The sequence below is a fragment of the Ambystoma mexicanum genome, chromosome 14 (assembly GCF_040938575.1).
Source record: "Ambystoma mexicanum isolate Mex_15411 chromosome 14, UKY_AmexF1_1, whole genome shotgun sequence".
In the NCBI taxonomy this organism is placed as follows: Eukaryota; Metazoa; Chordata; class Amphibia; order Caudata; family Ambystomatidae; genus Ambystoma; species Ambystoma mexicanum.
In genome coordinates, this window is record NC_090940.1 from 580,579,060 (window position 1) to 580,651,148 (window position 72,089).

Here is a 72,089-nt window from a genome sequence, read left to right on the forward strand (position 1 = left end):
AAAGACGCACTGATGGTGTGATTTCTGATGTACGTCTATGACATGGTCCAGTCATGAAATGCCTGAAGAGACACACACAGGTGATTTTAAAGCATTAATCATGTGTTTCATGCACTTTCTGCAGGGGGATGAGCCTCCAGACCACCTTTGCCAGCAGACATGGCCCATTGGACGTCTGGAAGCTGGACACGTTTGGTGGTGCCGACATGCGCATGTGTGCGCAAGCAGAGGCACAGGGATTTTGCTCATTCACCCAAAAAATCGGATGTGTTTCAAGGGACTCCAGGCAAGGTGAGCAGCACAGGGGTGCCACACCGGAGCCAACCTTCCACCAGGCCGGTTGTACATGCATGCTTAGTAGCAGCACTGACGGTGAGCTTGGACAAATGTTGGTGTTGAAGCGCACAATACAGCTGAGATGTGTTGGTGGACTAATGGCTAGTTGCTGGGAAAGTTCTCTGGGGCACCTGCAGGGACAGTGGCACATACCCTCCGGTCGACCATGGTCCATTGAGGCAGTTGTATTAGCCATGTAGCGTTCCAAGACATGGAAAGAAGCAGCTCACAGGGACAGAAAGCGAGGGACAGACTTGTGTGCAGTGCACTTCATTTCCATGTAGAATTTGACACGTGCACTACCTACTTTATTTTGGTTATGGTGGAACACGACTTGTTTTGAAGTCGTACCTTGCTATATGCGTCTGGCTGCTTACCCAGGGAACATTGCATGTTGTGTGAATCGTGACACATTAGTCTTCCTTTTGCCACGCACCCATCGGCGCCTGACTTACTGCATTGACTGTGTATGAACCATCACAGGAGGAATGTTACGAATGGGTACGAAGCACCACACCAGATTGTTTGTTTGTAGAGTAGTTTGTTACTTTGGGATATATATGGTGGTGTGTTTGTGTGTTATGGGCACGCACAGATTAGTAACTGTGGCTCTCTTTGCAGCATCGAACTGCTTCTGGTACCGGACCGGAGAGTGCGCAGGCAGGAGCCAGAACTCACCCCAGAGATAAGTTTCTTTTTGACTTCCATTTGAGTAATGTGGTACTATGTGCATGATAAACATGTTTGGTCTAATTGTGTAGGTGTTAATGTGAGTAGTACAGTTTTGTGCATTCCCTACTTTCCCTTGTCAATCCTACTCCCCTCTCCTGCCCCTCATTCCGGTTATCCAGTATACTAATGCCTGTCCCAACTGCATATCCCCGACCCTCCTTCCCCACAAGGGTCTCAGAGGCCTCTGTGAGTTTGACCTTGCAGGCACCCAGACCACGGTGGGGGTGGTTGGTTCATGCCACTCCTGCGCCTGTACACGTGAGCTGTGACAGTACACATCAGTTTGTGGTGGATCATTCTATGTTATGTACCACACATGGTACACATCCTGTTGTGACATTGTTTTACTGTGTTACCTTGGTTGTTACATCATTGTGGTAGTACTTGGGCTTTGTGACGTACTGCTACTTCAAGTCATCTACTGGAGGCTCTTCTGGTTTGTTTTGCTGCCTGCAGGCTTTTTGCTTGGCTTCTGTGTTGGCCTGCTTTGAGTTCTCTTTGATTTGGTGTTTTTGCAAGTCAAGGTGGTCTCTGAGGGTGCTGGACACTTTTTACACACAAGGTGGAAGATGGTGACAAAGGGGAAGGGTGATCCTGTGGCCAGCTGAACTTCAAGGATGAAGGCTACATAACCTATGCACAGTTGTTCAATGGGTCATAGTGATTTGTGAGGAGGGGGGGTATTTTGTTGTTGACAGTTGCCTTGCTCTACAGTGTGATGAGCACCCTGACATTGTAATTGCGGTATCCTATGTACATGATGTATTCTGCTGATTAATGCCTGTTCATGTGTTGTGTTTACCTTTCAGGTGTGAGGGTATAGTTGTGGTTTGACATGCTGGGGTGTACACATGGTCAATGTTCACATGTGATGTGTAGAGGTCACTGATGGTCACTTGATTGCACATGCATGTATTGAGTACATGTCCCTACTGACACACACACTCGCACTATGATCCACAACATATACAACCACCCTTCCATGTCCGCATATACACTCAGTTTGCCTTCTGGGGCCCACTGTGTCCCTGCAGCACATGATCTATGACCATTTGTGGATCTTGTACATGCGTAATTTGCTTTTTGGTGTAGTTTTTCATTTTGATGTGATGCTCAGGGTGTGCGTCACACACAATGGCTGGTCACTGTGCTGTGTGCTGGGCAGTGTGTTGCAGGAAATGGACACAGCACACAGAATCTGCAGTGTTGATTTTGCAATGGACAATGTGCATGCAAACAGGCATTCATTGTTATGTTACAACTACAAATGTTGGAATGCATTTGGGTATGGCTTATTTTGGGTGGGAGGTTGTTGGTCAGTCATTTCATCTGATTCCATGTCAGGCATCATTATCTGATGCCACTTTACATTTTTCACATGTCAATGTGTACCTTATTGGTACTGTGTTGGTGTTTTGCTATTGCTTGCCATGTCATGTTGTGGTTTGGGAGGGTTTGGGTGACATACCAGTTATGAGCATGGCCTGTTTTGCAGGTCTGTGTGATTCACTCCTTGCATGTGTGCCTTTTGGTCACACAGGATTGCTTATGTTTAAGTAGCTAGTGATGCACACAATGTGGCACTTCCATGGCAACATTCTCAGGGTGGTAAGGTTGTGACAGTTGACTGTCTCTTTGCCATCATCGATTGTCACCTGGTATGTGCCAGGCCTGTGTGCACTCCGCAGGGGTGGGAGTTTAGGTGAAAAATGTGACCACAAGCCGGGTCCAGGCTGCCTCGCCACGTGCCCTATCCACTCCCATGGGCAGTGCCTGTGCCTGTGGTTGGGGATGTGGGGGCACCACCATGTCCACCGGTATGCCCTGCTATGTTGCAACATTGTGCAGGACACATGCTGCCACAATGATCCTGCACACTACTGCGGGTGCATAGAGTAGCTGCCCGCCAGAGCGGTCAAGGGAGCGGAAGCATGACTTGAGCACTCCGAATGTGCGCTCCACTATGGCCCTGGTTGCTATATGGGCCGCATTGTATCTTACCTGGGGTGGTGTGGTGGGGTTCCGGATTGGTGTCATCATGTGGTTGCTCAGAGGGTAGGCACTGTCCCCTGGAGAGGTGATAATGGTTGTGATTATTGGGGTTTGTGTATTTGAGTGTGTGTGACATGCATGCATGTGCATGGGCATTTGTACTCACCTAGGAGCCATGTGTCGCCATGCTGCCCAGCTTCCCGGGCCCGGCTCAGGGCAGACATTCTTTATATGAAACTTTCATGGGTGGAGCCAGGGTAGTTTGCATAGACAGAGGTGATGATTCCCTTTGCATCGCATACCACCTGCACGTTGATGGAATGCCAGTGCTTGCGGTTTCGGTAGATGTGCTCCGTGACCTTAGGTGGACGTAGGGCCACATGGGTGCAATCCATGGCACCAAGCACTTTGGGGAGTGTGCCACCCTGTAAAAGTCCTGGACAACGGACTGCCTTTCTGCGGGTGTTCTGGGCATGTATATGTGCCTGCAGACTGCGAGGCGCGCTGTCATGATTGCCAAGACCTGGTGTAGGCAGCGTGACTGCGTGACCTGTGAGAACCCCCCCATTATGGCAGTAGTCCGCTGAAATGACCCAGTGCCCAAAAAATGCAGGACATTGAGCACCTTCTCCAATGGGCTCAATGCTTAGGAGCAGAGGGCGGGGGATGTTATGTCATCTTCCCACTCCCTGATCAGGTCTAGGATGATACAAGGTGGAAACCTATACCTGCCGTAGACCTGGTCATCAGGCATCCCAAAAAGGCTTGTCCGGGGTGGAAAAAATGCGGTCCCTGGCTATTCTCCTCCTCCTGCGGTGTCCCATGATCAGTGCTGCGACAAATGGGGCATTCTTCGTAGCTGTAGATACGTGTTTGTTATTTGCGTGCACTTTTATACTCTGCACGGGGACACTTCCGCCTACCTTTGTGTGGCGGATGTGTTGACACCTATGCGCGTCTTTTGCTGTGCGCGGGTTTCCCGTATTCGAATCCATGAATACGGGTTGTTCGCGTGCGTGTGGGCGTTCCAAGTAGTTCCCTGCAGTACTTCCCCAGTTACGCCTTCTTTTTCACGCATTATTCCCCATTCTGCATGTTACGCCACGTGTCCCGCCCCCTTTTTGGTGTGTGCGCGGATGTTGTGCGCTTTCCCTGTGTGCGTCGTGCATGGCGTTTGGGATGTTGCAATGACGTGTGCGCCCGTGTGCGCCACGCATGGGTTTGGTGCACATTTCGCGTAAAACACACGCAGGGACTTCCATGAATCGCACGCGTGCATGTGCGCTTCATTTTTCATGCTAGGCCTGCTTGCGCCAGCTTGCGCCACTTTTTGGCACACGTTTGTTCCATGAATCGGCCCCTAAATGTCTGCGGGCCCCCCTAGAATGCAGACTTGCGTAAAGATTTGTTAAAAAAAATAAAAAATGATTAAGCATCAAAAACATTTTTTTTTCCCAAAAGTGCGGCCTACTTCCGATTCATTTTCCCAGAGACAAAAAAGGTACATTTTAGCCAAAGGGCAGAGCCCAAACGGCTTGTCTGCTTTGGATCAAGTCCGAAAACAACATGGGCACGAAGTGTTAACTCACACGCCATGACTGGTTTGGGGTTTTTCCATACCGTGGTTATTTTAAAATTTGACGGAGAAGGGGGTGTCCCCTTCTCCAACTATTATAATTATATCTCCCATGGATTGCATTGCAGGATCATGGTTTTCAGAAATGAAATGACTGCCGTTTCGTATCTGTCTTGATGCGAGAGATATTCGAGGCCATAGCTGAGGATATGGGATCAGGAAACACAGTATAAAGCTATTTTCAAGTCACAAAACATACAAATGCCATCAGGGTAGAGGCGGGGGGATGATTAGAAAGCACTGAGAGAAATTTGTGAGTTGAAGGGGGTCCAGGGACACAAAGCTTTCTGTAGCCTTGTCTATTGCCGCAAATAGCTGAAATCTGAAAGGAAATTGCGTCACAGAAGCAGCTTGTGCTGTGGGGTGAAAGGGAGAGGGCATGAGGCAGTCTGGAGAGTGGGGGGAGCTGGCACAGATGAGGGGGCACTTGGTGATGGCCTGAAGGGGCAGGGAAGAATTTTAGTTTCTGGCTGTTTTGCCGATATTTGCGGCTATATACGAGGTTACAAAGGACTACAGATAACCGTGGGCATGTGTAGTTCGGTACACACGGTTACATTTCTTTTTTAAAGATATTTTTCAAACTATAGTGCTGTCAGGGGTGAAAGATCACTGGGTGTTCATGCAGTAACCAGGACGGACTCTGATCAGCTTCAAAGTGAGGAAGGGGCCAGCCTCCTCAGGCAATGTTGCCTGATAAATGAGCACAACTTACAAGACCACTTAGAGGAATGGACTGGCCCTTTTCTTGCTTTGAAGCTAAGCAGAGTCAGCCCCTCTTTGAAGCTACACAGGGTCAGTCCCTGTTAGTGCACGGATGGCCGACCAAATGGGCATCTGAATTATTTTGGTTTTTAAACAGTGCTACTGTCAGTCCTTAAAGGTTCTGCACTCAGAGACCATTTTTTGCCTTTTGCTGAATTGCATTCTGGTATTTCTAGTCTCCCAGTAAATAATAAAAAAAACTGGTGTTTTTTACAGCAACGGTGGGTTTCCCATGCCTGTAGTAACTGGGGCAACCTCTGCTTAGTTTCAAAGTGAGAAAGGGATCAGTCTACTAAGGACATGTTGCTGAAAATATTGGTCCCCTCTTAGAAGAACACTTAGAGAAACATGGACCAAGGGGGCTGGATCCTTCCTCACTTTGAAACTAAGCATTGTCAGTCCCAGTTACTGTGTGGATGGCAGACAATCCACAGTCCTTAATGCTGTGTTTTCTTGGTGTTAAATATCTCATAACACACACCATCCGTATTTTTCTTAAACAGAAAAAATGACATTTTAAAAATCACATTTTTGTTGAATGCTGCTATCAGAGAACCCTGGCCTGCAGAAGTTTGAGAGGCAGCACTTAACCATTATGAAACAATGATGTTATTGTTTGGATTTACACAAGTGTCATACCGAGCCTTTTATCATTGAACATATTAAATTATAGGCTAAGTATGAAATGGATGCCCCATGAAGCACCAAGTGATTGTAGCCTAGTGGTTAAAAGCTTGTCCTAGACATCTGTCAGACCATGTTTGAGGCTGTATGTTATATTTTTTTGCATTTAATTTAAATTAAAAGAAAAGCAACTCAAGTGTGAGGTGGCGCGGTGGCGAGGTTTGTAGCAGAGCAGTCCTGTGATCTTATTCAGCATGAGGACATTTAGACATGGCTCCAATGTCAGCCACGTCCAAACATCCCTTGTGCCAAAATAAAGGCACCGGAATGGCTTTCTCTTTGAAAAGGGCACACTGAAAAAAGGTGCTGTGGCGAAATGTCCATGCCAAATCTGCCCATGCCAAAATGATGGCGTTGAAAAAGGGTGCACCGCTTGGAGAACTACGCCTATTTTTTTAACCTTGATACTGTCAGTCCTTGAAAGTTTTCCACTCGGAGACAATTTCTTTGCCTTTTGCTGCATTGCATTCTGGTATTTATAGTCTCACAGTAATGATGGGGGGAATAATGCCACAATTGTACACTTTCTGCCTAACATAGTTCTATATGGATTTATATATTTGAGTGACACTATGGTATGTGTACTTTTCAAGTTAGCTTTACAAAGCAGTGTATTGTTGAAAGCCAGGCATGGGGATGAGGAGGGGAAATTATGAGAGTCAAGTAAGTCATGAGTATTAGATCTCAATGGGCAAGAGAGTTTGCAATCCTGGACACTGGTGCAGTTATTTTCCTCTGATTGTGGCTGCTTCTCAGGGCACAAGTAAAGGACAGATGGAGGTGAAGAGCGTAACTTTTTTTCAGAGGGCTGACGCAAACCCTTGTTTTTTTTTTAGCTTGGCAAAATTTGTCAGGTATTTAGATACCAGGACTTTAGTCAGGTTGTCATGTTCCCAGTGCAGACGCTTACCCACAAGAACACAATAACTTTTATCATATTGGGATTCTGTTTTCCATGGAAAGTTTCACTACAGATTGCTGCGTTTAAAAGGTGAGCACCTTTTGCTCTTTGCCTGAATATTAATTGGAATATTTCCTCTGTCAGGTTATTTTTCTGGTGCTCATTACTTTTTTTAATTAAAGTCCAATGCTATTTTGTATTTTGCACTTTCTTCTCAGGAGAAGGTCGATTGTACTACTTTTGTAAATGTCACTTCAAAATGTATGGTCACTTACTGTGCGTTCATTGGTGCCAGCCTTTCATTTTTGCCATGGGGGCAAACGTGAATGGGCATATGATATTCTTGCAGCTGTTCATTTCTTTGCCATTTTCCGTGCTGCTTTAGTGTGGTTTGACGGGGTTCAACAGTCACCAAGAGAGCGACAATAAAAAAAAAAACAGGGCTTGTAGCAAGCTGCTTAACCAAACTGTTAAGCCTGACTGTTTTCAGAGGGCAGACGCATTGCCGGGTTTAAAAGGTGGACACCTTTAATACTTTGTCAGCATATTTATTGGAACATTTCCTCTCTCGGTTTATTTTTCTGGTGTTCTGGTGTTCTTTACTTTTTTTTAAAGTCCAATGCTATTTCATCTTGCACACTTTCTTCTAAGGCGAATGTCAAATAAACTATATTTGTATATTTCACTTTAAGATATATGTTCAATTACTATGCGTACATTCATGGGTGCCAGCTTTTGATTTCCTCTATTGGTGCTGAAAGTACCTGGGCATATGTTATCCTTGCAGCTAGTCATGTTTTTCCTGTTTCTGGGCTGCTTAAATGTTATAAGGTGGGGTTGTGCGATGTTTCATAACAGCCACCAAGAGACTGGACATAAAACAAGGGGCTTGCAGCACGCTGCTTAACCGAAGTGTGTGGTCTATGGCAAATCATTTAATCTCACTGTGCATTGCCTAAAAACATTATGAGTTCTTAAAGCCTGCAGTCTTTTATGAATAACAAAACCACTGTCAAAACAGGACAAAATCAGTTTGTGATTGCTGAGCGTCTTTGAGCGATGGGTTGAAAGTGTTTCAAAATATAGAGCGGCCGTGCCTACCGGCCATTGCCTAAGGCCATGGCTAGTGGTTTACTAGTGTTCGGCCATGCCCACTGTCCATGGGAGAAGACTAAGCTAGTGGTCCGGAAGTGTTCTAAAAATCGATGTAAGAAGAAAACCCTCGAAAGTCAAGGAAACAACTTCAGTTGCAGAGACTTTAAGATGACATAATACATTGTAACAAAGCCTTTGAAATTCAAGGAAAAAGCTTTACTTGCAGGGATGTTAAGGTGAGAAGTTAACGCAACAAAACCCCTGAAATTCAGCTAAACCCACCGTTACTTTGTGACATCTGTTGCGCAGCCTATGAGCACAATGATGACATCACAGAACACATCATTGATGACATCACTAATTACATGCTGTTTGAGAACACCAGTGAAATTACAAATCACATGACTGATTCCATCACTGGTGACAAAACGAATTACATTGCATATAACTGATTACATCAATAATGGAATTAGACATAACATCATTTATAAGTTTGCTCAAGTAAACATTGATTACCTTATTAACAATTTAGGCGTGGACTTGGCCATGTCAAAGGCTGTGATCAGTGCCCAGCACCAAAGGCCAAACCTGGCGGTCGGTTAGTGTTCACAAATACCAATGTGCATGGATAAAAGCCATGCCTAGTTGCCCATCAACGTTTTAAAATATACAGTGGGCAACGCTGAAAGCAGTAGTGCGTGGCCATGGCTGTAGGCCATAACTAGTGCCCATTAATATGTTAGAATATAGAGTCGGCACAGCCAAAGGCTGTGGCCACTGACTAGTATGGTGTTGAAGACCATGGCTAATGGCTGGTTAGTAAACATAATACACAGTGGGCATGGCCGAAGAACATAGCTTGTGGGTGGTTACTGTTGTATAATATGCAGTGGGCACAGCCAAAGGCCATCACTTGTTGCATTGTATTATTTTAGAATATACAGTTCACATGGCCAAAAGATGAACAAACTGCGCATGGTCAAAGGCTATGACTAGTGGCCCATTTATATTTTAAAATATATAGTGGGCACAGCCCAAGGTTGGGGCCTCTGGCCAGTATTGTGCTTAAATCCATAGCTAGTGCCTGATCAATGTAAATAATATACAATGGAGTTCAAAGCTGTATTCACTGGTAAAGGACAACATCTATAGTTTGTAGTCTGTGTTTTAAAATATTCAGTTCTCATGGATGAAGGTTGTGACCACTGTCCATAACTGAAGGCCATGACAAGTACCCATTCATGTGTTGTTAAAATATATTTGGTCATGCACACTGACCATGGCTGAAGGCCATGCTTAATGACAGTTACTGTTGTAATGTAATTAGAGATGCCATCAGGGTTGTGATCTTTGATGTCACCATTGTGGTCATAGGCTGTGACACAGGGGGCACAAAGTTATGGTGCTTTTCGCTATATTTAAGGGCTTTTGTTGAGTTAAGTTCTCACCTTAATATCCCTTCAACTAAATGTTTTTCCTTGAATATATATATACCGGGTAAACAGGCACAACAAAAGCATAAACTCTGAGGCACATTTTCTTTATTTTGATAATCAAATAGTAATGAGTATCAGGACAGAGCCACAAATGAACAAAGCCTGTTCCATGAAAAAGATCAGAATGGAAGGCAAGATGCTATTTTAAAAAACTGAACTAGGGTTATCGACCCAGCCCTTTAAGACGAGGTAGCAATACTTTGAGATGGGTGGTGATGTAGAAGATACTTAAATATAGAAAATCAAACTAACTCAGGAAGTTGGCAAATCACATCTGTTTTATTTACAATTGTCTAAAACAGGGAGTTACAGCGAACATCGACAATTCTCTCGATCTTCTTGCTCAGCAATTTTCATAAAAAAGCAGGTTCTACAGTAACAACTCATCATTACTAATGCCACCCTACGTAGTAAACTACAAAAACTTATTTGAGAAAGTGATAGGATTAGAGGGAACATCTAGGTATACATTCCATACTTGTTGGGAAAGTGATTGGGTCTCTAACATCAGGTGGGGCAACTAAGCCCTCCTCTCGTGCAGGTCACTATGAACGTCATCCAAAACACAACATCCCATTGGTTACATAAACTATAGGGCTCTTTACTACATGGCTCTCTGTAATTGATTGGCACCCTTGCATCCGTCCGTACCTTTCCACATGCGACAGCAGCACGCAGGCTGGCATCCAGGTGCTGGTGGGTTGGTCTTGACCATAACTTCCCACCAATTAGCCTACTATCCATCTTCACTCTGCTGTCTGACAGTCAATTAGCCTTTTGAAGATTGGCCATGAGTTTGTTGTTTGTGCCTGTGCATAAGAGGGAGTATAGCATACTCTGTCTCCTGGAGTTGGTGGAGCATGTCATGATTATCTATATTCACTCATCCCCGTTACTGAAGACAATGTTTTAGAGTTCTGATGCATTTAAAATGCTCTTATTTAATGAACCTCTGATGTCTACATTGTTCTCATGCTCCTCTTCTGAACAGGAGTTTGTTATTTTCACACACTTGTAACCACTGTCTGATCCTTCAATCCCAGAGCGGCCTTGGCTTCTTGGAGCTGGTTCAGCCTCACCTTTCTTTGATTCACCTCTGTAATTCAATTGCTTTTCAACTGCGACACACTGGACAACCTTTCTTTCTCTGGGTCCAGCTCTGCTAAAATGCATAGTGGAATCGTCCATAGTTTATTCACTCCTATACATATGTATTTGGCGCATGCCGCAATCTATTCACTACATAGCTAGCCTTAAGAATACTTTATGTGCATGCGTTTCTTGCATCAGTACACGTGTAAAAAAGGACTTAATATCTTCATCGTTGCTGTAGAATAAACATCTTCATCTCGATCTCGAAATGTTGCTTATCTTTGACACTTCTTAACACCTATATAATGTTTATGCGCTCGCTCCTCTTCATCTCTTCTGGGTGCATAAGCCCTGCATCGTGTGACATCACCAATCTTCACTTTTGCTCACTTTTTCCCTCTTCTTCTGGGATTTCATTCAAATGGCCATCATATGCAGGTAAGGTTTTCTCAAAGGGAACCTTGCTTCCAGGATTCTCCCTGGTATTGGTATCTTCACTGGCACTGCACGTATTTCACACTCTGGTTCCCAACATATAGGTAACATGGGAGTGGTACTTGAGGTGGGGGTATTTGGCTTCTTCTCTACAATCCCCCCTCTCAGTGATTCATCGACCACTCTCCCATCAGTCTTCACATCTATACAACCTTGTCTGCAGACATTATTCTTTTGGGACCAATATTTGTATCACTCCTTTTAGGCATCCAGCTGATTTCACATGCTCATCCTTGTTCCAAGTCATAAGCATGCACTGTCCACTTGAACTGCAGTAGACCCACTTCCCCACATATTTCTAGTGATTCTTTGGGTGCAGGAACTTCGTTCCCTCAGGTGCATGGATGCTGGCCTTCACATAGTCTCTGATTTCTTCATCTGATAGCTCTTTAGTTTTCCATCCCGATTCGACATCAATCATGATCTTCTTTCCAATTGCTTTCTTTGCAGTCTTCTTACATTGTAAAATAGCCAGTCTGATTACACATAATCCAAGCAAAATCATCAGTATCAGGGCTCCAAGGACATTGAACATATCTGCCATCCATTGTGGAACCCATGAAAAGAGAGATCCAAACCAACTATCATCAGCAATTTCTTCCACTTCGTCTACCATTTAGATGTGTAGCTTCATCAGATTCTCTATGGCCTCTGTCAAGGTGCCATTTTCGTCATCATGAGATTGTATGAACGTGCAAAATGATTCTCCAATTGTGGCACAACCACCTCCATCCATGGCTGTGATCATGTCCAAGACGTATCTGTTCTGAAGAGTCATCAGTTGTATGGCACTTCGTTGATAGCATTGAATCCTTTGATAGTCATGTTAATTGTTTGTAGAAGATCCTATCTGGTTATCTGTAACCACTTGGTATGCGCTGCAGTCTGGATCATTGGCATGAAGATTATTGTGAATATCGATAAATTCGGACTGAATAATCTGTGCTCATATGGAATTGAATCAAAAACTTCTATTGACTTAGCTGCAAAATAGTTCTCTCACTTCATTTGATTTATCAGCTTCACATATCTCTTCTTCCTCAGATGAGCATCTGCTTTTGGAAAGTCACCAATGTTTTAATCGCTTTTAGGAATCACGAATTCTGGAACATGAATGTTCCCTATAGAACACCGTCCTACCCAATCATTGGGCAGCTTCGTGTAAGCTCTGGATCCACAAGCCCAGTAGTTATCTATTATCACTGCTTTTCCAATGCTCATTCCTGGCACATTCAAGATTTGACCACAATTCTGGTTCTTTCCAACTTTTCTGTGCCATTGTTTCTGAAACCCAGCTTTGCACTTTCCAGAGGAACTATCTGTAAAGGCCCTCCTTTGTCCTGGACCCAAGTCAATCGTTTAGCAAGTCTCGGCCATAAAGGTTTGCGTCCATTCTGTACAATGTCATTGGTTGGTTTGAAGAAACCAATGATTACCCACGCTCTGCAGATGACCACACCTTCCTCCCATCCATCTGGTGAAAGTACTGATTCCCAAATCTGCATCTGGAAACTATTCTTCCTTCTTCGAACATCTTCTGCAGTTTTTCCTGGACTCTCAAGTCTTCTGTTTACTTCCCATCTGATTCCAGCTCCTTTCACTCCAGGCTGCTCGTATCTTCCCACGTGATTTTTAGGGTGGGCTCTTAATCTTGTCTTTGTGTCTTGAACATATTCGTCTTCTGCCGGATCCATTCTGCCCATTTTAGGTAGGCTGTTCGGCCCATGAACTGACCACCTCTTGTTCGACAGAGTGCAATTTGAGATTGACAATGTGCTGTCTGGAAATCTATTTCAATGGCTATGAAAATATTAGACTTCCCCATACTATAAGACAGGAGTGCACATAGATAGCAGTCCTCCTTTGAGGTCCTCCTTCCTACTTCTTTCATGTGCTGATACCACATGTAGTTTCCCAAATGTGCTGTAATATCCAGGTAATCATTCAGTTCATGATCATCCTCCCTAGTACTTTTCTTAGGTCTCCCTCTTGTCTCATGAGCTTTTTTTAATCATCTCATGAAGTATATCAGCATAATTCCTTCTCACTGGGCGAATCATAGGAACATTCATCAGTGAACTTGGTGTCGTTACATGGGCTACTGGTGTAGAGATAGTCACAAAAGATATCTTCTTTCTTCTTTCCCTAAGAATCTGTATCTGATGCTCAGCAAACATTTCTAAAAGATTCTTTCCTAAATAAGGATGTCTAGTAACACTTGCCACAGAACCAGGCGCCTCCACATGAGCTACTGGGGTATCAACAATCACATTGGTGGTCTTACACTTTCCATTTCTATACCTTCCTGCTGCATAGGAAGATAAACAGGGATCCTTGCTTTATTTGGATCTACATAATAAACAGTACGTACTATCAGTGAGAGAAGAATCACAATGATACATGTGTAAACTATATACCAGTAGGCCCACTTCATGCAGCAATAGCTTCTTACTCTGTGTGGTGGTCTCTCGTTGTTGGCCACATTGTTATTACTGTCTAGGTTGCCCATTCTCAATCTTTGTTAAGGAAGAAAAAAAAAAACTTTAATCAGGCAACATCATAAAATACTCTAGTAGTAGCTGGATCTGCTCCACAAGCAACTGGCTGATTGCAGAACGATTAACAGAGTTCCTGATGAACACAAAGGAGTCGTCGTTTCACCAAACAAAATGAGGATGTGTTTCCAGTAATTATTAGAAGACAAAGGACAGTAAGTTCTCAATATCTTCTCTCAAAAGCCTCATTCAGGATGTTCTCTGTGTTCTCTCATAAAATATATGTACTTGTTCTACAATGTCACATAGCAATTGATTGATTTCCATTAGGTTCCTAGGATCTCTCAGGAAAGTACGAACATCAGTTTGTCTTCTAACAAGATGAGGGCATTCCCCAGTCAAGAAATAAAAGTCCATTCAAACTAGTCTTTTAGCATTTTCCTCAGATAGGGTCATTTGTGTTTTACAAACAGTACTGGAAGCTGGAGAACTTGCTCTACTATGACTGCAAGCAATCTCCTCACAATGGGACAATTTTTAGTATCTTGCGGGAACAGATGAAGGCTAACAGTTCTCCCCACAAGCGCAGGGTATGCACAAAGAATGTAGAGAAAAACAGTAAGAATGATCCGGTGAACGTGGTCATCAGGCACTACCATGGATGCTTCCAAAAAGAAGCTCGGTGAAAAAGGAATCAGGGAATTGCTTCCTCTTCCAATCATCGAAGTGTAACTCTAAGTCTGGCATTGCCTTTTCTTTTCAAGACTTCCGTGTGTCTGAATACAAACTTATCAAGCTCCTACGGTTCAAAAACAATAGCTTTTTCTTTCACTCCTGTTTAGCAGCTACAAAGAGTGTCTCAGAAGAACCACAGTCCAATGTACTCTTTATCTGTCTATTGGACAGTCTCTGCGTCCTTCTTCCTCGTCATCGATCTAGTCTGCACATGCTGAACTGCTTTTCCGATGCTTGCTTCCGACTGGGGTGGAGGTGAGGGGGACTCTCCATTGTAGATATTCACGTCACTGAGGAATATCCAAGCGTGTCTTCCCAAGACTTTTACTGTAACATCTTCAACAATGAAAGGCCCTTTAAACCTTAGCTCATGCTACTTGCGGAGGAAGTTCCTGATCAATATTTGATCTCCTGGGAAAATCTGTGGTAATAATAGTTCCTTTTGTCTGGGCGTTGTATGGTCTTCATCTGTGGTCTGAGCACGACACCCCGTCCGTTTGAGCTGTTCTGAAATGACAGAGATACCTGTAGTCATACATGTTAAGTAGGCATGTAACTTATTTGCTAACAATTCTGCTGTTGTCTGGGTATCACTTCTAGTTCTCACTGGAGGAGTGAGGGGAGTCCTCATTCGTCTCCCTATCACTAACTCATGGGACGTAAGATGGTGGTCAGAGCCTGGCTGATTCCTTAACCCATATAATGCAAGAGGCATACAATGTAACCATCCTTTCTTCAATGTAAGCTTAAATTTAGCTATGCTTTCCTGCTACAGGTGTAGCTGGAAAGCTGTCCCTAAAGATAAAATTATCAACCTGCTCCATTTCCATGGTAACTCTGCCGATAGCTGCTCTCTCACCGCACTACAGGCTGCTTTCTCTGCTACTGCAGATGCGCTGGCACCTTACAAACTATGTAAACAGCGCAGTCGATCACCTGAGCCCTGTTTTTCGCCTAAGCTCAAGGACAGCAAACTCCTGTGTAGGCAGATGGAAAGAAAGTGGCGCCACAGCTACTCTCCCAATTCCAAAATCCTGTACAGGAATATATTAGCTGCCTACCATGGTGAAGTGGTAAATGCCAAAAAAGCCTACTTTGCTCAAACTGTAGAGGAGGCTATCAACAAACCTAAGGCCCTATTTGACCTAGTGCAATCTCTCTCCATGCCAAAATTAGCACAAGATGCAGTCTCCCCTTCCCAAGAGCTCTGCGACTCTATCTCCACTTTCTTTCTCTCTAAAATAACCACAATTCGAGATAACATCATGGTGGAGGCTGCAGCTATTGCTGACACCCCAGTCTTCCCGCTACCCCCTTCGACGGGAGGATGTTGGTCATCCTTCCCCCTCTTTTCTAACACTGAGGTTCTCTCTACTATTCAAAAACTCAAATCTGCATCCCCTACTGACGCTATACCACTCGCCCTTTTGCAGGAGACACCTGTGGACCTGAATAATTTGATCACGTCAGCAGTTAACAACTCTTTCACAACGGGAGTGATCCCGGATTCACTTAAACATGCTTTAGTGATACCCTTGCTTAAAAAGCCTTCTCTCGACCCTGAAATAATGGCCAATTATCGTCCCATTTCACTCCTGCCTTTCCTGATGAAGGTCATGAAGGCACTTGAATCGCCACTACTATCCACATTTTTGGAATCCACACCGTTTCTTGACTCGTTTCAATCTGGCTTTCGACCTGGCAGAGGTACCAAGTCTGTTCTCAACTCAGTGATGGATGACCTTATGCGTCGTGTTGATCAGGGCGGTGTTGGAGCCGTCCTGCTCTTAGATCTTGAAGAGGGAAAATCGAGATCAAACTCCTGCCCCCTCACCTTAGGCGCATAAACAGAAAGAACAGCATGAAGAATAAGGCGCGCACTTATCATTTGAACCAGGCCCCAGCGCACCCATGGGTGACAAATATGCTGAAAGACACCCACTTCTCCAACATTGCAACCTACATGCTACATTAGCCTCAATGCAGCAATACCAGAATCTACAAAACACAAGAATCCCTGTTTAAAGGCTTGCAGATGCTTATATGAATTAACCTGATTTAATTACACAGTGTAAAGCCATGTTTCAGGAAAATTAAAGCCAAGTGCATTTGTCTCACTGAACACCAGCCGCAGTGGGGATTCGTGCTGACTTCAGCAATGCTCCTCACAAACCCAGCAGCAGCCAAGGTTTTACAGTAAGATAAGATTCCTTTCCTTGAACGACAGTGAACGAAAGACATTTTCGCAAAGACCCACACATCATTTGAAACATAATTGTAACAAGAATGGCTCAGCTCTGGCCAATGAACGCTAAGAGCCCAGGGGCAAAAAGCCTGATTCAGCTAAAACTAATGAGAACAAGTTCATAATGCAACAATTTTAGAATTAGGTAATGGGGTGGCGCAGTTAAAACCAGCCCACTGACCCAAAAGTCCTAATGTCCGATGATTAGGCTTCCTATAAGGGCCCCATAGGTAACTTATCACTTAGCAGCCAATAGCAGGATGAGATAGGTTTCTAGGAGCTGGTCCAATTCTGTGATGTCAGCCTACAGTGTGTTACAAAGCTGGCTTGCAGTCCCGGGGGAGACGGTGCCTGGATTTTCGCTGTGCACAAAGCTCTGTGTGTGTTTTTTTTTTTTGCTGCCCAGAAATAAATGCAGTTTGGAACATGTTGCTGCCTGCTTGGGACTCTGCTGCATTTCTTTGGGCAAAATGGGAGGTGTTCGGGTCTCCCATAGCTGGTAGCCCCAGAAGCCCTGGTGTGGGTCCAATTTCTCCCCAACAATCTGTCGGCTGCGTTCAACACTGTCAATCACTCTCTTCTAATCTCACGGCTCTCTGAGGCCGGAATTTCTGGTCAAGTCCTCAAATGATTCATAGCCTTTCTTATTAATCGCTCTCAGTCAGTCTCGCTTCCCCCTTTCTACTCTGCTCCTGTTTTCCTCTCTTGTGGTGTCCCTCAGGGCTCGGCGCTTTCCCCTATTCTGTTCAACATCTATATAAGATATCTGCTGTTCCTCATTGAGTCTCATGGGTTCCGCTTCTATTCATATGCGGATGACACCCAGCTACTGGTCCGTCTTGACCTAACTAAACCTGAAACAGCTCACAGACTAAAAAAGTGTCTTGAGGAACTTGGTCTATGGATGACGCTGAATTGGCTCAAGCTCAACGGCAGAAAAACTGAAGTCCTGGTTGTGTACTTCTACCCCTCATGTGTTCTGGACAGCCAAATTTTGGCCCCTGTCATTGGGCCCTCTTCCTATACCCATCCCATCAGTTAGGAACCTGGGAGTTCACTTCTCGGCTACCCTGACCATGGACGAGCAGGTCGGAGCAGTTTGCAAATCAGGTCATTTTAAACTTAGGGTTCTTCGAAAAGTCCTCCCCTTCATTCCCTCTGCCAGTCAGGCACCGATTGTGGCAGCCCTGGTCCTTAGTGTCCTGGACTACTGCAACTCACTTTATCTGGTGCAACCTGCCTACCAGATTGGTCGCTGCAGCCCGTTCCATCATCCGCCCTTCTTTTGGAGGCCATATGACCCCATTACTGCGACAACTTCACTGGCTCCCTGTTGCTCAGCGCATTCTGTTCAAGTCTATGTGCATAGTACACCGGGCGTTTTATGGATCTGGAGCAGAATATCTACAAACTAAATTCGCTCCTTATCAGCCTTCACGCACCCTTTGTTCTCTTGCCACCCGGCGAGTGGTTGTACCTTGTTTCAAGCTGGCCCGTAAGGGTGGCCGTGCTTTCTCTGTCGCTGATGCAAGAACTTTGAATGGTCTTCCCCTTCCGTTACGCAACATCTCTAATCATCTTGCTTTTCGTCAAGGATTAAAAACCTTACTTTTCTAGCTGCGCTCCTTTCTGCCTGCCTCCTCAGCGCCAAGATGCCTCCTGGTGTACGTGCACTTTAGAAGTTTCGATAGCATAACATTTCCTTAAGCAGGCCGTTGAGTCTCTCGCATGAGCCATTGGTTTGTGGGTGATAAGCCAAAGAGAACTTATGCTTTATACTAAGCAACAAGCTGATTTGCTCAAATACTTCATTAACAAATTGTGGACCATTATATGGTAGTAATACTTCACATATTCCCCATCTAGGAAATACTTCTCATACAAAAATGTTGCAGTGCAAGTGCCCTCAGGGTGTGTGCAAGGGCCTGCTTCAAAACACCTTGAAAATGTACGTAGTACCACCATCATATATCTGTATCCATTACATGTCTGGAGAATATCGACATAGTTGACGTGTAAATGCTGAAAGGGACCATTCGGTCATGGGATAACTCCTCTGACTGTTCACAAAATGTGCCCAGCAGTAAACATTTGACATTACTATGCAATTTACTACATAAAATGCAACGTGTTCTACCAGGTTCAGTACAAACCAGTCCTCCGAAATAGTAGCTGCGAGGCATTCTCTAGTGACATCTGCAGGGTAGTGCAGTTGTTCCAATGCCGCCCTTATTAAGGTTACAGGCATCACCAGTTTACCAGTGCTTTCCTATCGCCACAATGCTTTGGAAGGGGTTAAATAACACCCCATCCGTCTACACTGATTTTTCTCATTCTGTGGTGCTTCCCCTTGAACTTCCATCAATTAGGTTTTAGACAAGTTATTAAAACTTTCGTTCACACTCATCATCACCACCATTATTTCATTCATATGAGGTGTGTCAACGCTAATTATTTCACTGAATATGCATCTTGTGTTGCTCCTTTGTCTGAGGCTTTGTTTCCATGCAAAATAAAGTCTGCTCTTTTAGTGTGTGCTGCACACTTGACGACTGTGATGCTTACTGGGAGCTGTAGTGCTCTAATAAGTCTGTCCAATAATGCAGCGTGTTACACGTGTTGCGTGTCTGCTCAGAGGTAACCCCTCCTTTTCCAGCATGCTAGTCCTGCGTGAACTGTCGACATCAAATAGGTGGATTCACTGTACACTGTTACTTCCTGGTGTGTGTTTTTCTCGAGTGTGACAATCAGTGCCACTAATTCTGAAGCCTGTGTTGAAAAGTGAGATGGTAGTTGTGCACTTATAAATACTTAATATTCCCCATTAGTCCTGTGTTTTACCACAGCAGAACCTGTATATCTCTGCCCATCACTGTGATCATTTTTTGAAGAACCGTCAAGAAAGAGAATTTCCTAAGCTGTTAAAGCAACTTTATTCACCCTCGCATCTCATCATAAAATTCCTCATAATGTGAGCAGTCATGTGCATGCTCGCCTTCTGCCAGTGGATCCGCTATAAACATGGCAGAGTTCAGTACTTTGCATCTGACTATTTTTTATCACTGGATTCGATATATGCCCTTCTCATAGGCAGAAGCCCTTTGAGATGTCAAAGTACCTTTGGGTTTCTCCAAAATAGCAAATAAAGCATGCTCGACAAATAACGTCATGAAACCCTCATCACTATGCTGGCAGCTTTCTCTATGGCGAATGCGGCGGCTGCCAAAGATTGTTCGCAAGGGAAGTGACCCCTCATTTCTGGGTCCAGAATCCTACTGTAATATGCTAGAGCCTTATACCCCAATGTGGTTCTCTACGTGAGGACTGCTGTCATGACTGTGCCATTCGTGTGTGAAAAGAAAAATAATTCCTCTGCATAATTGGGAATTCCTAAGACTGGAACTGTGCAAATTGCCTTTTTCAACTCATCAAACCCTTTCTCTATTTCCTGTGTTGCCTGTGCCTTTTTCAGAGATTGTAACAAGGGTCTTGTATATGAACTATAATCGAATACCCGTGTTCTAACATAATTTCATAGTCACAAAAACCTTTGCATATGCTTTATCGAGTGTGGCTTTGCTGTTTTCAAAATAGCCTCAACCCTTTCAGGTGTAACTTTCTTTCCTTCATGCAAAATGAACTGACCTATATATAACACCTCTTCTTGACAATACTGCAATTTGTCCTTGTCTACTTTAAATCCCTGCTCTGCTAGAATAATCATTAGCTGAACGCAGTCCCATCTGCACTCTTCTTCTGATGTGCTACAGACTAAAATGTCATCCACATATTGAAACACAACACTTTGCAGATCAATATTGCTCAAGTCCATCTGCAGGACTCTATTGAAAATCGATCGGAACTCACAGTACCCCTGGGGTAATCTTGTGCTTTTTAACTTAGTCTGTCTGAACTTAAATGGCGTCAGAGCTTGAGAATCCTCATGCAATGGGATTGAGAAAAATTCATTTTTCAAGTCAATCACAGTGAAATATCGCACCTTAACAGGGATACTACATAATATCTTTGCTGGATTAGGAACTAGAGGGAACTTGGTTTGTACAATCTGATTAATTGGGTGCATCTCTTGCACTAAACGCCACAACTGCCTCTTCAATTTTTTCACTGGGTACACTGCGGTATTACATAGTGACTCTGACGTTATTAAAATGCCTTGATGCATCATGATATGATATGATAGGTTATTTATAACGCGCTTAATACCCAGAGGTTTCTAAGCGTGCACCCGGGGATTAAACCCTTGTTGCTCCGTGTCATTTTGCTTCCAAGGCAAACATGTTGCCGTTGAGCTATCCTGGTGCATATTGTCTTAAACATACCCCTGTCTGCCTCTTGAGACATGGGATACTGATATGCTTGAGGCAAAATTGCTACTGGCTTCAATTTAATCTAAATTTCTCCTACCCCCTTTAATAGGCCTACATCATAAGGGCCTGTAATCCATAATGAAACTGGCACTTTCGCAATGTCTTCATCAAAAAATGCAGGACGCTGCCGTGCTATCATCATTTTCTGAGGAACTTCACGTCTTATTGTCTTAACCAATAAGTTATACTCACTTCACATACTACTTCATCATCTGAGGGGTGTTCTCTAAACATTTCCTCATCAGTGATGTCAGTCAACCTGCAACCCTCTCCAGTGGCAATCACTGTGTTCCATGTCCTGTCATCAATATCAACTCCTTCAAGCATAGCTAACTCTCCTCACACTGTAGCTGTTTGTAATTCTAATGGAAATACTTGTCCCTCCTTTTCATTCATAGGTATCCTCGGTCTGAACAAAGATTCCTCTGGTATTCTCACAGTCTTGCCCACTAAACCAGATAGCCATGTTAACAAAATGTGTTGCTCATAGTAGAAGACCTCTGGTTCTAACGGTACCCCTCTTATGGCCATTCGCCCTGTAAATGCCATGATATATTCACTCACGCTTAAATAATGCACTCATCGGGTTGAACACACTATATCTTCATCAGTAAAAGAAATTGTCATATTCAAATGTGTCATTAAATCTCGGCCTAGTATATTAACTGATGTCTGCCTTGAATACAATAATGGCACAGACATGTCACATTCTTCTATAGAGACTGGCAATCTTTCAGTTAAAGGAACTCTACATGTAGCTCCTGTGAAACCTTGAGCATTCATGGAATTTCCCGATTAACGTAAATTTCCACTCCCGTATTCATGAGCGTGTTCGACCTGTGTCTACCAAAAAAGAAAAAGATTTGCCTCCTATACTGACATCAACCCTCGGTTCCTCGTGAGGATTGGGAGTTACAGATAGCACTGAACACATCAAGTCACCCAGCGAGCTGTCCTATTGTGGGTACATGCTTATTCCCTTGCCTGTGAAAGGATTTCCTCCCTCAACAGTTACACCCCCTGTCCTAGGAGTGAATAACTTCCCTGTGTTTGGGCACAGCTGTATCTGCATGGGTGTGTATTGTGACTGCCCTTGTGGCACATTCAATGGTGCTTGCTGTGGTTGCAAAGCCTGTTGCATTCTCAGCACTGTCTGCTTTTGAGCAAACCCATCCCTACTTTGTTGGCTATATGCAGATGGATAAGTGGTCTCTTGAGAACTTCCCATTCTGCACAAACCCTTAGCTCCTGCATTTTTGTGCTAGGTGCCCTGCCATTCTGCATGTCCAACATGCAAGAGGGAGTCTCTTAGTTTGCTCTCCCTGCATGCCCTGATTGCCATTCTGCATATCTTGAAACCCATTTTGGTTATTATGGAAATGTCCCTGATTATTCTGGAAGACTCTACCTCAAAAACCTCCCCTACCCCTTTTGTATGAATCCGTTATTACCTTAGTCAAACTTCCTTTGGTTATTCACTTGTGGCATGCCTGCTTCTTGCTGTGATCTTGACCCATCTCCACTAGTCAACATCGCCCCTTCATGGCGTATTTTGACAATTTCGTTTGCACTAACTTTGCTTCTTCAATTTTCCTAACATGTTTCCTTTGATTTTTCTCTTGCAAGAATCAGCAATAATGCGCAATGGTCAGCTCTATTTCTGACCACGGTTTTGCTTCCATACCCTCAAATTTCTTTTGCTGTCTTTGCACTTCATCTGGCAACCCTTGACATAATGTACCGTAAAATACAGGTATTGATTTCCCCCAGGGTTCCCGTGTTTGCAAACTCCATATTTCCTGCAAATTCAGAATGTAAATAAGAGCATCCTCCCATTTCGGGCCATTATAGCTCCCTTATCTGACGTATCTGGATAATGCACTCTAACTGCTTTCCAGACTGCCGCTCTACAATTATTAAATGGTGCCCCATTGTGAGCAGTGTTTTGCGCAGTGACACTTGCTTATCCGGCACTTGACCAAATGTCGTCAGCTCTCTCCCCAAGAATAGCGGCTAGAAGACCTTTAATGTCTCCAATGGCTAACTGGTTTACTCCTGTCATTTTCTCTAAGTCATGTATCCATTACCCAGCACCGAAAGTCAAACTAGGGAGTTTGCACCTTAAATTACCCTTATCCATCTGTGGCCAAAGTATATACTGTGGTCTGGCCCCTCCTTTCTCTAACAAAGGAAACTGTGAGATCCCAAAATCACGTTCATCCCCTATCGTCTGCATGTCCCTAGAAGGGACAATGATCCTGCACCGTCTTATTCCCGGTAGTGACCTTAGCCTACTCACGTAAGGTGGTGAGTCTCCTCTCTCACTATGGGATCACCCTTTGGGTTGACCTGGCCACATCAAAGACTCTGACATCCATAATTTGGGTAGGTCCAAGTCTGGTTAAACACAAGTAGGGCACTAAGAGTGCAGTAAACAGGGTGAGGCCCTAACAGGTTAGTATTGTAACACAACAAAAGAGGGCAACACACAACTGTGTATCATTTAAAAATTAGGCAGTAGAAAAACCCATTAGGTATAGAACAACAGCACTATGCAAATGTGGCCAAAGAGACGCAAAGTTAATTAGAAAGACAGTAGGATAGAAAAGAAATCACTGTCTCACCCTGCCCTAACCCTAAAGGTTTCAGGGAACCTTTCCCTAGGAAGTGCTGGTGTGCCGCTTACAAAAAGGGGGGGACAGTAAAAGAGGTCAAAGAGAATCCATTTTTGAATAACAGAAACAACATAAAGGCTGTTAAACTCTTGTATATCTTTGGTCACTGTAAGCAGAGAGGAGGAAAGTGTAAAAGTAAAGTTTACACCTTGGACTGAACATACATATACAAAGTAACAGATCTGAGCTGTCTATTGTGGGTACATCACACTTTTACTATTCCATAGAATAGTAAAACTTCCCAAGGTGGCTCTACAAATAAAAAACAAACTGAGAACGGGCTTAATGTGATGTCATTAAACTGCTGAGGCACTCATTTATGAATACAGCAGATACCCCTGTTGGGGATAAGCCAGTTCTCAGATGAAATCAAGTGAAGACAAACATGTAGGCTATGTGATCTCTTCAGTTGAAACATTTTTGTAAAAGAAGAGGACGTAAGGCTACGCTAAAAAGCATGTAAAGGTTGTTCATGGCCACGGTATAATGTATTTTGGTTCTCCGCCATGTAACAACCGCTGTCTACCGGTTTCAGTGGTGTATTTTGGGTGTGACCACTTTCTTCAGGACAGTCTTCTAAAAACAAGGGGGAAGAAATCTATAGTGTAGCCTTACGTCCTCTTCTTTGCAAAAATATTGCATCTGAAGAGATCATGTAGCCTACATGTTTGCCTTCACTTGATTTCATCTGAGAACTGGCTTATCCCCAACAGGGGTATCTGCTGTATTCATAAATGAGTGCCTCAGCAGTTTAATGACATCAGATTAAGCCCGTTCTCAATTTGGTTTTTATTTGTAGAGCCACCTTGGGAAGTTTTTGACCTGTCCATGGGATAGTAAAAGTGTGATGTACCCACAATAGACAGCTCAGATCTGTTACTTTGTATATGTATGTTCAGTCCAAGGTGTAAACTTTACTTTTACACTTTCCTCCTCTCTGCTTCCAGTGACCAAAGATATACAAGAGTTTAACAGCCTTTATGTTGTTTCTGTTATTCAAAAATGGATTCTCTTTGACCTCTTTTACTGTACCCCCCTTTTTGTAAGCGGCACACCAGCACTTCCTAGGGAAAGGTTCCCTGAAACCTTTAGGGTTAGGGCAGGGTGAGACAGTGATTTTTTTTCTGTCCTACTGTCTTTCTAATTAACTTTGTATCTCTTTGGCCACATTTGCATAGTGCTGTTGTTCTATACCTAATGGGTTTTTCTAGGTCAAAGTCTGACCATCTTACTTCTCTGTTCGTCGGAGAACATCCCTCAAGGTTTCTTGCATTATCTCCCTCCTCCACACAGAATATTTCTCTGTCCTCATCTGACATATCCTGTCCCCAACTCGTGTGACTTCCCTCTTTCTCATCTCTGTTAAAAGTTAGCCTGTCCAATGACAAAGCTCTGTGTTCAAGATTATACAAACTTCCCCCTTTGCCTTGCGACTGCGTATTTTCAAATCGATAATTTTTTCCCTTTCCTTTTGATTCTTTTTTGGTCCTCATATCATGATAGACCTTATCGATTTTGTCCCCAATGGTTCTTATGTCAAAATTATCTTCTAGATTTGTTCTGGATGTACCTGGCATTGTGTCATGTGTCGGGGAGAATTCTTCTATGTCTTCCATTGCTACTACTGTATTTGGTTCCATTAACTCTTTCGCTATACAATCAATGTCGCATGCCCTTTGCCTCCTTTTGAGTACTATCTCTTCGTCAAGCCCTCTTCGTTTCCTTGCTTCCTCTCTTACTATTTCCTCTTCCTGTCGTTTCACCTCCCTTCTCTCGTTTGTCCTATGTATTTCTTCATCCCTTCATCTTTGTATTCTTTTATCTCTTCATTTTTGTTCTTCCTCTCTCTTTCTTTCTAGCTCATCCTGCTCTTTGATTTCTCTCTGCCTATTATGATATTACCTTTGCTCCTCTGCTCTTTCTTGCTTTCGCAGCTGCACATCTAGATACAGCTGTTCCCGTCTTTGTCTATTCTTTGTTTTGGCCTCATCTTCTTTCAATTGTTCCTCTCGTTCCCTGTCTTTTTATCTTGTTCGCTATGATCTTCCTTTTGCCTTACTTCCTCAATGCTCTTTCTGTCAAGTTTTGAGCAAAGTGTGAATGCCCATCCATTTGTTCTGTATGAGCGCTACCTCATCAGCCTTATAATTCTCTCCTTTCCATCTCTTTATCTCCCTCGATCACTTCTCGACTTGTCCCCCGGGACTTTAGAAATCACATCTCTTTCTGGAGTCTTTTCTGGACTTTTATCGCTACTATGCGCAGGTGAACTCATATGCCGGGTTGCTGTACCCTATTGCCACCTTAATCTCTCTTAATGTGTACACTCCATCATCCTTCACACTATCACCATTTACTTCAGGCATGGTGGGGGGAGCAGAAGGTCCTCACCCCACTCTTTGCAATGGTTAAGCACCTGTCTTCAGGAGGTGGGTCTTCCCTTTCCTCCTGGTACATTTCCCAGAGCTCTGAGCCTGCTAGCCTCTTTTATAACTTTTTCCCCATGTATGCTGCATGCATGTCGTCATGTGTTGCAAAACTGCTTTTGCTAGTGTTCCCCTTTGTGTCCAGGTCATGAATATCTTATCTGCTGTGCCCTTAACCCATTCCGCACTGTACTGCTTAAGTTTGGGTGCGTGTTTTGGCAACTGTTTGCGCAGATGTATTAGCAGAGTAATATCCCCCATTTTGACTAGTCATACTTGACTGTCAATATTCACCGTTGTTTTTACACTTTTATAAATACTTTTCAGAAAAATAATACAATATGAACATACACCAAACGTTGCAGCTCCAAGCCTTTCTCACGTTCTATTTCAATCTATTTTATTCACTAAACACTGTCAGTCAACTAAATAAATAAATCATTATATTTCAAATCTCTGTGCTTTCTTTCCTGTTCCTTCACATTTCACAATTTCTTCACCAGATACATATTATACAACAAACAGACAATACTGACAGACTTGGCCAGCCCACGTACATCTCTCTCAGTCCATCCTCCTTGTGACTGTTCTTGCCCCTAAAATTACTCCTACAGAGTGTGAGCTATTTCCTTTAACAGAACAATCTGTTTGTAGTCTACATCATCCACCTTGGGACTCTGAAACAGCCCCTTCTAAACATCCATTGATGTAGGTTTTGGGCTCATCATATAGATCTTCCTTTATCTATATATCTTAATTGCTTGAAGCTCCTCGTCTCAAGTCAATTACTTAATAACTCAACGCTCATCATCTCAAGTTTTTTACCTCAACCAACCTTCTGTTACTCATTTCCCCTTATCACTTTCCCTTACTTCAACACCCATTCGTATTTTGCCACCTCACTCAGTCCACTCACCATTTGCGTTTTCGACTTCCGACTCTCTGGATCGTCGCCTCCTCAACAAAATGCTTCAGCCTTTGGTCTGCACAGCTTACGGTAGAATATGTTTCGAAAGGGGGGGCCACTCAGGGGTGGCAGTGGTCTGCCCTCGGGGTAGCGTACCAGTGAAGGGCTAGTAAGACTTGTATATACAACAAAAGGGGTACTGGTAACGCAGGGGACGGCCCCTAAAACCTCATAGGGAGTTAAGTCCTGTATGGGTCCTATTCCCGAAATAACCTCATTGGTTATGGAGAACACTACACCCATTTGTATATTTCAAAGTCATAACCTCACATATCAATTGAGTTTTGTGTAAGATAAAAAACATATTTAATACAAGATATTTATACATACAATTAAGTCAAACATGTAATACACATACATAACAATAAGTGAAATCATTGAAATCATATATTAACTGGTTGAAGCCATATACTACACATGTATATAACAATAGGTGAAATCATTGAAGCTCTGTATTAACTGTCAAATCAACACTTTAAACCAAACAAGGCCAAAGGGCAAAATACAGGAGAAAAAAGAAAAAAAAGAAAAGGGAAGATGCCGGACCAAAGCCGGACATAAGTAGGAGTTCTTAAATTGTTTTCAAGCTTACACTATTACTTAACAACAATAAGAGTTCCTAGAATACATATTCCTTTGAAAATGAAATCCCAGGTTGAAAATATTAGGAAGCTTACGGTAGAAATCAGGAACGGATTCTGTTTGAAACCTAGGGGCCCGTACCACCTGCACTTGCAAGATTTTTAAACTAAACTGCCTACATCTCAGGAGCTTCAAGTTCTACCAGCTAAATGGCGGAGGACGTCCGATATTTGTGGGACTCCAAAGCTTATTAGATCGACCAATTTTTAACCATCCTCTCCGCTACCACTCCAACTGGGGTTATCGACCCAGCCCTTTAAGACGAGGTAGCAATACTTTGAGATGGATGCGGACGCAGAAGATACTCAAACATCAAGAATCAAACTAACTCAGGAATTTGGCAAATCAAATCTGTTTTATTTGCAATTGTCTAAAACAGGGAGTTATAACGAATATCAACAATTCTCTCGAGCTTCTCGCTCAGCAAGTTTGATAGAAGAGCAGGTAATATAGTAAAAACACGTCATTACTAATGTCATCCTACAAAAACATATTTGAGAAAGTGATAGGATTAGAGGGAACATCTAGGTATACGCTCCATACTTGTTGGGAAAGTGATTGGGTCTCTAACATCAGGTGGGGCAACTAAGCCCTCCTCTAGTGCATGGCTACAGGCTTTACCTCAGTCACTTAACGTATATATCACAATTTTTTGTACCTACATTATGACACTTTTCAACAACAAAAAACACAGACACATTTACAAAACCTTGCTTTTGGGTCCTTGCCAAATGCTTCTTGCATGATTTTGCTGCAAATCCATCCATGTTTTTTTTTTAAATGCCAAAATGTATGTACATAAATTAGTCATATAGCTTAGCCACCACTTGCACAAATAGGCTGGGTATATGATCTTTCTGAAAACCTTTGTGCAGATTCATCAAACAGCAACACATTTATAAGCCATCTAAAAATGATGAGACCTCCCTAATTTTGCCCGTTCTTGACAAAAACCCACCGAACTTTGCAAAAACATTCAAATCTGTGTCTACAATCTGTTTGCAAACTTTTGTACAGATTTGTCAAATGGCACCAAATTCATAAGCCTTTCAAATATTTTGGGAGCCCCTATAATTCTGTCCTCTCTTGGTGAAACAGCACCAAACTTTCCAGAAACATTCAGGGTCAGGTATAAAATAATATTGCAAACTTTCATGCAGATTTATTGAGTGGCGCCAAGGTTATAAGCCATCAAAACAGTTTTTCACCAACCCTGTAATGCAGAAATACGCATATATGTTTCTGAACATCTGAAATGTTTACCGACGTCGGGGGAAGAAAAACCACTCATTTTGGGCTTTTTATGGCCATATCCTTTCCCATCCTCATCACCCCTCACCTCTGCAAAGATTGTCTTGTTTGTTTGACAAGTGCAATGTTGTTTTTTCTAATATGTTATACTGCAATGTCCGGTGACTACGGGCACTGTTTGCAAATCCAACATGTGGTCCATTTCAACTATTTTTACGCACCTCACATTTGTAATTGGCCAATCAGTGGGCGTGTATGATGTCAGCAAAGGTCAGACTGCTCTCTGATTCATCCAGGGGGTGTCTGCAAACTCCAAATCAGGAAATTAGTCCGTAGACTGGACCCAGATATCACTCATTATTTTTCCCTTCTTTTTGGCAAAATGTTTTTAAAACTACTGGATGGATTTACACCAAATTTATGTTAGCACACATTCAAGAACAAGCTGCCGTTCCTCACACAAGTTTGGTGCAACTCCGTCCAGTGGTTTGGCCTGTAAAGCAGGAACACAACATTTTTTCCTTTGTACACATGAGAATTTCAAACATTTTTGGAACCACCTGTAACTTTTCCCCCCCCTGGATGAAATCACACCAAACTTCACCGAATCATTCCGATGGGTACATCTACTTTTTTTCAAAGTTTCTTGGATATTTGTCTGGGGGGAGGGGCAAAGTTATAAGCCGCCCAAAAAGTGCTATTTCTATGAGTTGAGCAATTTAACCATAACTACAGGGCCACTACCGCAGGCACTGTAATAAAATATGCCCCAGTATGTTGTAAAGATGTTCTAAGATCCCAATGCACCCGGAGAGACTATTTTTTGCCTTTTGCTGAATAGCATTCTGGTAGTTCTAGCCTCCCAGTCAAGATCAGGGGGCTAATGCCACAATTGTACACTGTTTGCCTAACATAGTTCAATAAGGATTTATATATTTGAGTGACACTATATTATGTGTACTTTTCAAGTTATCTTAATAAAGTAAATCAAGATTATTTGCCCAGGATGTGGCAAGAGAGGTTGCAATCCTGAACACTGCTGCAGTTATTCGCTACTGAATTCTGGTTGCTTTTCAGGGCACAGGTAAAGGACACTTGTGGGTGGATCGTGTCACTATTCTCAGAGGGTGCATTCTGTCCCTTGTGTTTTTTTGAGGTTGGCAAGCTCGCTCAAGTAGTTGGCTATCAGGATTTTACTCAGGTTGTCATGTTCCGAATGCAGACACTTTCCCAGTAGACCACAAACACTTGTCTCATATTGGGATTTTGTTTTCAAGGGAATATTTCACTACGGATTGCTAGGTAAAAAAGGTGAGCACCTTTTAGAATTTGCCAGCATAATTATTGGAACATTTTCTCACTCAGGTTATTTTTATGGTTTCATTACATTTTTTAAAAGTCCAATGCTATTTTATCTTGCACACTTTGGATCAAGGGGAAGATCAATTACTACATTTGTATATTTCACTTTATGATATATGTTCGCTTAGTGTGCGTATACACATGGATGCAGGCTTTTGATTTTCATTATGGGGCATAAGTACATGAGCATATGTCATTCTTTCAGCCTATGATGTATTCCCCTTCTCTGTGCTGCTTAAATGTGGTTAGTTGGGTTTGTGCAATGTTTCACAACCATAAGCAAGAGATCATAGCACGATGCTTAACCAAAGTGTGTGATCCTGGGCAAAACATTTAATCTCACTGTGCATTGCCTAAAAAATGTGTGAGTTCTCAAAGCCTGCCATCTTTTATACATAACAAAACCAGTGTCGAAGTAGGTCAAAATCAGACTGTGATTGATGTAAGTCTTTGAGCGATGTGTTGCAAGTGTTTTGATATATAGAGTGGGCATGGCTAAATGCCCAAAGGCTATGGCTAGTGTTCTCTGTAGTGTTTTAGAATGGACAGTGGTCATGGCAAAAGGCAACAGCTATTGCTCTGGTTGTGTTCTAAAATATACTGTGGGCGAAGGCCATGACCACTGGTGCGGAAAAATCTATGGAATAACAAAACCCTTGAAATTCAAGGAAACAATTTCAATTGCAGGGACGTTAAGGTGAGCACTTAACACAACAAAAAAACTGAAATTCAGCTAAAGCCACCTTTCCTTCACACCCCCTTGTTGTGCAGCCTATGACCACAGTGACAAAATCACAAATTACATCCCTAGTCAGTATCGGCTAAGGCTACTTAGCATGGGTTATAGTCTAACTCTGATACCACCTGAAATGAAGATTACATAATAACACCTATTGACCTAGATTTTGGATTCTTACAGGTTGGTAAATCCGTACGGTTTTTGATATCTTCACTTGATAGAGTGGTGGAACGTGTGTTTGTGTATGTGCGCACATATTGTGTTTTGTAAATGTGTTCACAATTGTGTTTGCTGGAGTAAATCATTGCATTGTGTCAGATGTACTTCCCACACTCTGATAAGTGTTGTCCTTTGAAGAAAGTGGCTGTCAGCAGAAGTGCAGTTGAAGCAACATATTAAAACAATACAAAGAGTAGGCATCATAATGGCATAGCATCAATTGCTCCATAGACTAAATTTAGTTGTTAATGTTGCGCAACCAAAGATATGGACCAACTCTATGAGCCTAATAGTTTCTTAATGCAGCCAGTGTCTAAAAAATATAAACATATTTTTAACAATTCACTGGTGAAGTACACCTCCATGTATGTCTTAATAACACTCTGATGTTGAACCAAATTCCCACATCTCTCAGGTGTCTGCCAAATCCATGATGTTCCACTTTCCTAAGCATTCTTAGAAATAATCCAGTCATCTTTCAATGCAGGTTGCCTCTGAAAATACCTCTTGAGGTTTTCCCCCTCCCCTTCATGGGTTCCATGCAATAATGTCCCCACAAAAATGTCTCCTGACAAAAAAGTTGCTGTTTTTTGCAGAGACATTATTACATTGAACATGCAGGGACACCCCTGCAACCCCAGATGTTTTTTTTTTTAATTTTTTTATTTTTTACAAGGGGAGCAGGGGACATACCTACAACTGTCCCCATATATAATGTTCCCATATATAATGTCACCTATGGCTTTTCCCAGCGACATTAGGAATGGGGACGTTGGGCGTCATTACGAGTTTGCCAGTCCAGAAACAACGGTACCGGTAAGCTTGGTGGTACTGTTGTTTCCGGACCGGCAAACTACGAGTTCTGAGAACAGGTGCCTTTCAGCCTGCCAGGTCTGACCTAGCGGGCAGAACGGCACCCGCTTGCCGAACTCGACGGTTGCACGGGCACCATTCATGAATGGTGCCAGTGCATCCGCCTACCTCATTCCCACTGAGTCCAATTGGACTCAAATGGGAATGGGCAGTAATAATTACCAGCACCCAGCAATGGGGATTTACCAGGGCTGACGGGGCTGTAATGCCCTGATAAGTCCCCATTGCCGGGTGCCGGTGAACTCATGACTCCAGCGGCACCCGTGTTGGTGTTTACCGGCACGGCTACCTCCAGGGTCATAATCACATCGACACTTTTTTCACCAAATACACTGACGATACTCAGCTGTTTATCGAACTTAGCAGTGATCATAAGAAAGAAAATTAACAACTTCTTAAGATCTATGCCATTATAGAACTATAGATGGACACAAATTGGATGTGCCTGAATGGCAAGAAAACAGAGCTGGCGGTATTCCGATTCCACCAGGCCAGAGCCACACTCTTCCCCGAATAAAGCTCTTTACCGATAGAAAACACCCAAATTCAGGTACTTACTAAAGTCAAAACTCTAGGACTAATGCTTGAAGCCTCCCTGGGGTCCGAAGACCAAGCCCAGTACATAAAGAAAACATATGCTTACTATCTCAAACTACTAAAAGCCATTAGAACCTCTCTGTCGGACGGTAATTGTTCCACTGTTGCCAGGGCGACAATACTATCTCATCTGGACTACGGTAATGCAATGATGATAGGGTCTAACAAAAAAAAGCCTCCACGGCTCCTAGGTCATACAGAACAAAGCAGTAAGGATCATAAAGAAAAAAAAATGACCACATTAATGATTCCAGAAAAAAAGTTACATTGGCTTAAAATTGAAATCAGAATTCAATTCAAGGCCATGACCTTGGCCCATAGATGCATCCACGGGAAAGCACCAGAGTATCTAAAAACCAGAATCCACCTGTATGCACCCAACCATGTGCTCAGATCCTCAGATCAAGGAATGATCACAGTAGCCACTCATAAGCACAAACTTGGCCTAGGGAAATCCTTCCCTGTCTTAGTAGCCGGCCAATGGAACAACCTCCCCGCAAACATAAGAAGAGAAGCCAACTACCTGTGCTTCCGTAAACTAGTGAAGACCTATGTCTTTAATTAATCCTATGTCTCAACTGACCATATCAGTATTTGTATTCTGAGGCCTGTCTCGTCTATCTTGTTACGTCCCTTGTGTCCATGGGCCTCATTACAAGAATGGAGGTAGCCATGCCGCTATTTGTGGCATGGCTACCCCCATTCCAGGTAACGGTCTGGGTTCCCTGAAGGGGGAATTACCGGGCCATTCCGACCTTGGAGGGCCCGGTATTACCCCATTCAGGGAACCCGGACCCAGTACATCCCCATTCCCATTCGAGCCCCCATAGGGCTCAATGGGAATGGGGAGCATGCTAACAACGGGACCCGTTAAGGACGTCTGGTAAAACCAGGCGTCCGGAGCAGGTCCCGCGAGCAGACCTCGTAATGAGGCAGTAGGGGTTTAATGGGTCCGGCAGCTCTACCAGCCCCATTAAACCCCTACCGCCAGGGTCGTAATGAGGCCCCATGTCTCTGCGCCCCGAGACTTGTGAGTTACCGGTGCAATACAAATAAAATAAATAAATACAAATGACCCCCCCATTATGAATGGGGACATTATTACAAACATTATTAACTGATATCCTTCAATGAACATACTAAGTATGCATGGTGTGGCTGAACAACTTTTGCCCTCTTAATTCTAATGTGTGCGTGTTCATGAGCACTTGGGGAAGCACGGAGAAGGAGTAAAAGATTGCTTCTTGTACGCCTTCCGATAAAGACTTTTGGCAAGAGTCTTGAACTGCAAAGGGATTTATTAGGACATAATTGCTTATTCTAAATGTTTGTTTGTTTGTTTGTTTGTTTATTTATTTGATAATGCGTGCCAAGCCCTTAGGCAGCTGGGCGCAACAGTACAAGTAAGTTTGAAGCTTAGTTACAGTGCCTGACATAGGCTATTACAAGCAGAAGTAGATTACAAGTGATACAATACATACAGGGTCATATTGGGTCAGCATTAGCGGAAGATGATCTTAATATAGGCGTATCAGGAACAGGTTACATATCGTTAGTGTACAGCCATTTGAGAGCGTTACTTCTAAATATAGTGTAGGGTAAAGGTCGTCTGAGGTCAAGTGGGAGTGTGTTCCAAGATTGTGTGGCTCTGACAGGGAAGCTAGATCCTCCCGCCGTGGTTAGTTTAAATCTAGGGACTTCGAGCAGGAAAGTGTTAGCAGATCTCGTGAGTCGGTTTGAAGGTCTCCTGTTGAATTTTTCAGCTTGGTATGGGGTGCAAGATTATTTAGGCATTTTGATGTGAGAGAAATGGTTTTGAGGAGGATTCTGTCCTTTATCTTTAGCCAGTGGGCCTCAGTCCGGTATATGGAGATGTGTTCTCTGCGTGGGATATTCAGAGCTGCTCTTAGGGCGTTATTTTGTAATCTCTGGAGTTTGTCAAAGACCGACTTGTTGGCTCCTGATTATAGGGCATTGCAGTAGTCCAGTCTAGACATGATAAGAGAATTGGCCAAGGTAAGGCAGCTGGCACAGGATAGGAATGGTCTGGCAGCACAGATAAGTTTACAGGTGTAAGTAGTTGTGGAGGCGAGGGAGTTCACTTGCTTTTTAATGGTGAGAGCAGTCGAGGTAGAATCCTAGAGTTTTAACCTCTCGCATAACCTCAATAGTATTGTTGTCTATATTAAATGATGCATAGTCAGGGGTGAGTTTAGTTAGGTTATGGTCTGATCCGAGGAGCAGGATTTCAGTTTTATCGTTGTTCAGACAGAGGCCATGGGTGGCCATCCATGCCTGAATGAGGATGTATATTTTGTTCACCAAAGCCAGGTCCACTTCATAGTTCCCGAAAAGGGGTATGAGGATCTGAGTGTCATCTGCATAATTTGTGTAGGTGACACCCAGTCTGTCCAACTTGTCAAACAATGGCTTGGTGAAGATGTTATACATGGTGGGTGAGACACAGGATGAATATGCTTTTCTGCAGGAAAAATAATCAATCAAATTTTTTTAAACGTGATTTTTTAAATTTTAATCCATTGTTTGGAAGTTGCCATTCCTGTAAATTGAGAGACAATGGCAATTTCCTATAATGGATTATTTATAAGGCGCTTAATACCACTGAGGTTTCTAAGCGTGGACCTGAGATTCGAACCTGTGTTGCCTTGCCTTTCGGTGTGTTGCCGCTGAGCTATACTTACCGTCCCGGCAGCTGCGTGTTAGACAGCACCTTTAGAGAAGTCCTCTTTGTGGACCGTGCTGTTCATGATGCTGGCCTGGACACATCAACTGAGCAGTGCACGTGGCATAAAGGTTCATAGACAAGCACACCTTTAACTCGCTATGTCTTTTGCTATGAGCGTGTGCCTGATTGTAGGGCGTGAAATAGGCTGTATGCCATTTATCTAGGAACCAGCATTCCTTTTTGGACCAGCCAACTGTTGCAGTGTCATCCAAGCACCGTCTCATCCAAAGGCAGAGGACGTTTAGTCCTCATCATCTTTCACAAGCACTAAAACCAAGCCATCACGGTTTCCAGGCACCCCCATCAACATCCTGTGTGTTTGAGAAAACAATTCAGTCAAATGAAAATTCAAGTTGGGGAAAAGATATTGCATAATTCTGCAAACATGCTTACTTGTAATGAGATAAACTTAATAATCAAAATATTGTTCATCCTTTAATCACATTTGTTTAATTTCAAACACATTACTTTATTTCATAAAATAGTACTGGATATATCAATGTGGGGGTTATTAGGAGTTCACATGGTGTGCAGAGCACAGCAATTATTATATCGGCAAGACAAATAATTTCAGACAAATTGGAAACGGTAATTAGTCATTAAAAAGGCAATACTGTTAAACTGCCCATTAATTTAGAAATGCAATGAAATCTGAGACGACTGTGTATGCAGAGCTTTATACAAAATATATCTGACTAAGTTAATACATAATCTGGTAAATACATGTGAATATAATTGGAGTCGAGGATATTTAAATTTAAGACAGCAAAAAAGAAAATCGACAAAGCAAAAAGAAAATGTTATCGGATTGGAAAGGCGCAGAGTGCAAGCCACAGTAGTGGAGCCCTTATTCTTTTCTAAATATGTTTATATATATATATATATACATGCATATATATATATATAGTACCTGTTGTATTTCATAGTGTACGCCATGAGTCAGTTTGCACCTCCTATTTTGTGGGTGTTCTGGCTTGTCATAGTCAACCTTTTAAAATTGCATGCTGCGCCTTGCTTGGCATTGGGGGGTTGTGTAGGCTAATATACACAGTGTGACGTTACAGTGGGGGAACCGGTAACATGTTAGCTTACAATGTCGAGGTGTTTAACACCCTAAGGCAGGGTTTTCCAAACCCGGGCGCCGAGGGGTTTCAGGATATCACTCGTTAATAGTCATGGGGAAAAATGTGCATACATTTTGGAATAATGGCCTGGCCGCCCATGTTCGCTACTGGTTCCCCTTATAGAGCCCATGTATCCCCAGTCCTCCGATCTCTACACTGGCTCCCGGTGACTCAAAACATTAACTTCAAGGTACTCTGTATTGTTCATCGTGCCATTCATGGCCAAAGGGCCGAATATCTCCGGGAGCAATTGTTGCCTTACGCCCCCCGCTGGCCACTGCGCTCAGCCTCTGATTGACTTGTTAACAGTGCCTATTTACAAACGGGCCCGGGTCAGAGGACGTGCCTTCTCAGTTGCAGCAGCACAGCTGTGGAACAATCTCCCTGGGACCATTAAGAAAATCACTAACTATTTTACCTTTATAAAGGCTGTAAAAACGTACTTTTTCTAGACTCCTTGGTGGCGTCAGGCCTGGACCTCTCGCCTTAGCGCCATGACGCCTTCGGGTGACCGGCGCTTTACAAATAGATTTAACATAACATATCATAACATAACATAATTGCATGCAAATATATCTCATGAATATTAATGAGGGGTATCTGGAAAACCTGACATGGATCCAGCCTGGAGTTGGACAAACCTGCCCTAAAGGTATGCCTGGTTGAGTTATCTTTTTGCTCAACCTGAGTCAGAGCAGAACTGGGTTTGTTTATATCCTATCATCTGAGTGGCCCAAAACAGAACAATCCATCACAACAGAGTTATTGTTGCCTCTGTGTATCCCTTTTACTGTGGCTTTAAATCTGGGAAATTACTTTCTTGAATGTTACTTTGCCTCGTGGGGCAAAATTAAATATCTGACCCCATTGAGGCTCAGAAATATCTGCATTATCCCTGTCTTGTGTAAATTAAGCAATGACCCCGAGTTGAGGGGGTTTGGGGGGCTTAACCACCTGGTAATGGTGCAAGGACCAATTTACAGGCCCTGAACCAATTGAAGGATGTACCGTGGTTTCTTAAGCTGTTAACAGGAGATACAGCCCCCCCTCCAACAAAAGAGTATGAGCTAGGTTTGAGCTATTAGTACTCCAGGTCAATTAGCCTGTATCAGAGGGTCCTAGGGTACTAACTGGGTGAGAGGCACACCATCAACGAGCACAAGCATGATGATGAAGTAGTCATTGACGGCAAGAAAGGACATTAAGGCCATGATTGAAGAGAAACCATCTTTGGGAAAGAGTCCAGTCAGGTGCATGATATGATATTATATGATATGGCATGCCAATCGCAAGAGGAGGACATCAAAATAGAGGAAGGGTAGGCTGCAGAACAGGAGAGGACGGCGTGAGAAATGTGGTGTGCAGAGGAAGCGGCTTCACAAGGAGAAGCAGCATGGCAGCAGGTGGGCAATGGAGGATAAGATCGAGGTGGCGCATAGCAGCTGAGTGACTTGAGGAAAATCAAGGCCTGCATAATCATTACAAGACATAGGCCTGTTTTGCTTCTCATCCATTATGCGTGACTCCACTCTTATTCGTATTTGTGGTTGAATGCATGGTTATGCAATGCTGCAGTGAGGTATATTTATCCAGCACAGAAAAATCACCTTGATTTGATATCTCTCTTTCCAACTAATTGTCATACTCCATCTTTTTCCCAGTTCTTCTTACAAAATCCTCGAGGTAATTTCAATCATGAATTGCACAAATGATTCTAGCTCATCCAGGTACATGGGGCACATGTAAACAATCTTGTTTGTTCTTCCATGGAATCATGGGCATGGCTAAGTTAGCTGTTCCAGCATGCACTCACTTTTTCAGGGATAACACCGGTGTTGAGTAAAATAGGCATTTTGAATTGCTGGATCTCCAATGTCCTTGTCTGTTACATAATGTTCTTCCAATTCAGCATCTGCAAGACAATGACCACTGTGTAGTTAGAACTCTTCTGCTTAATGTGATTTGTGAGCACATGTCAGGCTTTGGTCCAAGCTGGAAAACATACATGTCCACTTTTCTGATGCTCAATTATGTCTTCATGGTATTATGGTGTTGTAAATGATGATCCAGTGGTACTCTTACCCTGTTGATTAGTCTCAATTGGTAAGGATGATGGGTGGCAAGTCTTTGCACATCCCTACTTTATTTGGTGTACCTCAGTGGTCAATAATGACAAGAATCCTTATTTTCAGCTAGATAAGAGTTCTGCAATACGTGGCTCTCCAGGTGATTTGGACTACAAATTCCAACAGTCCTAGCCATCATAGTCAATGGTGATGGATCATGGAAATCGCAGTCCAAAACATCTGGAGAGCCACAGCTTGCAGACCCTTGAGCTAGATGGGTACCAGTTGGAAATCTGACCAGGCAATGGTATCCTGTTCCACCAATTTGCTTATGACATACAACTGTACCTGTTTGTGCCCAAAATCTATGATATTCAGATGCTTATAAGTTGCCTCCAGGGAATGGAGGGTTTGGTGGGGGCTACTTTCTTAAACTGAACATCTCCATTGTATGTTTTCATGCCGTCTTTCATCAGAGATTTCCATTGAGTCTTAGATCATTGATGAAGGCAGTGAGAAAGCTACTCTTTCTCTTGCAATCTTATCCCAGTTCTATGCCGTGGCTCTAAATTCCCATTGTGTGATCGAAACAGATCACCGACCAGAGACAACCTCTACAAGTGAGGCACATCGCCTTGTCAGAGGCACTATTCAGTGCACCGAAATAAGAATTATTCCGGGAAACAAGCCTCAACATCTTAACCACCCAGAACCACCAAGCTTGCATTCATAAAGACCCTTGTGTGGTCGAAACACATGTTGACACCTTCAATGAGAATAACTTATGGTACAATACTAGACCAAGTGTGCTACTTACTCAAGAAATTGGGATCTAACTAATCAAATAAATATCAGAATATTCTAGGCTCTTGTAACAAACTGTGTACGCAGCGCCAATGTTGTGGGAATCCAACAAAACTCACTAAACCCTCTGCCATGGCATACGAGCACTGCCCCAGTGGATTCCTGTAACTGGCTATTTTTACGTATCACTCCTACTTTGATAAGTTCAGCGCAGTAGCCACATGTTCCTGGTGCTCTCACCTCTTCTCTAAACCAATGTGTGATGTGTTTGCACATCCAGAAGTTAGTAAGCTCTGCCAATTTGCATCTTTAGACTATTAGCTCTAATTATCCTCAGAACCTTGAACATTGGTTGAGGTTCTGATTACCTCTGCAATTGATAGATGTACCTCCAACTATGTTGATCTACCTAAAACCATCATCGTTCCACGAAAATCTGTATTTTATACTGCCTCAGACTGGAATTGGGGGGTCACCTAGGTCAAATCACATTATGACAGTCCAAGAACGCACCAATGGCTTACATTGCCAGCAGGTCTACAATTAAAAATCATATGTCTCGATGACTGGGCAGTTCATTCCTACAGAGTTGAAAGGATAAAGGAGGTCCAGGGACTGTGCCATGTTCTACCATTATGTTCGCACATTTAGGAAAATTAAATCCTCCTTTTTCCTTTTCCCGGCACTGTTATACGTCTTTCATTTCAGAAAGCGCTTCCTCCACTGAAGTTATGCTGGTCTTGCAAAGATCTTAATGCAGATCTCAAACATCACATAGATCAGTGTAAATTTGGGTATGCGTTTTGGGAAAAGTCCTGGCCGTTAAATAAAAAAGAAATTTCATTTGAATGCTCAGCTTAGTTCAGATAACCTAATTGTCGGTCCTCGTGGGAAATCTGTTAATACCAAAATATCATCACCTAAATTGTTTTGTCTTTTTCTTCACATTAACTTTCATCTTATAGTCTTACATTGGAAATCCCTGGGACTTCTTTCTTGGTGGAATTATCTTTGTTATGTCCATCAGATTGAAAAATGTGCAAATTCATTAGGCGATATTAAAAGTTATGATAAAAAAAATGGAAGGCCTTTATTTACCAAGTACCTCTTCATCAGAAGTAATTTATTGTGCTCTTATGATACTTTCTCATGCCCCCCCCTTATGTGTCGTATCCTGTTAGCCGATGGTTATGTTATCTCTTATGTTATTGTTACGCTCACCTGGTTCCCACAGGGGCGTCGATCGGACCGGGACAGCTGCGGTCTCCACCAACGTGATGCGTAGTGAAGAGATGACAGTCTGGACTGGCCCGCCTAACCTTGTCTGCTGGACTCGTAGAAGTATTCTCCTGCAAGTGGAGAAAGGGATTTAGCCACCCGTGGACTTTAGTGATGGCCCCCCAAAAGTTCTCGTTCTAACCACTAATCACCTCCGATATTCCCTTTTGGTAACCTCACCTTATGTTTTTAAATGATGAGCTCTCCATCCTGCATGGCATGCAGGGGCTCGTAGATACCAGTTACTTCTCTGGGTTGAAGGTACTGGAGGAGTTCCGGATGAATATTGCCTCCAGTGTCTATAGAGTTCAAAGAGTTCAATATGTCCAATGTTCGCTCTTGTTCCATTCCCTCGTTAGGTTGCAGATGGGTCCAAAAGAATTTTGCCTGGAGGCAGCTGATGGCATTCAGGTAAGAGTCTGTATTACCAAACACTGTCCGGTAAAAGTTGCATGAAGTTAACTTGCTGTTTTCTCTTCCTTTATAGGTGCGGCATAGGAAGATGCGGCAAATTAAAGAATAATACCTCTGGTGGTAAAGCCTAGGTAAGCCTATGGTGGCAAAGAGATTGTCCTTGTTGGTTTTCTCGGCTCACCTTGTTATTCCTTTTGTTTTCCCGGAGGTGCTGGGTTTCGATGAAGAAAATGATGGAGGCAGCGCCGAGTCGAAAGATGCGGTGGACTGGTGAGTATAACGCGGCACTGCTGGTGGTGAAGCGACGCGTGCTGAAATAATGTCCTTTCCAGGCTCTGAGATGTGCTGGGTCCGGAATCAGGTAAGGAATCAAATTATGTCTGTGATCTAACCTCTTCTCCTTTCTTTGCCTTTTGTCTAGGAGCTCTGGATTCGAGGCGGGCGTGGCAGAAGACTGGATGCTGACTTGCAGACACGGTGAGCGTCACACTGCTGGATGCAGAATAACGCAAAGCATGGGCTGCTGATCGGGCATGGTTTAAATAGCCTGCAAAGTAGTCCCAGGTAAGAAGTTCCCCAGAACCACACCCGAGTGAAAAATATTCCCTGTAATAAAATAGTCCCATCGAGGCCTCACGTTGGCTTGGACTCATTTGCAGAATGGTCTGCATAAGGTAAGTAAAGTCTATGAGCCTGGCGCCATAGGATTTCTATGATGAGCCTGTAGCCTAAGGCGCCAGGACTGAATCCAAACAGCCCCCAGCCGGGGCTGTTGGGTTTTTAATGAGAATCTGGATACCTGCTCCCGGGGCTGATGGACTCGATCCGGATGCCCGGGGGTAGCCATCATGACAGCACTCCCCCCCAAGGCCCCTCCTAAAGTTGTTCTTCCCCTTGGCCCTGGCTTGTCTGGGAAGTCCCAATGGAATTTTTTCTTTTCATCAATCGAGGAGCATGAAGGTGGTCACTAGGTTCCCATGATCTTTCTTGTGGTCTGTAACCCTTCCAGTCGATTAAATAAAAAAGTCTTGATTTAACCATTTTAGAGTCCAGGATGTTTTGTACCTCAAATTCAGGTTCTCCATCTATTAGGATGGGGTCAGGTGGTTTGGTTAATTTTGTCCCGGGTTGAACTGGTTTTAGAAGTGAAACATGAAAGACAGGATGAATCAGCATATTAGAGGGTAATTCTAATTTGACGGCCACCGGGTTGATAATGGCCTTAATGGTGTAAGGTCCCAAATATCTAGGATTAAAAGTCTGAGTTCCTTTCAGAGGAATATGTCTTGTAGCCAGCCAAACTTGGTCCCCGATTCGATATGGTGGGGTCTCACTTCTATGTTGATCAGCATTTTTCTTGTATTTCTCTTTTGCTTGTTTCAAATGTTTTGTTGCCATTTTAAAGGCTTGTGTAATAGTAGAATGCAGATGAGTTACTGCCGGCATTTCTAAATGCTGGGGCGAATCGAGTTCTGAGGTTCGAGGATGATGTCCATATATGGTATAAAAGGGGCTTTGTCCGGTTCCTGAATGTACAGAGTTATTGTATGCGTATTCAGAAATCCATAAAATGTCCTTCCAATTACCTTCGGTTTGGTGGAGCATACAACGTAGGTATTGTTCAAGAGTCTAGTTGGTTCTCTCCGTCTGACCATCAGTTTGGGAATGGTGACTGGTTGATAACCTTACATCGATTTGTGCCAATTGACAACACTTCTGCCAAAATTGTGAAATGAACTGACTACCTCGGTCAGAGATCAATACGGAAGGAAATCCATGTATTCGAACAATATTTTTGAGAAATTCCTTGGCCAAGATTGAAGCAGAAGGTAATACTTTTAAAGGAATAAAGTGGGCCATCTTGGAAAAAAGATCCACAATGACTAGAATGGTGTTGAATCCATTACATGGCGGTAGATCTGTAAAAAAAGTCTAAAGACAAAGTGTGCCATAGTGTGGGTGGAATATCTAAAGGTTGTAAAAGACCAGCTGGTTTCTTCTTTTGGCTTTTGTTCTGGGCGCAGATGCCACAAGACAGTAAAAATGACTTTACATCTTTTCGCCAGGTGGGCCACCAGAATTGTCTTTTAATTTTAGCTTCAGTTTTTGCAATACCTGGGTGCCCTTCCATCAGAGCTTCATGGTAATTGAAGATGACTTGTTCTTGTAGTTCCTTGTGTGGTAGAAATAGACGCCCTTGATAGTAAGGTAGGTCATTGACAACTGAATAATCTTGGCCCTTTTTAGCCCAGTCCTGCAGGGCTGCTGAATCGAAAAGTTGTTGGATCTTTAAATGAATATCTTCTAAGGTCTGTAGAGTAGTTATCCCAAGAATTCTTTGTTCAGGAATTATAGGCACCGGTTCCGGGTTCGAATATGCTTCTCCCATCCCGATTCGGGATAAAGCGTCTGCCTTACCATTCTTACAACCTGGTCGGTAAGTGATCACGAAATTGAATTCGGCAAGGAATAAGGCCCATCGAAGTTGACGCGATGATTGGGCCTTGGCTGTTTTTAAACACTGCAAGTTCCTGTGATCGGTGATTACAGTAATGCTATGCCTGGCATCGAGAAGATAATGCCGCCAAGCCTTGAAGGCGGATTTGATGGCGAACAACTCTTTATCTGTAACCGCATAGTTTAATTCGGGGGCCGAGAATTTTCTGGACCAAAATGCTACTGGATGAAGTTGACCGGTTTCTGGATCCTTCTGGGGCATGGCTAAACTGGATGCATCGGTTTCAACTATGTATGGGAGTTCGGGGCGTGGATGCATTAAGACAGGTGCCGACGTGAATTTCAATTTCAGTTCTTGGAAGGCTTTTTCAGCCTCTTCGGTCCACAAGAAGAGTTTGTTTTTTGGCAAAAGTGCTGTGATGGGGTGTACAACATATGAGAAGTCAGGAATAAATCTGGGGTAGAAATTAGCAAATCTAAGCATGCTTTGCACCCCTTTAACTGAACTGGGTGATGGCCACTTGAGAATTGCATCCACCTTTCGAGAGTCCATTCGGACTCCTTTTGGAGTCAGGATAAATCCAAGGAATTCAACTTCTGCAGCATGAAAAACACATTTTTCCAATTTTGCATATAACTTGTACTGGCGTAGTTTCTCAAGGACTGCACGAACGTGCTTAACATGGTCTGATTCTGAGGAGGAGTACACTAGAATATCGTCTATGTATACGACAACACAGATGTCAATGAGTTCATGAAGGACATCATTGCATTGCACAACCCGAAGGGCATCACCTGATATTCGAATAATCCGTACTTGGTGCAAAAAGCGGTCTTCCATTTGTTGCCCTTCTTTACATGTACCAGATGATATGCCCCTCGGAGTTCTAAATTAGTGTAGATGCAAGCATCCTTTACTTGGACTAGTAGTTCAGGGATCAGAGGCAATGGATATCGGTTCTTCACCGTGATCTGATTTAATGCACGGTAGTCTATGCACGTTCTGAGGTCACCTTCCTTTTTGGGCACGAAGAATAAAGCTGAAGATGCAGGGGACTTAGATGGACGAATGAAACCATTAGCAAGGTGTCCAAGTATTGTCGTAGGTGACAGTTTTCGGGTTCCGTAAGGGCGTAGATTCTACTGCATGGAGGTTGTGCTCTGTGTATGAGGTCGATTCAACAATCGTATAATCTATGAGGTGGTAAGGTGTTTGCTTGTTCTTTTTGGAAAACATCCTGGAATTCTTGAAATTCCTGAGGTAACTGCATGACTGGATTAGCGACTGTGCCAGGCTTTTGTTCAATCTTTTTTCCGGGTTACAGGTGTGTGCACACTCCGGGAAGGTTATTCTCTTCTCTCGCCAATCAATACAGGGATTATGTGTTTCCAACCAAGGTATCCCCAGTATTATTTGGAATTGCGGGGCTTTTATTAAGTCAAACACAATAGTCTCTCGATGCCCATCTTGACCCAACAGTGTCATCTCTGTGGTGGAATGAGTTACAGGCCCAGAGGCAATATCAGTTCCATCGACTGTGGTGATAACATCCGAAGTGGTCTTTTTGCAGAGAGGTAGATTCACCCTAGAAGCCAATTCGTGGTCCACATAGTTTCCTACGGCCCCGCTATCAATGTATGCCCTTACTGCGTGCATACGTGATGGCTGCCTTGGATCAATAAGAACCATTGGTATGATTAGGTGCGAGGTCTGAGTGTCCTTCTTTAAGCTCGGCAAGCGGACCTCTACGCTTGTCAGGCATGGTCGTTTCCCGAATCAGGCTCTGTTTGATTTCTATCATCAACTCCGACTACTTTCTTGGATGGTATTGTAGGGCAATCCCGTAGAAAATGTCCTGAGGCCCCACAGTACAGACACAACTGCATCTGTTGCCTCCTTTCTCTTTCTTTTTGAATTAAGGGTCCTTTAACCCTCCCGATCTGTATTGGTTCTGATGCATCTGTTCCTTTGGGAGTAACATTGGGTTTAACCAATACCCGATTCTCGAACTTAGCTCGATCATCTTTTCTATTCTGAAGTCGGTGGTCTAGCTGGACCACTAAGTCTATATTTTCTGCGCAATCCTGAGGTGGGTTCACAACTTGGGCCAAACATCTTTGAGTTCACCCCGAAGTCCACGATGAAATAATGTAATTCCCTTTGCCTCTGGCCATCCGGTTTCCACCACCAACCTATTGAAGGTTGCGATATAAATTAGCAGGTCCTGCTTTCCTTGTCGTAAGGATCGAAGTTCGTTATCCAGGGCCTGTCCCTGTGAATGTCTGGCGAATAATCTTTCCATGCTCAATTGAAAACCCTGAAAATCCCAAAGAAGAGGGTCATCCTGGTTCACTAATGGATTTGACCAATCCTCTGCGCTGCCACTAAGGTATGACAGTACAAAGGCTACTTTGGCTTGGTTGTTTGGAAAAGCTCCTGGTCTGCATAAAAAGTGCAAGCGGCATTGGTTCATGAACACGGCAAACCTTTTCGGGTCCCCAGCAAAGCGTTTGAGTGGAGCTAAAGGAATGCTCCCTGGTAGAACCACTTGCATAGGGCTGCTCGATGAAACGGGGGTTGAATTCCCCCAAGTCCAGGTAGTGGAGTTTGCCCGGCTTGGTTTTGCAGCAGTTGTCTGGCAAGATCATCAGTGCGCTCCTTTGACACAATCAGTTCTCTCCTGAGGGCATTAGTTTCTTGGCGCGCGGAGTGCACTTCTGCCCTAAGTTCTCCTAACAATAGGGCAAGTTGGTTGGTTTCTGAGGTCTCCATTATGCCCGGGTGGGGGTTTGTAGATAGGCTTTGCGTTCTGTTACGGTCACCTGGTTCCCACAGGGGCGTCGATCGGACCCGGACAGCTGCGGTCTCCACCAACGTGATGCGTAGTGAAGAGATGGCAGTCTGGACTGGCCCGCCTAATCTTGTCTGCTGGACTTGTAGAAGTATTCTCCTGCAAGTGGAGAAAGGGATTCAGCCACCCGTGGACTTTAGTGATGGCCCCCCAACAGTTCTCGTTCTCCCCACTAATCACCTGCGATATTCCCTTTTGGTAACCTCACCTCATGTTTTTAAATGATGAGCTCTCCATCCTGCATGGCATGCAGGGGTGCATAGATACCAGTTACTTCACTGGGTTGAAGGTACTGGAGGAGTTCCGGAGGAATATTGACTCCAGTGTCTATAGAGTTCAAAGAGTTCAATATGTCCGATGTTCACTCTTATTCCATTCCCTCGTTAGGTTGCAGCTGGGTCCAAAAGAATTTTGCCTGGAGGCAGCTGATGGCGTTCAGGTAAGAGTCTGTATTACCAAACACTGTCCGGTAAAAGTTGCATGAGTTTAACTTGCTGTTTTCGCTCCCTTTATAGGTGCGGCATAGGAAGATGCGGCGAATTAAAGAATAATACCTCTGGTGGTAAAGCAGGTAAGCCTATGGTGGCAAAGAGATTGTCCTTGTTGGTTTTCTCGGCTCACTTTGTTATTCCTTTTGTTTTCCGCCCAGGTGCTGGGTTTCGATGAAGAAAATGATGGAGGCAGCGCCGAGTCGAAAGATGCGGTGGACTGGTGAGTAGAACGCGGCACTGCTGGTGGTGAAGCGACGCATGCTGAAATAATGTCCTTTCCAGGCTCTGAGATGTGCTGGGTCCGGAATCAGGTAAGGAATCAAATTATGTCTGTGATCTAACCTCTTCTCCTTTCTCTGCCTTTTGTCTAGGCGCTCCGGATTCGAGGCGGGCGTGGCAGAAGACTGGATGCTGACTTGCAGACACGGTGAGCGTCATGCTGCTGGATGCAGAATAACGCAAAGCATGGGCTGCTGTTAGGGCATGGTTTTAATAGCCTGCAAAGTAGTCCCAGGTAAGAAGTTCCCCAGAACCACACCCGAGTGAAAAATATTCCCTGTAATAAAATAGTCCCATCGAGGCCTCACGTTGGCTTGGACTCATTTGCAGAATGGTCTGCATAAGGTAAGTAAAGTCTATGAGCCTGGCGCCATATTATTTCTATGATGAGCCTGTAGCCTAAGGCGCCAGGACTGAATCCAAACAGCCCCCAGCCCGGGCTGTTGGGGTTTCAATGAGAATCTGGATGCCTGCTCCAGGGGCTGATGGACTCGATCCGGATGCCCGGGGGTAGCCATCATGACAGCACTCCCCCCCAAGGCCCCTCCTAAAGTTGTTCTTCCCCTTGGCCCTGGCTTGTCTGGGAAGTCCCAATGGAATTTTTTCACCAATCGAGGAGCATGAACGTGGTCACTAGGTTCCCATGACCTTTCTTGTGGTCTGTAACCCTTCCGGTCGATTAAATAAAAAAGTCTTGATTTAACCATTTTAGAGTCCAGGATGTTTTTTACCTCAAATTCAGGTTCTCCATCTATTCGGATGGGGTCAGGTGGTTTGGTTAATCTTGTCCCGGGTTGAACTGCTTTTATAAGTGAAACATGAAAGACAGGATGAATCAGCATATTAGAGGGTAATTCTAATTTGACGGCCACCGGGTTGATAATGGCCTTAATGGTGTAAGGTCCCAAATATCTAGGATTAAAAGTCTGAGTTCCTTTCAGAGGAATATGTCTTGTAGCCAGCCAAACTTGGTCTCCGATTCGATATGGTGGGGTCTCACTTCTATGTTGATCAGCATTTTTCTTGTATTTCTCTTTTGCTTATTTCAAATGTGTTGTTGCCATTTTAAAGGCTTGTGTAATAGTAGAATGCAGATGAGTTACTGCCGGCATTTCTAAATGCTGGGGCGAATCGAGTTCTGAGGTTCGAGGATGATGTCCATATATGGTATAAAAGGGGCTTTGTCCGGTTCCTGAATGTACAGAGTTATTGTATGCGTATTCAGAAATCCATAAAATGTCCTTCCAATTACCTTCGGTTTGGTGGAGCATACAAAGTAGGTATTGTTCAAGAGTCTGGTTGGTTCTCTCCGTCTGACCATCAGTTTGGGGATGGTGACTGGTTGATAACCTTACATCGATTTGTGCCAATTGACAACACTTCTGCCAAAATTGTGAAATGAACTGACTACCTCGGTCAGAGATCAATACGGAAGGAAATCCACGTATTCGAACAATATTTTTGAGAAATTCCTTGGCCAAGATTGAAGCAGAAGGTAATCCTTTTAAAGGAATAAAGTGGGCCATCTTGGAAAAAAGATCCACAATAACTAGAATGGTGTTGAATCCATTACATGGCGGTAGATCTGTAAAAAAAGTCTAAAGACAAAGTGTGCCATGGTGTGGGTGGAATATCTAAAGGTTGTAAAAGACCAGCTGGTTTCTTCTTTTGGCTTTTGTTCTGGGCGCAGATGCCACAAGACAGTACAAATGACTTTACATCTTTTCACCAGGTGGGCCACCAGAATTGTCTTTTAATTTTAGCTTCAGTTTTTCCAATACCTCAGTGCCCTTCCATCAGAGCTTCATGGTAATTGGAGATGACTTGTTCTTGTAGTTCCTTGTGTGGTAGAAATAGACGCCCTTGATAGTAAGGTAGGTCATTGACAACTGAATAATCTTGGCCCTTTTTAGCCCAGTCCTGCAGGGCTGCTGAATCGAAAAGGTGTTGGATCTTTAAATGAATATCTTCTAAGGTCTGTAGAGTAGTTATCCCAAGAATTCTTTGTTCAGGAATTATAGGCACCGGTTCCGGGTTCGAATATGCTTCTCCCATCCCGATTCGGGATAAAGCGTCTGCCTTACCATTCTTACAACCTGGTCGGTAAGTGATCACGAAATTGAATTCGGCAAGAAATAAGGCCCATCGAAGTTGACGCGATGATTGGGCCTTGGCTGTTTTTAAACACTGCAAGTTCCTGTGATCGGTGATTACAGTAATGGTATGCCTGGCATCGAGAAGATAATGCCGCCAAGCCTTGAAGGCGGATTTGATGGCTAACAACTCTTTATCTGTAACCGCATAGTTTAATTCGGGGGCCGAGAATCTTCTGGACCAAAATGCTTCTGGATGAAGTTGACCGGTTTCTGGATCCTTCTGGGGCATGGCTAAACTGGATGCATCGGTTTCAACTATGTATGGGAGTTCGGGGCGTGGATGCATTAAGACAGGTGCCGACGTGAATTTCAATTTCAGTTCTTGGAAGGCTTTTTCAGCCTCTTCGGTCCACAAGAAGCGTTTGTTTTTTCGCAAAAGTGCTGTGATGGGGTGTACAACATATGAGAAGTCAGGAATAAATCTGGGGTAGAAATTACCAAATCCAAGCATGCTTTGCACCCCTTTAACTGAACTGGGTGATGGCCACTTGAGAATTGCATCCACCTTTCGAGAGTCCATTCGGACTCCTTTTGGATTCAGGATAAATCCAAGGAATTCAACTTCTGCAGCATGAAAAACACATTTTTCCAATTTTGCATATAACTTGTACTGACATAATTTCTCAAGGACTGCACGAACGTGCTTAACATGGTCTGATTCTGAGGAGGAGTACACTAGAATATCGTCTATGTATACGACAACACAGACGTCAATGAGTTCATGAAGGACATCATTCATAAAATACTAGAAGGCTGCTGGTGCATTGCACAACCCGAAGGGCATCACCTGATATTCGAATAATCCGTACTTGGTGCAAAAAGCGGTCTTCCATTTTTTGCCCTTCTTTACAGGTTCCAGATGATATGCCCCTCGGAGATCTAAATTAGTGTAGATGCAAGCATCCTTTACTTGGTCTAGTAGTTCAGGGATGTGAGGCAATGGATATCGGTTCTTCACCGTGATCTGATTTAATGCGCGGTAGTCTATGCACGTTCTGAGGTCACCTTCCTTTTTGGGCACGAAGAATAAAGCTGAAGATGCAGGGGACTTAGATGGACGAATGAAACCATTAGCAAGGTATTGGTCCAAGTATTGTCGTAGGTGACAGTTTTCGGGTTCCGTAAGGGCGTAGATTCTACTGCATGGAGGTTGTGCACTGGGTATGAGGTCGATTCAACAATCATATGATCTATGAGGTGGTAAGGTGTTTGCTTGTTCTTTTGGAAAACATCCTGGAATTCTTGATATTCCTGAGGTAACTGCATGACTGGATTAGCAACTGTGCCAGGCTTTTGTTCAAGCTTTTTTCCGGGTAACAGGTGTGTGCAAACTCCGGGAAGGTTACTCTCTTCTCTCGCCAATCAATACAAGGATTATGTGTTTCCAAAATAGGTATCCCCAGTATTATTTGGAATTGCGGGGCTTTTATTAAGTCAAACACAATAGTCTCTCCATGCCCATCTTGACCCAACAGTGTCATCTCTGTGGTGGAATGAGTTACAGGCCCAGAGGCAATATCAGTTCCATCGACTGTGGTGATAACATCCGAAGTGGTCTTTTTGCATAGAGGTAGATTCATCCTAGAAGCCAATTCGTGGTCCACATAGTTTCCTACGGCCCCGCTATCAATGTATGCCCTAACTGCGTGCATACGTGATGGCTGCCTTGGATCAATAAGAACCATTGGTATGATTAGGTGCAAGGTCTGAGTGTCCTTCTTTAAGCTCGGCAAGCGGACCTCTACGCTTGTCAGGCATGGTCGTTTCCCGAATCAGGCTCTGTTTGATTTCTATCAGGAACTCCGACTACTTTCTTGGATGGTTTTATAGGGCAATCCCGTAGAAAATGTCCTGAGGCCCCACAATACAGACACAACTGCATCTGTCGCCTCCTTTCTCTTTCTTTTTGAGTTAAGGGTCCTTTAACCCTCCAGATCTGCATTGGTTCTGATGCATCTGTTCCTTTGGGAGTAACATTGGGTTTAACCAATACCCGATTCTCGAACTTAGCTCGATCAGCTTTTCTATTCTGAAGTCGGTGGTCTAGCTGGACCACTAAGTCTATATTTTCTGCGCAATCCTGAGGTGGGTTCACAACTTGGGCCAAACATCTTTGAGTTCACCCCGAAGAACCACTTGCACAGGGCTGCTCGATGAAACGGGGATTGAATTCCCCCAAGTCCAGGTAGTGGCGTTTGCCCGGCTTGGTTTTGCAGCAGTTGTCTGGCAAGATCATCATTGCGCTCCTTTGACACAATCAGTTCTCTCCTGAGGGCATTAGTTTCTTGGCGCGCGGAGTGCACTTCTGCCCTTAGTTCTCCTAACAATAGGGCTAGTTGGTCGGTTTCTGAGGTCTCCATTATGCCCGGGTGGGGATTTGTAGATAGGCTTTGCGTTCTGTTACGGTCACCTGGTTCCCACAGGGGCGGCGATTGGACCCAGACAGCTGCGGTCTCCACCAACGTGATGCGTAGTGAAGAAATGGCAGTCTGGACTGGCCCGCCTAATCTTGTCTGCTGGACTTGTAGAAGTATTCTCCTGCAAGTGGAGAAAGGGATTCAGCCACCCGTGGACTTTAGTGATGGCCCCCCAACAGTTCTCGTTCTCCCCACTAATCACCTGCGATATTCCCTTTTGGTAACCTCACCTCATGTTTTTAAATGATGAGCTCTCCATCCTGCATGGCATGCAGGGGCGCGTAGATACCAGTTACTTCACTGGGTTGAAGGTACTGGAGGAGTTCCGGAGGAATATTGACTCCAGTGTCTATAGAGTTCAAAGAGTTCAATATGTCCGATGTTCACTCTTGTTCCATTCCCTCGTTAGGGTGCAGCTGGGTCCAAAAGAATTTTGCCTGGAGGCAGCTGATGGCGTTCAGGTAAGAGTCTGTATTACCAAACACTGTCCGGTAAAAGTTGCATGAGTTTAACTTGCTGTTTTCGCTCCCTTTATAGGTGCGGCATAGGAAGATGCGGCGAATTAAAGAATAATACCTCTGGTGGTAAAGCAGGTAAGCCTATGGTGGCAAATAGATTGTCCTTGTTGGTTTTCTCGGCTCACTTTGTTATTCCTTTTGTTTTCCGCCCAGGTGCTGGGTTTCGACGAAGAAAATGATGGAGGCAGCGCCGAGTCGAAAGATGCGGTGGACTGGTGAGTATAAAGCGGCACTGCTGCTGGCGAAAAGACATGTGCTGAAATAATGTCCTTTCCAGGCTCGGAGATGTGCTGGGTCCGGACTCAGGTAAGGAATCAAATAATGTCCGTGATCTAACCTCTTCTCCTTTCTTTTCCTTTTGTCTAGGAGCTCCGGATTCGAGGCGGGTGTGGCAGAAGACTGGATGCTGACTTGCAGACATGGTGAGCGTCACGCTGCTGGATGCAGAATAACGCAAAGCATGGGCTGCTGTTCAGGCGTGGTTTAAATAGCCTGCAAAGTAGTCCCAGGTAAGAAGTTCCCCAGAACCACACCCGAGTGAAAAATAGTCCCTGTAATAAAATAGTTCCATCCAAGCCTCACGTTGGCTTGGACTCATTTGCAGCATGGTCTGCATAAGGTAAATAAAGTATATGGGGCTCATTACACGGATGGCAGAGAACCATGGCGCTATTAGCGCCATGGTTCATGCCGGTAAAATACCGGCACCGCCTTGGCGGAAAGGGGAATTACCGCCCCATCCCAAGGTTGGCGGGGCGGTAATTCCCCCTTCCACCATTGCCCTTCCCCATTTCCATTTTTGCCCCATAGGGCTCAATGGGAATGGGGAAGGCGCTAATTACGGTACCTCAAATTGCGGTACCGTTATTAGCTCCCTGGGTCCCTTTGCGGGTTGGTTTTTAATGCCTGCAAAAAGCAGGCGTTAAATCCCCCAACCCGCAAAGGGACCTCGTAGTAAGGCGGTAAGGATTTACCGGTACCGGTATTTTACCGGTACCGGTAAATCCTTACTGCCATCCGTGTAATGAGGCCCTATGAGCCTGGAGCCTATGGCGCCAGGACTGATTTCTATGATCAGCCTGGCGCCTAAGGCGCCAGGACTGAATCCAGGCAGCCCCCAGCGTGGGCTGTTGGGGTTTTAAAGAGTATCTGGATGCCTGCTCCCGGGGCTGATGGACTCGATCCGGATGCCCGGGAGTAGGCATCATGACAGTTATATAAGTTCATACATTTCGCTTATATATTTTGCCTGATACAAAGTTTATTTGTATCAATTCTCCTCTTGATTATCCTCAATGCAATTAATGTGTTTTATCATATATTTACTGTTGATACACTGTTTTAAATTAATTATAATGCTAATTTTTTCAATTGCACTTTTATCATGATATGTTACTGTTTATATTATGTTATTAATTGATTGAATGTTTACTACTGTTCATATTTAAAAAAAAACGTAATAAAAATTATTAAACATGAAAACAATGAGCTTGCTCCGATCCATTATCCCTAACTGAAATATCTATTTATTGTGTGGCTCCGGTTTCTCCTCATTATTTTTTGTTTTATTTTGTTGTGTGCACCTAAGCATGGTCTGTATCTAGCCTTGTGATTTATGTTTATTATATTGTGTAATGTGTGTATTGTACATGCCTTGTTCACACTTATAAAGAAATGACAATAAATACATTATTTTGCATTTAAGGATCAGGCCTGAAACTAACACACACACACACACACATTTAGGTGGATTGTTGGGAGTGGGAAAGGCATTGTACTTAGGTGGATTGTTGTGGATAGGAAATGTAAAGCACTTAGGTGGATTGTTGAGGGTGGGAAATGTGTAGCCCCTAAATAACCACATTAAAAACTCACCATTCTGCATACACACCCTCAAACTCTGAAATAGACACAACCATACCACTACAGCACCACGAACCACACGCACTTCACAACACCCAACATGAAACCAAACCATTCAGAATTATACCTCAAAACCACATTACGGCTACCAACCGAAAACGCACCAACGCTCAGTGACTGGTTTCTCTGAAATGAAGCTGCCAACAGCACATTAAAGCTCTCTTACTCTTCTCCCTTTTGTGAAAAACCTGAAAGTTGCTCCCTGGCTAGTCCTCGGTTATCTGTCATCCAGGTGGCCAGGATAAGTCCATTGCTATTGGATCCAGTTTGTGGGGGTGATATGATATGACATTTATAACGCAGCTATATTTCAAGGCGCAATGAGGGTAACCGGGGGAGGGAACAGAGGGAGGACAGAGATGCCATTTGACATTGAGATAACTGCTGAACATGGGATCAAAACAATTACAAGAAGCGCAGCAAAGAGGTAGCAAGTGCAAGGATAAGTGCAGGCAGCAGGTGTCCAAAAGTGCAGGTAGGGCGACTGAAGGGGTACAGATACAGACCCAAGTGCAAGGGTTGCCAGGAGGCAGTGCAGCTGTGCAACTGGGCGGGCAGGGACCTGGGCCCTCGAAGCCAGAGGGTAGCCAGGTAACCAGTTCAGTATCAAGCAGGAAATCCACAGGGGGAAGAGAGAAGACAGAAGCCAAGAGGAAGTTATTGAGGTGCTTCTGGAACCGGAGATGGCTCTCCTCAAGTTTCAGAGAGACAGGGAGGCTGTTCCATCGGGAGGGCACAGCTGAAGAAAGAGATCTATCACCAACTCGTTGCTTGGAGAAGTGACTGACCATAAGGGAGTTGGAGGTGGAGGAGCGAAGAGCTTGAGTAGGAAGGTATTTACGAAGAGAGCGTTGAAGGTATTGCGGACAGAGGACCCAGAAGGTCTTGTGGACAATGCAGAGGGCCTTGAACTTAATCTTTGCAGCCACTGGTAGCCAAGGCAAAGATTTCAGTGCTGGTGAGATATGAGTTGCAGAGGACAGAGAGTAGAATTTGTATTAGAAAGAGGCTGTTGCAGTAGCTCAGTCTAGAGAGAACCAGAGCTTTAGAGACAGTGCGCTTCTGGGGGAAGGAGAGGAAAGGAAGAATACCTCTGAAGAGGTGCAGTTGGTAGTTTGACTTCTTATAGATGTCAGAGATGTGATCAGAAAAGCAGAGTGTGGAGTCGAGGATGACCCGAGGATCTTAGCCCTGCAGGTGGGAGCAGGAAGAGGGCCAAGGGAGGCAGACTTTAGAATGACAGGAAAGAAGGGTGCTGGTGTGCCGATGAGGAAAATCTCTGTTTTACTGGCATTTAGGCAGAGATTGTTGGTGGCACACCACTCCTGGATGGCAGACATACAGTCAGAGATGAGAGAGTTGGGGCAGAGAGCAGCAATGCGGTGCGCAAGAGGTGCCAGGACATGGTTGAACAGACAGGGAGAGAGGTTAGACCCCTGGGGAACACTACAGGTAGAGATTGAGATAGAAGAAAGGAAGGACCCAAGTTGGACCTCGGAGGGTTGATCATAGTGTGAGGAGGTCAGCCAGGCCATGGCCTGATCAGTGATACCCAGGTTATCACGGAAATGATTGAACAGGATGGCATGGTTGACCATGTCAAAGGCAGAAGAGAGATCGAGTAAGATGTAGACAGAGGGGAGATTAGAATCAAGGTTATAGAGCAGATCTTCGTGGATATTCAGGAGAGCAGTTTCCATGTTTCTGGCTGCTCTGAAGCCAGACTGATGGTCATGGAGACAACCAGCGGATTCATTGTGAAGATTACGCTGGAAGATGGCCAGCTTTTCCAAGAGTTTGCCCAGGAAATGAGTGCTGCAGATCAGGCGATAGTTAGCTGGGCAGGAGGGTTCACCTGAGGGTTTCTTGAGAAGTGGGTCCAAAAGAGAAGGAGTGGTTGCAGAGGTCAGCCAGGGCAGGAGTGAGGGTGTCAATGTGGTCCTTGAGGGTTTTGGAAGAACAGGGAAGAACCTGTTTTGACAAGACTGTCATAGATTGGACTTGTCTAGAAAACTCATCAGTGGAAAACAAAGGAAAGGCAGAGAAAGAGGGAGGAGAGATGGTCGCAAGGGGCCAGAGGTAGATGTGAGAGTAGAGGGAGGATGAGGAGAGGGAAAGAGGCTGGACAGGATGTCCTGAGCTTTAGAGATGAAACGAGTGGCCAGGGCCATGCAAAGGGCCTAGGAGGGGACCAGAGAGGTAGAGACTGCAGCAGGATTGACTAGCTTCTTGCAGATTTTTAAGAGTTTGGCCAAGTTGTTAGATGCCGCAGAGACGTGGGCTTGGATGTGGGCTCTTTTTTTATTCTGGACAGAGAGCCAGTATTGCCTTTGGAGCAGACGGCAGGTCAGTTTGTCAGAGGATGCACAATAAGCTAGCCATTTCCTCTCAGCCACCCACAAATGCGTTTAAGGGTGGCAAGGTCAGAGTCGTACCAGGAATTGCACTTGGCTTTGGGCTTCAAGCAGATCCTCATGACAGGGGCAAGAACATCAAGAGTGTCAGAGATAGCAGAGTGGAACATGGAAAAGGCTGTGTCAGGATGTGAGTCAGTCAGAGGAGAAGGAGGAGGATGGAGAAATAGTAGCGGCAAAAGCCTCAATGGACACATGCTTCATGGTTCGATGACCGAGAAGGTAGGTGGCAGTGCTAGAGTTGGCTTGGCCTGAGGGGTAGTGAGGGAGAGATGTAGGAAAGGAGAAAGTTATCACTCCAGGAGAGAGGAGTGGTCAGAGGGATAGAGAGGGGGAGGTCTGAGGAGATCAGAGTATCCAGAGTGTGCCCTGCAGAGAGTGAGTCGGGCCAGAGGGGAGAACAGAAGAGAGAGAAAGTTGCCGGGGTTGCAAAAGAGTCCAGAGGAGGGACAGGAAGCATCCAGATGGATATTGAAGTCTCCAAGAAGGAGGAGTTGAGTGGTTGAGGCCAAGAGGGAGGAGGAGAGGTCCACCCACTCAGAGAGGCAGTAGGTATCTGACTAGGTGGGCAATAGATAGTAGTCATGGTAGGAGTGGCCAAGAGAGGGAGAAAGCCTGCAGACCAGGCACTGGAAAAAGGAGTATGCCTGCACAGGAATGACAGAGGCAGGAATCCATTGCAGAAAGGTCAAGGCTACATCCCCTATGGAATGGTAGGATCTGGGTGCCGAGAGGATCTTGTAGACATCAGGGAGGAGAGTGTCAAAGCTTGTAACACATCTGGCTGTGAGCCATGTCTCGTGAGAACAAGGAAATTGAGGTCAAGTTCTTCCAGGAGGAGGCAGATGTCAGAGGAGTGTTTGACAAATGAGCGAGTTCAGAGTGGCAATATGAAGAAGGTTGCCATTCCTTCTAGGGAGCGGTACAAATTAGAGGTATGCCCTGTGGAGGTGTAGAAGGAGCCCAAGGGGGGACAGAAGAGCCGGGAAGAGAGGGCAAGTTTCCCAAGAAGGAGGAAGAGGGGGGAGTCAAGGAAGCCGAGGAAGGTAGAGAATAGAGAAGGGACAGCAGGAGAAGAAAGAAGTTGATGAGGTGCGGAAGCGTCTGTCAAAGTGGAGAAGTTTCGCCTGATGGCCTTGGTCCAAGACAATTCCATTGAGGTAAACATTAATGATGACTTTGGAGGAGTCCAAGGGGGCCAGGAGAGCATCCCACAGGGTGCCACCATTAATGGGAGAAGAATAGAAAGGAGAGAACACATAGGCCATATAAAGAGTCCAAAGGTCTGGCGAGGGAATGACAAAGAGGATGTCAGTGAGGGTCAGTCTGGAGGAAGCACTGGTATAAGTGTCAGCTACAGGGAGACCTGGGTTGGAGACCAGGATATCCGTTTTGAACGTTTTCCTACCAGACTTAGTGAGGAGAGCAGGATAGTCGATAGAGAAGCAGTTAGAAAAGATAGGAGAGACAAAGAGTACCATGGAGTAAGTGGGGGAAGAGAAGATATGAAAAGGAGTGGAGTGGAAAGGTAGGGGGAGGCACAAGGGGAGGACGCAAGGAGGTGTGCAAGAAGACGAGACAGAAAGGGACAGGACAGTAGTAGATAATTTAACTAACTAGAAAATAGCTCACAGAAAGAGCAGGCGAAAATATGGCAGTCCGGTAGGCAAATCAGGTTTCCCGGGCATCAAGAACAGTGCAGTAGCTAAATGAGAAACAGAGCTGTAGCTAAATGAGACCAGTGAGGGAGGGATCACCTGGATGGGGGGTCCTCAGGGAGTGGAAATGGGACACCGATGGGTGAGATGCAGTTTCCCCCTTCTTCAACACCTTTTCACCATCCTACCTCTTAGGATACCCAGAAACGCTAGACCCCCTCCCTTTTCTGACACAAACACATCCGCACTCAACAAAAGACAATGTACTAACACCCGAGCCATTTACCTGAAATGTCCCAACAGAAGGGTCAGGTTAAGTCAGCCAATTGACCAGAATCACACATACCTGACACCCTTTTCCATCCCCCAATGGGATAAAATGTGGAACATAAAAGCACACTATGAGCAAGGAAGGCCACACAATGAGACAGCGATCCCAGTACGGCAATTCAAGAGGAGGAGAAAGGCAGTGAGAACTGAAGGAGCGACAAGGAGAGAAGTGACCTTGCCTATTCCGACCCAGACTTGTGAAGCCTTTGAGAAAGGTATCGTAAGACCACGAACAATGGCCAGTGTGTGTTTCAGCAGATGTCAACGGTGGACAAAGCTCTTCTACACTGATTATCAGGACGCTTGCTACCATGGTGCTGGCCTTGACTCCAGAGACAAGAAAAACAAAGTGGTTCATCACAGCCAGTGAGTCAAGGGGAGAACTATTAAGAAAACAAACTGTGTTGAACGAAAGTTGTAAATGGCAAATCATGGGAAAATCAAATAACTGTTAACTCCTAAGGGGAAAACCAGCTGCAGATGGGTCCATCACCATGTGGTTGCTCATTGGAGAGGCTCTGGTTAATCCCCCCATTGATGAAACTCCCGATATCAGAAGGCCTGGGGAAAGCCGCAAGAAAAGTTCAAAGTGGTCATACAGGGGTCTAGCTAAATCCCTGTACAGTTGAAAGTCTTTGACTGACAAACCAATTGAAAACTAAGAGAAATGAATCCTGCATAGTAAGAAAGTAGAAGAAACTGAGAGGATGGCAAGCGTGAACCCAGGAGAGGGATGCCAGCAGAATGGGGTGAAGCATGATGCCCCGATGATCATTGTGTTGACAAGAGTGAACCCAACAGAGGGATGTCCACAGTGGATTGTCTAAAAGGACATTAAGACTTGTGAATGCAACAGGTGAAAGTGTTTAGAGGAAAGCCGTACTGAACCCAAGGGAGGGAGGCTAACATTCAAGAAGGGTCTGAACCCAGAACAGCGGAATCCAGGGGTGATAAGACATCACCCAGCGTACATGCAGAAATAAACTTTTTGTTTGTTATTTAGAACACATCAGGTCCTCGGAGGGAATAGTCTTTTTGTAGAAAAGATACTTAACCACCAAAGGCTCTGATAGCTGAGAACGGAACTTTCCTCTCGTGGTGGGAAAGCCCGTATTTGACAAGACGCCACTAGGACTTCCTTATTATTATTTGATGGTCGTAGCTTGTGCCCCTCTTAGATTTTAGGTTCAGATTATGTGTTTTTCCAACCTACATATACAGTTTATTAAACACCCTTGAATTGTGATCACTTGTGTCTGTCTTTACTGTTGCCGCCATGATTTCCTTACACTTTCAATCCCACAAACACACCATCCCAACCCTGCTTCATTTTCAGATCTTCCCGAGCTAAAAGAGACCTTGCAAGTAGCCAGCAGTGCGCAGTACAAGACCTAGTAACTAGAACATTAACATATATATATATATATATATATATATATATATATATATATATATATATATATATGTATATATATATATATATATATATATATATATATATATATATTCAAGAAACAAACTTTAGTTGTAGGGACTTTAAGGTGAGAACTCAACGCAACAAAACCACTGAAATTCAGCTAAAGCCACCTTCACTTTGCGCCCCCTGTTGCTCAGCCTATGAACACTACATAACAAAAACTGCACCCCCAGCACCTCACCAAGTGCCCCGTCATCTGTGTCAGCTCCCCCGCTCCCCAGATGGCCTCCTCAACTCCACTGCCCTTCCCTTTCCCCCACACCACACGCTGTTTATGTGACACAGTTTGCTTTCAGATGTCGGATATTCACGGCTATAGCCTAGCCTACAGAAAGCTTTGTGTTTGTGCTGCAAACTCAGTCCTTAGACCCCCTCCAACTCCAACTTGAAGATTTCACTTGGTGCCCTCTAGCCGCTCTGCCACACCTCTAGTCTGATGGTATTTCCATGTTTTTTGATCTGCAAATAATTTTTTCCTGCATTTCATTTTCCCATATATGATACTAGCATTTTAGAATAGTTCATAACAATAAGTACATTGTTTAAAACAGTAAACATCTACACGTGCATCATGTCACTACTTGAGAAGCTTTCCTTTGTAGTACTTTGGTAAAAGATGATGGGCCTCATTACACGGACGGCGGTAAGGGTTTACCGGTACCGGTAAGGGCACCGGTACCTGTAAACCCTAACCGCCTTACTACGAGGTCCCTTTGCGGGTAGGTACTTTAATGCCTGCTGTTTAGCAGGCGTTAAAAACCAACCCGCAAAGGGACCAGGGTGCTAATTACGGTACCGCAATTTGCGGCACCGTAATTAGCGCCTTCCCCATTCCCATAGAGCCCTATGGGGCAAAAATGGGAATGGGGAAGGGCAATGGGGAAGGGGGAATTACTGCCCCGCCAACCTTGGAATAGGGTGGTAATTCCCCTTTCCACCAAGGCGGTGCCAGTATTTTACCGGCATGGACCAAGGTGCTAATAGCACATTGGTCCTCCGCCTACCGTGTAATGATGCCCGATATCTGAATTGTAAATAGAACACTGCTTAGAATGTCCCTGTTTATGCCAAATATATCTAAGACATGTTCACAATAATATAATCTGTGTATACATTTACAAAACAATTAGTAGAAATAAATTGAAACAGAAACATGTTGAACACAAATCATTTACTACATTTTAAAATAAACATATGTAAATACTCAATTGTCTTTTTGTAAGAAAAATGTGTACCCATATAATTTTCTAAATGACATGTTAATTGCTTTAAAACAAGAAACAACATGATGTATTTTAAGATTTCCACACAAGGGTATTGAAAAAAGTGATTATTACTCTAAGCTTATATATGTATAGAAAATAAATTAAGTTTTAAATTCAACATTTGCTTGAAAACATGTACACAGATCAATATTACTTCCTGTAAGTGATTAATATGTTAACAATAAAATAAAACATGTACTTTATAAAGTAAAAGTAATCTTTAAATTGTATTCATTGTTTTATTACATTGCCTTTTGTGTATATCATAGATGTTGTCATTAGTCGTGTCATCATTGTGCTCATAGGCTGTGTAACAGGGGCACAAAGTTAAGGTGGCTTTATCTGATTTCAGGGGTTTTGTTATGTTAAGTTATCACCTTAACGTCCCTGCAACTGACGTTTTTCCCTGTGGGTACAAACATTCAATATGTTAAAACACTTGCAACCCATCACTAAAAGACGTGCACCAATCACAAACTGACTTTGACCTGTTTTGACAGTGGTATTGTTATGTATCTCTCACTTTTGTTAACCAGCCTGCTACAAGCCCCTTGTTATTTGACAGTTACTTTGTGACTGTTTTGATACATCGCACAACCCCAACTAACCCCAGTTAGGCAGCACCGAAAGTGTAAAACAATGATTGGCACATGAATAACATTTGCCCAGGTATTTTTGCCACCATAGCAAAAATCAAAAGCTGGCACCGATGAATATACTCACAGTAAGTGAACATATATCTTAAAGTGAAATCTATAAATTAAGTTCATTATACCTTCTCCTTAGAAGGAAGTGTGCAAGACAAAATAGCATCAGACTTGGACAAGTAATGAACACCAGAACAATAATCTGAGAGAGGAAATGTTCCAATAAATATGTTGGTGAAGAATAAAAGGTGCTGACCTTTTTTTTAAACCCAGCAATCTGTCTTGAAATATTCCCTGGAAAATAAAATACCAATACGAAACCATTGCTTGTGGTCTTGTGAGTAAGCTTCTGAACTGGGAACAAGGCAACCTGGATAAATTCTTGGTAGACGAAATACTTGATCAAGCTTGCCGATTAAAAATAAATAAAACAAGGGGTTGCAACTAACCTCTGAAAGAAAGTTATGCTGTTCACCCACACGTGTCCTTTATCTGTGCCCCAAAAAGCAGCCACAATCAGGGGGAAATAACTGCACCAGTGTCCAGGATTGCAAACTCTCTTGCCACATTGTGGGCAAAAATGCTCATGTCTAACTTGCCTAATCATCATTTCCCCTCCTCACCCCTATGTCTGGCTTTCAACAATACTCTGCTTTATAAAGATAACTTGAAAAGTACACATACCATAGTGGCACTCAAATATATAAATCCCTAAAGACCTGAGTTAGGAAAAAAGTGTACAATTGTGGCATTACACCCCCCCCCATCTTGACTGGGAGACTAGAAATAACAGAGGGCAAATCAGCAAAATTCAAAAGAATTGTCTCTGAGTGCCTAACATTCAAGGAATGACAGCATCACGGTATAAACAAAAAAAAATATGGATGTCCATTTGGTCTCCCATCCATGCAGTAATGGGGACTGGCGCTGCTTAGCTTTAAACCAAGGAAATGGTCACCCTCTTCAAACCATGTGGTCATGTAACAACTGCTCATTTATTAGGAAACATGGGCTAAGGAGGCTGACCTTTTGCTTCTTTTGAAGCTACACAGGGTCTGTCCTGCTTACTGCATGGATTTTAGACCTGGATGGCTTTCATGTCAATGCCATGGTCAGTGATTTTTTCAGCACTGACATCACTATAGCTGTATGAATATCATTCAAAAAAGAAAAAGAAACTATAACTGTGGCTACGTATCTACACATACACTCGGCTATCTGAAGTCCTTCACTGTTGTGGTTATTGGGGAAGAAACGGCAGAAGTAAATGCAATGCTTTCATGCTCCCCCAGGCTCTCACCAAGTGCTTCTCTCATCTGTGCCAGCCCCCCCCAATCCCCAGATGGCCTCCTTACCTCCCTTGCGCTCTCCCTTTTCTCCACAAGACACACTGTTTCTGTAGCACAGTTTGCTTTGACACAGCAGTTATAGCCAATGATACAGAAAGCTTCATGTTGCAAACTCAGTCAATAGACCCAGATCTGCGACTATCTCTCACATCAACAGAAAAACAAGATGGCAGCTGTTTCATTTCTAAAAACCCTAGGTTCTGGTAATTTACCCGAGATATAGCTATCTATTTTGGAGAAGGTGCACCCCATTTTCCGTCAAATATTATAAAAACTACTTGAGGGAATAACCCCAAAGCACACATGTGTCACAAGTCAATGTTTCGTGCCCAAGTTATTTCACACCTGGTTCAAATTCGTCCAGCGGTTTGGGCTGTGCACTTTGGAAAAAATGTACCTTGTGTGTCTACGGGAAAATGAAGAGAAAGCAGGCCGCAACATTGGGAAAAAAAGGTTTTTGTCTTCTTAAAGACTTTTTTTAATTTTGTTAACATATCTTTACAAAACTTTGCAGTCTGTTGGTTGGGGGGTCTGCTAATCCCCAATCACTTTCAAATTTCATCAAAATCCGTTACTTGAATCAATAGGTGTTAACAATAGAATTTTAAGGGGTTCCTATGGGAGCCCGACTCACCTTAACTATAGGACGGCAATTGCCACCCTGTTATATTTTCTTGAAGGTCTCACTTATTAGACCCCTGGCGTAGACAGTAGCAGATGATGTGCAGAGTTGTATAAAATCAATAAGCTGATTAAACCGCAAAAGCATGTTTTCTTACTAACTATATCCAATTAAATCTAACTTCAGCAAAAAAATAGTCTCAGCTCAATGGCTCTTCCTCCCATCACAGCACAGCCCAGCGAATGGTATTATCCAGATGTGCAAAAATTGCATGCCAGCGAACGTTTATGATTACACTTATATGAAAAAATACACCCTTGGTGAAGTTTTCATCATTTGCACTACAAAGGGAAAACGTGAGGATTAAAAAAGTAGATGGGATTGCCTTTTTACACGTTTTTCACACTATTTGTGCTGCAAATTGAGTAAAAGCTGCATGTCATGCCCGCCTTCCATGTACAAAAGTATTTCTAAAGGAAAATGCATGCTTTTCCAGCTGTAAAAAACATGTTGGATTCCACTGAAATCCAATGCATAATCGCCAGCATTAGAATCAGATGCAGGTGGTAATGCAGGCAGAGTTGCATGGCAGAGGGAATAGGGCTGGCAGAAGTGATAACTCGGCTCCATGCACCCGCCTCAGCATGCAAAGCGCTAAACACATATGTAAAGGTATTGTATATGGCCTGTGTGCATGCTTTTTACTCTAAACCACAATGAAGATGACCCACAGTATGCAATGTGGTGCTAAATAGCACCTCCCTGCACAGTATGCAATGTGGTGCTAAATAGCACCTCCCTGCAATTTAGAACAAATTATCATTATTTATTACTTTTAACGCCCAGCACACCCATAGGCCTCAGTGTACACAAATAAACAGACAGTAGCAAACCGTAAAAAACATGATCGAAAACCAGGCAGGGAATCAGCATTCCGAAATAGAGGGAGAGGGAGATCAAGAGCTGAGTCTATATTGCCTTCTTAAATTTAAGGGAGCTTGGAAAAGGACGTAAGTCAGGAGGGAGGGAGTTCCATAGGGCAGGTGCACAAACATCAACACCCATAGCTCCCTGATTGCCCTCCTCGCCAAATTCCTAGAGATTCTTGCAAACTACAACTGAGTAACAGAGCTAGCGGCTGTTGACCACGACATTCTATCTCTCGCAGTAAACATACTGGCCCGCTAAAACTTAGCTCTACGAAATCCCAACAATCTAAAGTGTGGTTTATCACTGAAATGCAGAAGTTAAAACTCGGGAAACACAAAACTCTACGGATATGGAATAAGATAGAGCCCAAGAGGACAAAATAAAATACGGGCATGCTGCTAAGGCCTACAAAATGGCCATCTGTACGGCTAAGACAATATCATATGACATGAGCATTAAGGAAGCATCCTCCAATTCAAAGGAATTTCTTAAGATCTTCAGATAGCTGGATGACCCTCACCCTCTGGTTCATACAATTTGCAAAGGACACTAATTGGTGCACCTCGATTCAGGATGCTATGCTGCATAAAATGTAATAAATTAAGGGTGATATCACGGCTAATTTAGGCTCTCTAAGTGATAGTGCCCCTGTGAGCAACCATGGTAGGCTGGCGGCTTCTCTACCTCAGTTTAAGTTCAGGCCTGTTGTGGAAATTGACATGCTGGTTATCTTAGAGAAGATAAAGCCAACAAACCGCAAAGGGGATGTGTGCCCAGCCGCTATTGTTGAACCATGCACCACTCTACTAGCTCCTTTTATCACCAAATGTGTTAATGCATCCTTTCAGGAGAACTATGTGCCACTCGAGATGGATCTCTCCACTTCTGAAAAAAACCTTATTGGATTCTAACTTAGCAGTAAATTATCATCCAATCACAAATGCACCATTTCTGTAGAAGATTTTGGATAAACCCACTCGTGGCAAATTCAAGAATTCCTTGGCCTGCATAACATCTTAGGCCTAAAGCAGTCAGGTTTCCGGAGCTTTCACAGTACTGAATCATCTTTGCTGGGCCTGAAATCCAGTATATTTCATCTCAGCGACATAGGTTATACTGCACTACTAATGCTTTTGGATCTTACTGCGGTTTATGACCTGGTAGATCATTCTGTTCTGGTGGCTCGACGGCAAGACTATGCCTCGTTCTCCTGTGAGGCCTCATCCTGGCTTCAATCATTTTTGACTAACCGGACGGCTAGAGTCTTCTATGAGGATGCCATAGCCGAGGCCCATGTTGTGAGTGATCCTTTAGCGGTCGTGTCTGTCACCTACTCTTTTTAACATCTTCCCCCTGCCCCTATTTGAGCTGTTGTAGTCAGAAGGCATAATATATGATGATACACAGTGCCTTATTCTTCTCTCAGGCAATCATTCCCAAGATTCGATGACGATTAATACCACCTCTAAACACATACACAGCTGGATGGTATGTAACAGATAGGCTTTTAATAATGCCAAAACTGGAATTATGGTTGTCGGCACTGCTCCTAAAATACAAAATCTGGACACTGTATACCACTCCTTTCAAATTGCGGACTGTACATTAACAATCCTTTCCAAAGTGAAGACCCTGGGAGTAGTGCTCAACAAAGAGTTTACGTTGGAAAGCCCACATTAGCAGCCTGGTGTCAATTGTGCTGCCCTGCCTCATGGCATCATTGGAGCTCTTCTTGATTATTGTTCTACCCTGCTCCTGGGCATAGGGAAAGGTGAACTTAATCCTCTTCAGGTGCTGCAAAACAATGCTGTGTGGATGGTCAAAGGTTTTTTGCGAAAATCCGATCACATGTCAGCAGCTAAGCGATCCCTACACTGGTTACCCATTGGTAAGCAGATTACCGTTAGGACTTTGTCTCTCACCCATTCCTGTGTGTATGGGAAAAGTCCTGTCTACCTTTCCAACCAGATCTTGAGGCTCCCGAATAGGTGGGCCCTGAAATCAAACAACACTTGCGTGCTGCGTGCCCCCCAAGGTTAAACTGTCATTGGTATCAGAAGGGTGTGGTGGCACCACATTTGTGGAATGCCCTACCTCTGGTCCCTAAGGCCTTTTCCTCTATTGCTGTCTTCAAGCATAGACTGAAGACTATTATGTTAGAATAATTGTGCCTCCTTGCTGCTGATGACCGACCACTTGTTCTACTTGCCTGACTGCTTTTATGTTTTGTTTACGTCTGTCCCCACGCCTCTATGCTTAATATATTCTACTTTATAATTATATATTTTTTTATAACACACTGTATTTTTCTGCGTTGTCTTGCTTCTAAAACGAGCACGTTGCCACTGAGTTATACTACCTGTGCCTATAAAAAACATAATAAACACAGACTTCCGAATTTACAAAGATGTGCCCTGGAGGAGGTGGCCCAGAGCATCTCAGATCTACACCTGCTACCTTATACCTGATTCTGAAAACCCAAAAGCTGAGCAAATCCGGAGGTGCCAGGGGCATTGCCAGGGACATCTCAAAGATGCCCCCGGCACAACCTCCAGCATGCTCCAGGCACGGTTCTCTCTTCCTGCTTTGCTGCCCCAGCTTTTCTCAGTGCCTCCTCTCTGAACCATATTGCTTCAGGATGAAGTGAGACATTTGGGTATATACCCAATTCACTGTTCTGCGATATGGCACTGATAACCACGAGACACCTGCTGCAATGGTTGCCATGGTGACAGCAGCACCTGCATACAAGGAAGAATAACTATGCCAGCAAGCAGTCATCTTCTGGCGTGACATGCTGGCTGCATCATTTTGCCCCAGTGCTGAACCTGGCTTTCCAGTGCATTACAGAATAACTAAGCAGTTCTGGCAACAGTCCTAGAAGGGTTTCCGTGTAATGTAACCATCGCCATTCACGAAGAGCATCTTTGATTTGATTTTAATCACAATCTGTCATCAGTCACATATACACACACATTTTCCACGCACAGGCTTCCACACCCTAACTAGTTTACAGTGAAAGACATAAACACAATCTCCCAGTGCGCATATGCAAAAATAAACTTGATTGCCACAATTGCATAAATTCCAGGCTTTCATACACACACACGCCAACCCGGATATCACTAAACACAGTAAAAAATGTGCACATTTGCAAAAAGATAGTTATTCATAAGACATCTTGGCAGAATCAGATGACTGATTTTTTTTTTTTTTTTCTCTCAAGTGTTGTTGCAATGATGGATCTTCTGGACATCATGAAGGTTGGTACAAGTTCCTTTTATAAATATGTTAACAAGGTAGGAAAAGGATGTAACCCATCTCCATCTTTTCAACAAACAATAACAACCTGAAACAAGCACCAATGACATTCTCATGACCGAAATCAGACCGCACCAGCCTGCCCACACAAAACACCAACTTCCTGCACCAACTAAGGGAACAAAGCAACCCCCGTCCAATCCTGCCATTCTCAGACCTTAGGCCTGCCACACCCAAGGATGACCCGCCACACCAGTAACCACACCTGATTGCATACTGCAGAGGAGCAGCCGAATGCCTCTGCAGGAAGTCCCGCCCCATCCTTCATAAATGTTGGGAGGCAGAAATTGCAACATGCACAACACCAGTGATTGTGATTGTGAATATTACACGGAGAGTCTTTGAGAAGAGGTATCCATTAAGAACACCCTATATTATGTTTCCTCGAAGAGATGATAATCTCATGGAAGAAGGCCCCGAAGCATATGAAAATAAGAGAAAAGAGAAGTGGTGACATCACAAGAAGCAATCGTGATGCACTGAGAACAGTGGTTAAGGAAGAGGATGTATAGACTTTATGGAATCTGATGGCGAAATAAAGAATCGAGTGAACCTTCATATGCAGAATGAAGATTGCACGTGTGAAGAACGCTGCAGAAAATGCAACTAGTTCAATAACTTTACAGATGCAGTAATGCAAGTAGACTAAGTAATCTTAAATGCTGGCTATATGTAGTGACGCGACCTCAGACGCTGCCCCCATTATATAGAAGTCTGGACATCAGAGTCACGTGTTTAGCAAAGTTCGGACCTGTAAAGAAGGAAGGATCGGAAAAGCTGTGATGCAGCAACATGAAGCTAAAAGCATGGACGGGCCCGGAAGACCCATCTGCCCCGATGTCAAAGGATGAAGTAACCAAGAACTGGTTATCTATCTGAAAAGAACAGTAACTACTGTGAGACGCTGAATTGTCTCATGTTAAAGTACAAAGAAAGATCATTATGAGTGCCAAGTTTGTTAATTAAAGACAATTAAATGCTGCAAAACAGGCCGAAATACGGTCTCCTATCATGTGAGCTAAGGATGAAAATAGAAGGTGGGCATGCTACTCTGACTTGAGATAGAGTGTGCCTATACTCCCTTTTATTCCCAGGAAATGAGAATACAGTGCAAGGCCAAGTTCAAAGACAATCTGAATGGAAGAAGGCACGCGCAATGAGAGGTGTTGGGTTAATTGGATGGGGAGACATGGTTAAGTCCACCAACTGGCAACTTGGGGTACCAGCTTACATGCTGCTAGTGAGCCAAATGTTCCAGAAGGGTACAATCGTGCCAAACAATTATAGAGTACCATATAATCAAAGGCTGTATATTGTGAGAGCCAACAGTTTGCTGTGTACCTAATAACTGATGAGGATGACTTGCACTAAGCATAAGTTGTCCACCTGACTGTAGAGACTCAATCACAACCCACATTTATATAGAAACTACACTTATATGTTCCCCTTAGTACGACTACAACACCCCGTAGGTTTATCTTGTTTGCCACGTAGTATGACTTCACGTATGACACATTTTTGCTATATAAATATATTTTTATGTGGTTTGCGTTGAGAGCACAATCGAATGTCCGGTTATGTCCGTTCTAACTCCCTGTTTTAGACAATTGATAATAAAACAGGTGGAGGAGACTTTTTGCCAACTTCCTGAGTTGGTCTTATTTGGTGAAGGAATTCTACTGCATCATATCCATGCATGAAGTATTACTGATTTAAAGAACCCCCCCTTCTTCTCCCCTGAGTTCAATACATTAATTAACTCTGATTCATTTGTTAGTGAAAAGAATGTTTGTTTCTCTTTAGAAATACATGTTTGCGAGATACTACACAGCTCATTAAGTTACCATTAACCCCTTCAGTGCCAAGGACGAGATATCTTGTCCTTGATGTTACCTCCGTAGTGCCAAAGACGAGATAGCTCATCCTTTTTAGCACTTTGTTTTGAGTTGGATTACAAAACTGTAATCCAATCCCCGGGCTATGTGAGGGGGAGGTCCCCCCTCACTGCCAGGGGGTTGGATTACCTTCAGTTTCACGTCACCGTGCGTAATGCACGCCGACATGAAAGTGAAAGTATTTTCACCGCGGCAGCCATTTTCGGCTGCCGCCGTGAAAACACAAGGTGAGTCTCCACCTTGCTCTGCCTTGATCTCTGTCTGTATTTCAAGCGAGAGATCAAGGCAGGTGTTGTTGGAAAGGGGAGATTCTCCCCTTTCCAATGATGCCATTTGTGTAAGCATTGCTGCTCCCGGATCCGGCGCATAGCGCTCGATCCATGGGCAGCAATGCCACTAAACAACAGGGATGTATTTTCAGTATGGGGGGGGCTGCTTACTAGGTAAGCTGCCCCCTCTCCCCCTGAGGCCCCAAAGCATGGGGGGGAGCAAAAAAATAAAAAATATATCATGGCTGGTGTTGGGGGGAGTGCCCCCCCCCCAATGGACCACCAGGGAATTTCTTTTTATGGAAAGGGGTTGTCCCCTCCTCACCCAAAATGGACTTGGGGTCATGTCATGCAGGGCTGCATGAGAACCCCCCTGAAAATGGTGGACCTCATTTTAGGGGGGCTGTGTGGCACCCCAAACGGACAGGGAATTTTCTAATGGGAAGGGGTGGTGACCCCCCACCCACAATGGAGTAGGGGCCATGTCATGCAGCCCTCCCGGGGGCCAGATATCTGCTCCTAGGAAGGGACACCTGAGCCCAGGGAGGAGTGAAGGACAGCCCCCCTCTTATCTGCCCCCAGGGAGGGCTACTTGAGATGTGCTACCCCTCCAATTGAGGTGGGGGTGGAGAGGTGCACCACCCTTCACATTAGAAAATTCCCCGGTGGTGTAGGGTGTCCTTCAGCCCCCCCTAAAGTGCAGCCTGCCATTTTCAATTTATTTCTTTGTTTACCAAACTTGCCTTGGCGCAAAGAGGCACATTGGTGTGCCAATCTGGCACCAGCGTGCCCAAACCCTACTTTCCTATCCATTAGGGGCCTGTCCAAAGTTTTGGGGTGGTCTTCTCCCCCACTCCAAATGGAGTGTGGATGGGCACATCATGCAGCCCTCCCTGGGGGCAGATGATAGCCCGTAGGAAGGGGAACATGGGTTGTCACTGGGGGGGCGGGAGGGGGTTCAGTAGACCACCAGGCATGGCTTGCAAGGGCGGACATACTTGGAAAGTATTGATTTGTTTTTGCTGGTCTGACCGTAGGTTACACATGTTTTTTGTTTTGTTTTGACTCATTACAAGGTCACCCTTTAGCCTGGCTCTACTAGACCTCTTCAAGGTCTAGTCTCCTAGATGCAATATATTGACTATATTTCGACTAAGGAAGACACAAGACAACAAAAAACTTTACATGGAGTTTCCATTTTCTAATTACAAGGTGTAGAATCTTGCGCACCCTGTAGACTCTGTCATTTGGGACATTTTTCTCTGCACATATATGCAATGTCCACACTAAATGACAGATTTGCATGAAGTAATGCTTTTGTTTGTTGGGAACTCCCCCTCACATTTGAAAACAATGAACACTGCTGTGATTACATTGGTATCTGTACGATTCTCAAAACATGAGATAATTTGCATTGGCATGAAGTAATGCTTTTGTTTGTTTATTTTGAGTATTCTTTGCCTTTGGAAACTCTCCCTCATATGTACAAATGATTTACCCTGTTGGGACTACACTACTATCTGTACTTTTCTCTTATCATGAGATAACC